General features: G+C 35.2%; 1 protein-coding gene, 1 long non-coding RNA gene and 1 other non-coding gene across 3 annotated transcripts; 1 reads left to right on the top strand and 2 right to left on the bottom strand.

Annotated features, from left to right (window-relative positions):
* Positions 1–4,590: 4,590 nt before the first annotated feature.
* Positions 4,591–10,302, bottom strand: LOC114192998. The gene is made up of 3 exons (XR_003606194.1): positions 10,083–10,302; positions 9,884–9,965; positions 4,591–4,965 (listed from the first exon to the last, which is right to left on the bottom strand). It is a non-coding gene; the product is annotated as an uncharacterized LOC114192998 (long non-coding RNA).
* Positions 10,303–29,413: 19,111 nt separating this feature from the next.
* On the bottom strand, positions 29,414–33,314 carry LOC114193359 (rhomboid-like protein 11, chloroplastic). The gene is made up of 7 exons (XM_028083120.1): positions 32,986–33,314; positions 32,742–32,866; positions 31,675–31,760; positions 31,065–31,105; positions 30,805–30,971; positions 30,661–30,723; positions 29,414–29,861 (listed from the first exon to the last, which is right to left on the bottom strand). Exons 1-7 carry the CDS (start codon positions 33,188–33,190, stop codon positions 29,700–29,702), a joined length of 849 nt encoding a protein of 282 aa, XP_027938921.1. The 5' UTR covers positions 33,191–33,314; the 3' UTR covers positions 29,414–29,699.
* A 27,211-nt stretch (positions 33,315–60,525) lies between these two features.
* Positions 60,526–60,632, top strand: LOC114195718. Its single transcript, XR_003606551.1, has one exon. It is a non-coding gene; the product is annotated as a small nucleolar RNA R71 (small nucleolar RNA).
* The last annotated feature ends 11,457 nt before the right edge of the window (positions 60,633–72,089 follow it).

Here is a 72,089-nt window from a genome sequence, read left to right on the forward strand (position 1 = left end):
CATGGTAACGGAGGGTTAAGAATCCAAATAATTGAGTTGAGAGAAAAAGGGATTGTTAGCAAACATATGATCAGAGGCACAGAAGTCAGGAATCCAAGGTCCAAGGAGGAGGACTTAGACATACAGGCTACAAGATTACCAAACAAAGCAATAACAACGACATGTTATGTAGGCTACATGGCTGCCTTGTATTGGAGAAACTCATTATAGGCATCAATTGAAATTGAAACCTTATCTGATGGTTTTGGAGGATTGACACGAGCAATATTAGTTCTCTTGTGTTGTTGTTGTGCCCTTGTATGTCATTTTGCCTCAGCATGGCCATAATGTAGACCAAAATTGCAACGAGGGCGTTTATCACAATATCCACAACGACTTGAGTGTGAGCTTTTGGAAGTGATAACGTTGTCGTTGACGCGTTCAAATTAATACTACTAAACTATAGCAACTTCAGTATTGCTAAGATAGTAGTCAACAAAATAGAAAGGGTAAAGTAATCCAAAGTCGTCTCCCAATGAACACGGAATTGATTTTTAACAAATTAGTTTTTATAAAATCTATACAAAAGAGTTAGTCTAATAAAATAATATATAAGAGAATTAAGATAAACAAGAAAGAAATAGAAAAGATAAAAAGAGATAAAAACAATTGTAAAGAAAATAGATTGATTCCATTGCTTTTTCCAAATAGATTCATCATCGGTTATCTAAAGATTATTGCTCAATTAATTATTGTTGTAGATTTACAAATTAATCAATGTAAAGTCTTAATTAATTTGTTGGCGTGCTTACTTTTAAACAAAGTACAGTCTCAATTAAAAGTGAGAACTTTTAGATTATCCACAGTAAATTCAACCAAAGTACAATCTCAATCAAATTTTACTATGCCTAATCATATCTATTCTTTTATCTCCTCACAAATAAAAAGCTTAATTAATCAAAGTAAAGTCTCAATTATTTGTAGTTAGAGTAAATACCTTTAACCAAAGTAAAGTCTCAATTATTGGTAAAAACTCATTTAATCACATGAAAGTTTCTAAATAAAATCAAAGTGAAGTCTTAATTCAATTTAAAAACCCTTAGACTTATATGATCAACATGCATATAGATTTAAAATCATTACTTCTTACGTGACTCAAGGATAAAAGACATAGATGAATGCAAACCTCAACAATAATAAAAAGAACAAAGAAATTATTTCATTCTAACCTCAGAATCCATAATGAAATTCCAATGGAATCAACCCAAGAAGTTTAGCAATCTATGGAATACAAAATAAAAATAGAAGAAGAATAGAGAGAGAGAGAAAGGAAACGAAATTAGGCCCCCCTAAGGGTTCCAAAACTCTGAAGTCCCGAACTTGTTTTTCTACTTCCCCCTTGATCTCTTTATATAGGACTTGGACTAGGCTTTTCGGTTGCTAAAATCTCTCAAATATCTTTTAAAATAAAGATAAAGATAAATATTCAAAGATATTTGGAGAGATCTAAATTATTTGACAAATATAGTTTGGTTAATAATTTATGATATAATTAAATAAATAAATTATTTAAAAATATCTGATAAATTATTAACAAATAATATTTGCATTAATTTTCTCAATAAGCCATTTTTAACCCTGTAGTCCAATTTTGCAGAGACATCCAAAAATATCAATATTTGCAGTTAAACTCCTATCTTTTGACCAATCTTTGACTTTTTGACCAAATTTGACCAGATTTGACCAACTTTGACCATTTCAGTGTGCATTGAGATGATGACACGTGGTAGCTCCTTCTCTCTCCCAAATTAGGGTTTCGCATATGCTTGTAGTTGCTCCAACGACGTTGCTGCCAACAAGGATGAAGCTTTGATGGTCATCAATGGTGTGTGAAGCTTTGTTGTTCGAACAGGTGCATTTTCTGCTTCGACGAAGGTTTTGCACCAGTTGTTTATGCGTTCTCCATTGACAGCTTACTCGTGCAGGTTTTTGGTGGTCCTCCGGCGTCATGGTGAGCGGTCCAGTATTGGCGTTCACGGTGGCTGCTTCGTTCCGCTGCATCTGGTGATTATTGGTTTTGCGTTTTCCGACAGGGATGAAGTTGTGCGTGGTGCGTGAAGATCTGATTCGTTGTGGTTGCTCGAGGGACTGCATTTCTGGTTCAGATGCGCGCTGGTTCGTGGCTTTTGGTGAAGATGTAGAAACAGTGCTGTAGTGGCGAAACTCGCGTCTTTGGTGTGTGCTTCCGTTGCACAATTTGGTTCGTGGTATGCACATGAATGGTGGTTTGGCGTGGTGGTGATTCAGGCGTGATGAAGTTTTGAAGGTGCAGGTCTATTCCGGCAAGAGTGGCGGTGAACACGTGCAACGTTGAAGGTGCAGGTCTGTTCCGGCGAGAGTAGCGGCTGTCGCGGCTGACCTGATGGAGGCTGCTACGATTTCCAAGAGTAGAAGCTAGGGTTGAAGATGATGACGTGGCACGCCCTGATTGGTTCACATGCATGTGCAAGGATTAATGCCACATGAAATGTTTTAATTGGACAAATTTAAAAGTTGGGGATTGCCACTTGGCATGATCTGAGTGAGTTGGGTTTAAGTAGTAGGAAGGGTGTAAATAGACATATTAGGGGGTGCATAATAGGTTTTTGGTGAGACCCATTTAGAAAGAGAGGAGTGTATAAGTAAAAACTAGGATGCAGAAGTGATTTTTCCAAAACTTGCTAATTTTCAGCCCGATTTAAAGGTGTTCTGTAACTTCAATCAATTTATTTTCTCACCTTGAATGAGCTTAATCTTAACTTCAGCTGCATCAACAAATGTTAAAATATCCAAAAATAATTTATGCAGCTAAAAATAACTTTTTAAGACATTTTTATCACACAAGCTCAAATAGCCTAATTATCATAACTGTCAATTAAATCACTCTTTAAGCATACAAATTCAATTAAATACCCAGAATTAAACATTGAATGAGGGCAAAAATACGCACTCATCAGGAAGCCATTGGACAAGTACCTAAAATGGGCTCAAAAGGGGGGTCTGGGTGTGAGGAAGGAGATAGAGGGTGAGGCGACAAGTGGGTCGTGCCAGAACAATGAGCAAGACGCAAAAGGAGACAGATGCGTGAGACAGATGCGTCGGGAAGGAATCGCGCGTGAGGGCGCGTGCAACGGCAGATCAGAACGATGAACAAAGTGTGGTGGCGGTCGTCGGAGAGAGACGATCCAGATCGAAATGGGCACCGGAGGAAAAAAGAAGCTCGGTGACAAAGCAAAGAGGAGCTCAAAAACTCATAATCGTACCACTACTCTCGAAAACACAACTTATATAGTTCGGTCTTAAGTGAAATCAATCAGTTGAATTTTTCATACAATCAGTATTGATTTCACTTGACTTAAGTGAAATCAGTCGATTGAAAAACAATTCAACTGAATACATTCATACTAGAAACTATATACAACAAGTCTATTAACCTGTTCAAACACATTTTAACATATTAAAAAGGACACACTAAGACAAACAACAGATCTAACCTATATCATATAGCCTACTAACCTGATATAAGATGTAACCATTACATTTAAAACATCATTTACAATTTAGCACTATAGAAACATGATCTTCAAGTAGATCTTCATCGATCTTCATCAAACACTTGTGATCTTCATGCTCTTTGCTTGATCAAATCCTACATTAAGCTTACTTGTGCCAACAATCTCTCCCTGATTTGAGAAAAACTTGAGGGCAAAGCTTCCTCATTAGCACCTCATGGTGTGTAACATGTGATTGTTTAGGTCGAAAGTCACACTTTAAGCATGCTCTCTTTTGTTTCAAAAAATAAAATTTCTAGACTAGTTTGAATGGTTTTTAGCTCTCCTTTTAAGGTTTCTTAGCCTATAAATAAAAGTTTCTACCTCTTGTAAGCTTGAATTTAAATAATGAAATGTTATCCAATTGTGTGTACGTTCCTCTTGATTAAGGTTACCTTAGTGTAACATCCTCTCTAGAATACTTTAGCTTTCTTTCCTAGGAGTTGGCTTCACCTCTCTTAGTATTCCTTCGCCTAAATCAAACTAAAACATCTCAATCCTGCATTTTATTAACTTTGCACCACTCAACCTCATGTCTTCATAATCTTCCACCATGGATTCCAGTAAGCTTCGAGGAAAGCCATCACTCAAAGAGTTGTTCTACCTTCATTTCTCAATCTAAGTATGCCTCAACATCTTAAGCTTTTCTTCAAAGATGGAAAGATGGACCTCTCTTTCAATTTTCTCTTTTTGTTTTAAAATGGTCTCTTGCTTCCTCCAAATTTTAATGACTTAAGTTCTTGGGCAATGTGGTTTCGACTTTTTGCACCCTATTAACTTGAGTTTTTATAAATTTGAAAAGAAGGAGCTCTAGACATCTTAAGCTTTTTTATATGATATGCACAAACAAAAACTTGTATTTTAAAACGAATTCCTTAAGAGATTTAAAGTGGTGAAAGAAGCTCAAGTTCACTTTCAGGAAAAAAGTGGTGAATCACAAAAAATTACTTAATAATCAAGTCTTTCCTAGCCAAAGTTTACCTCAAACTCTATTGCACCAAACTTATCAAAGGGAATTAAGTTTGATATGAAAGTAGACACACAATCAAAGAAAACAATGAATCTAATCTATGCAACCTAATGGTAAGCTTAGGAGGCACTTAGAATCTTCAAAACACTAACCAACTAAAAGCAATTCACAATAGAGTATAAGATTCTAATTAGGACATGAGACTAAACACCAAATGTTCTCCTAAGACACCTCATTAAGCCAAAGTTACAAAGAAGAAAGTAGATAAAAATTACAACTCAAAGAAAGAATTTGTGAATACAACAAAAAAGAAGCCCTTCTCTCCAATCCTCCTCTTCTTGTCTCTTTTCAAGGCTTCAAGCTCCAAATAGGTTTCCACCCTCTAAGATGCTACGTCAAGGATTGGTTCACCTCAAAAGAGAGAGCCTACAACAAAAACACATTAAAGTTGAGAAGAGAATCCAAGGAGCAAAGCAAGAAAAGGTCTAAAATGAAGCAAGGCAACTCAAAAAGAAAATGGTGTGTGACAAAACTGTGAGTATTAAGACAAACAAGAAAATAAAAAAGAGCTAGAAACAAAGGTTAAGAACACACAAAGGAGCACCTAAAGAACTAGAATATATTAACAAAACCAAAAAAAAAAACCACTAATAGTACACAAAGGCCACTCTTTTAGCATTAAAGACATGACTAAGCTACTGGACAATCAATTTTACAGCCCCAAAACATATTCAACTGCAAGTAAAATGTAATACACCAAATAAGCTAGTTGTAGTGGTCATATGTACATATTTTTCTTCACCTTTCTTTGCTCTTTTGATCACTTCTTTTCTATCTTTTCTTTTGATCTTTTGCAAACTGTTTTTCACTCATTTTTATGGCAAGTTGAGACCACTCCTCACCATAATAAAGTATATATCTCTTTTGAAAACACAAAATGAAAAAGAAGAACAAACTGAAGCAAATATAACGGAAACCTAACTCTAGGAACTTGCTAGTGAAACTAATAACAAGTATGAACTAAAAAAATGCAAAGTAAAAGCACTCAAATGGATGTATATGGTGCAATTTTAAAAATGAACATATATTTTTTTTGGATTTTGGAAAAGTTTAGACCAAGAGAAAATGACAAAAAAAGGACTAAAAAAGACTCTAGAGAACATGGATGAATTTGAAAATAAAAATGACACCAAATATTTGATATGACTATATATATATATATACACACACACACACCAGAGGGGATGAAGAAGAGTAGAGGGAAAAAATTAAAGGATCACAAAGAGAAGTAAGACACTATTTAGAATAGTAAAACAAGATAATGATGCAAAATAATTAATGCAAAAATGTAAAAGAAGACCAGATTTACACGACGGTAGTCCGCACAATACTAGTCAGAGGGAGAGGAGAAAAGCATATAAATAAAACCAGCCAGATTAACGGAAATAAAAGAAAACCAGAATAGCGGTAGTTCGCACTGAACTGGCTAGAAAGAGAGAGAGAAAAATAGGAAAAACATTGAAAACCTTTATTATTCTGAATGAGAAATACAAACAGATTTTAGAGAAAGTAAGAAAGAAAAAAGCTTACAAACTCAGAGGCCTTCTCTCTAACTTCTCTCTCTAATGTTTGAGTAAATGAAAGGGTGTTCCACAACATGGTCGAGCACTCCTTTTATAACCATAAATTTTATTGTTTCAATAGTACCGGTATCATGACTAGAATTGTGGCTACAGTGTAGGTTATTAGTCTTCTGCTAGATTGATTCCGAAATAGTCATCTTCATTCTGAAAGATTTCATCTGAAGAGGCTGTCGAGGCTGAAGAGCTTGGTAATGATTTCTTCGAGGAGGTTCCTTCATCATCTTTTAATAGCTTGAGAATATTCTGCAATTTTTTTTTTGCAAAACTTTCTTTAGATTTTGAAGCTACTAAGGCGACAGTAATTTGTGCTTTCTAGTTGAGGAACTAAGAAGTTTCTGGATCAGCTAATTTCAGAAATTCTGAATTTGTCACAAACCATTTACGAACTTCTTTTGGACTTGCTTTAGAAGCATCAAATTGAATCCACCTATTTACATAAGAATTCCTTTGTAATATTGGTAGTCTATTTGTATGTTCTGTCTTTCTGAACTTATATTGCCATGAGAATACCCATGCTAAGGAAAATTCAGAGTAGAACTTCAAATCTGCAGGAGTCATTGAATCCTGGTCATATTTGGTTTTAAACAATTTAAATCCTTCTTTTGTTGGGGAGGGAAGGATTTCTTCGATTGGTCCACAAAAGTCCCACCATTGCCAATTTGAAAATTATACTTGTTATTTCTTTTGAAATAAATTATCCATGAATGGTGATAGGTTTTATTTTGATACCAGAACACCCTGGTCCAAGCATCAATATAATCCCAATAGTTATACCCAATGGGGTCAAAATTTTCATTTTTTTTTAAAAACATTTGGGTTTTTGCCATATTGGCTAGGAGTTAAAACCTTTAAAATTTGAAATGTTGAGTAAAATTTGAGGAATCTTTTGGATCCTTGTAATGTTTGATTGCTACAGAGTCTGTATCAACCAAAACAAACTCATAAACTTGTCTGATTTTATTACAAACTGATATTCTGAAATGAAAACCTTCAAGAAAGATTTTTGCTATTATTTTGTTTGGGTTGTTATCCCAATACTATGGTTCCAATTGGATAATTGATAAAAACTTGTTTTTTGCTATATAATGTGTTTGGTCTTTCGAAACAGGTTTTTTGGGTTGATTGGGTTTGGAGTTCTTGACTCATTCTTGGGTTGCAGATTGTTTTGTGGTTTTTTAGGTTTTTAATAACGAGAGCTAGGTCAAGATTCTCTCTTTCTTGTTCTTCATCTGAGACAACGTTTGCCCAGGTTTTCTTGGGAAGTGTAGTTAGTCATTGATCTTGAAGAGCTAACAACATTTGGATTGGTATGGCATAATCTAGTTTGGTTTGTTTGGCTGGTTGGTTGGAAGAGGTTGGTTGGGTTGAGATCCAATGACTTCTTTTGATTTTTTTTTTGGATTGATGACCCAGATTGGGTTGATGACCCAGTTTGTTTTGGGGTCTGTGATCCTGATGATTTATTTGGGCCAGGTATGGCAAGTTTAATACTTCGGCTTCTTGCTGAAGCTAATACTGCCTTTTTAGGCATGTTCGTCAGTTGCCTTTTCCTTGCAAGTATTCACGAGTGAGGTAATCAGGGAGAGAATTCGAGGTGCCTCTGAGATATTTTATTTCAAAATCAAAAACACTTAAAATTGCTTGCCATCTTGCAAAAATTTGTTTTGATGCTAAGTTTTTAACGTTTTTTTGTAAAATGTCTTTTGCAGATTTACAATCGACACGAATTAAAAATTTTTGGTTAAGCAAATCAGATTGAAATTTTGAAACACAAAGAACAATTGCTAAAATTTCTTTCTTAACAGTCGAATAATTCTGCTATGCAGGATTCCAATGTTTAGAAGTATAAGCAATTACTTGTTCTTTTTTATCAATTCTTTGTTTAAGAATACCTCCATATCCTAAATTAGAAGCATTTGTTTCAACAATTTTGAAAGCTTGGGGAATTGGTAAATAAAGACAAGGTAGTTCTTTGACCAAGGTTTTGACTTTTTGAACAGCTTGAATATGTTCAACTGTCCAAGAGGGAGGAGCTTTCTTAAGACGATCATGCAAAGGTTTGATTATGTTATTGAGATTTGGAATAAAATCCCCTACATAATTAACGTAGCCTAAAAACCTTTGGAGTTGGGTTTTATCAATTATTTGATCTGGAAATTTATCTGCAGATTATATATATATATATATATATATATATATATATATAAAGAAATACTCAAAAGCACATGAACACATGAATTTGGAAACTTGAAGTAAAATGCAAATGGTTCCAAGAAGAACAAAGGCTAAAACCATGAAAACACAAGATATTGGACATCGAAAATAAAAAAGAAGAAAACATATGACAAAACAGAAAGAAAATAAAGATAGGTAAGAACCAAGAAACTTAGCTCTTGTAAAACCAAAGTTCTTGATACAAAATGATAGCCTCCTCCTTCAAGTTATTTTACTCAAGCAAGGTGATGGAGCTAAGGTGATCAAAGATGGTGTGAAAGCTAAAGAGATGGGTAAAAGTGTCTCAATTGTGTGTTTATATGAGGTGAAAATGGTGATGTTTGGTGCTCTTAAGAGATATTAGGCCAACTTTAGAGAAAGGTGACTAAAGGTATGACTTTAAGAGGCAGGGTAGAGCTGTCACAAAGGAATTGGTCAAGTGGAAACATCAGCTACCTGAAGATTCTACTTGGGAGTACTACTATGACTTGAAGAGGAAGTTTCCTTTCTTCAATTCTTGAGATATTAGGCCAACTTTAGAGAAAGGTGACTAAAGGTATGACTTTAAGAGGCAGGGTAGAGCTGTCACAAAGGAATTGGTCAAGTGGAAACATCAGCTACCTGAAGATTCTACTTGGGAGTACTACTATGACTTGAAGAGGAAGTTTCCTTTCTTCAATTCTTGAGGTCAAGCAATTGCTTAAAGGAAGGGCTATGATATGATCATTTGTATTAAATGAGTATAAGGATCGTATAAGTGTATAGAATACATATTGGTTGCTGTTATTCTGTTAGAAAGTTAGTTAATGGCTGTTATTGGCTAATAAATAGGAAGAATGCATTCTGTTATGGGTTGTTCATTCATTTTCTGAGAACAATTCTCCCTTTTGTAATCTCTGTTACTCTTTCATGTGAATGAGATTCTGACTCTATTCTCACAGTAGAGCCCCTATTGTTATTGTTCTTCATCAATCTTCGAATATTCTGTATTCCTAGTTTGATTTTATCATCGAGCGTCAAAACGCACAGCTAGACGTTCTTCCATTTCTTTCATCACTGCATTACGGGTTGCATCGGCCATCAAGAACCAACCTAGACCGATACCAATTGATTTGAAGAAACGCGAAACTTTGAAGTAGAAAATATCCAAATACAAGGCAACCACTCGTATATACAGGAGTTGATGCTAAAGTTGTTTCCGGTACCCATAGAGAAAGTTATAACATAACAAGGCCAAAATTTGTGAATGGCAAAATTTGTGAAACAATACCACCGTGACATTAACCAAGAGGGCAAGAATCTAAAAGAAAGCAAGGAATGGTGATTTAATTGGCAGAAACGGTAAACGAAAAAAAAAAAAACTAAAACAGTAAAGGAATGCAGAAACTAAATTGAGATTGGAAGAAGGAATGCAAATTAGAACACAAACTGGAAAATGAATCATTCGATTATATTGAATTTCTGAAAATGTACAAAGAATTGTTTACACTGAAATCTGGTTTTGCAGTCTCGGAGTCCCAATGTTCTGTTCAGCACTCAAGTGCCCTCCTCCAGTAATCTAAGCTTACTCTGGAAAAGAAAATTTAAGAACAGAAGGAGAAAAGAAGAATTCACACCCCCGAGAGAAGCGAGAGCCATAAAATAGAACAAAGATTCTAAAAAGAAAAGGAGAGGACTCAAGCAGACCTAACCCTTGTCTTCTGCAGCTTTGATGCTAACATTAGTTTTTGCCCAGCGTCCAACCTTTCAATCCACTTCTGCTCAGCGTTCCAGGTCCAAAAACTCAGTGCCAGCCCCACTTCCTACAGCTCGAGACTTCCTCTTTATTCAAAGATGGGTCAGTGGGTCAAGGAAAGGGTCTTAGTGATACGGTGCGTTTTGGCCAAGTCAGCTAATGAGTTATCTCACATGTAAATGATGAAACATGTGAACTCTAAACAAGATCATAACGATGGAGCAAACAGGAAACTTAACAAATGAATAAAATGTTTGCTTAGTCAGTTGAGGTTTATTTAGAAATTAATTGAACGATAATTATATAATAATAAATGAATAGTTCAATTTTAATACAGCTCGAGAATCCACTTATCTTCTATATATGTTTTATTTCTTCAATTTCTTTAAAAACGTTCTATTATTGTTTTTATGTTCTAATATTATCTGCAAATTTTAATATCTATTATTTTAGTGAAAATCTTAATTGATTTAGTTGAAAGATGACTTGAATTAGCTTAACACTGTTTTTTTTCTTTCTTTTTAATTTCTATGCAGCAAACACCTCAATTCAATAAATTAGACAATTAGTGCAAATAATTAGGCAATTACTGTTTAATTAGAAGATTGACTTTTATTTGATTGCACCAACAAAAAGTATCAATCACGGTGGAGCTTTGTGAAAAATTGATTCAGTAAAATCATGTTATGAACGTCATAGATTGTCCAATGATAGTAAATGTCTTAGTTTAAAAAGGCTTGGCGGTATAAGACCTTCTATTTATCTTTAAAGGACTAGAGGTATTATCACTTCATTTGTTATTAAATTTTGTCTTGGTTGATATAACTTGTCTTAGTCTAAGAAGGCTTGATGGTATAAGACCATGACACATCATAAAAATGGCGCCTTCGTGTCAGACTCTTGTATTGAACACGGACATGTGTACGATGCGTGTGCGATACCGCATCGAACATGCTCTATTGAGTCAGACACGATCTTATTTGGGACACATCAGAGAAGGCACTGCCTGATCCATGAAGACGTCGAAACCAACTCTATGAGTGGAGTCGTGATGGTTTCGATCTGGGTGTTGGAAGGAAAAAAAGAACTTTTAAGAAGACGCCCGTGAAATCTTCACTAAGAGTCGTTGTTGTCGACGACTACCTAACTGGACAGAAATGGCAAAGAGGCAGCACATGCTACTACTGATTTTCTTTTAATAAATTAATTTTTCGAGGTCCTTTAGATAACGAAGAAGATAATGAGAAGATAAAAGGTTCTATTTTTTTAATAAACTAGTTTTTGTACTCTAGCACTACACGAGACTATTTAAAATATTTTATTTTTGTTATTATAAATAACAATAATACTAAAAGTTAGAAAAAAATGTGCAATTAACATAGTATTTAAATATATAAAACTTTAATGTTTTGATTATGGTTAATATCATCACATTCAAACACTATTTTATAATCTTCTTCAAAGTAATTAGAAGTACAAAATTTTTCCACCCACCTTCAATTTTGGTGTTTTTTGTCGGAGAATTTCTAATCGGGATTTTACATTTGAGTAGTCCATGTACGCTATGAACAAAAAATATATTTCAATCTCTCTGAACGAATGTATTTTTCAAAATGTAATGACAAATTTTGCATAAGAAATTGTAGTATTATAGAATAAGGCATTTCATCAATTATAGTTTATAATTCTAACGATTAAGCATAAATTTAGATTCACGACACCATTTACAACCAATTAAAACAATTTAAAATAGATTTTTTTATGAAAGACTTTGAAAGAAGAACAAAATGACATTGGTTACGACCTAAATAAAATAAAAAAACTTATATATAACAAAGATGATATCTATTTTTTTTACTCTAGAAACAATCATGTATAGAGAGTAATCATGTTGTATTTAAAACTTATAAAATGATCCTGAAAAAGAAAAAGATAATCTTTTTTTGGTATATAATCTATTTTTGGTATATAACCTCTGTTGCTTCTTGTAATAATATTAATAATTTTAGAATGTCAAACTCCATTTGTAGTAAAACACTACAAATTAAGAATGTGTATTAAAAAATTCTTCTTACCGTGTAAGTGTAATACTTTAATGATATTTAATTAAAATTTTCCATCTAGTATTCGTCTATGATACATAGATACGATACATGTATCAGATATGACACACATATTCGATACACTGATACGTTTATTTTGAAAATATTAGGATACGATACATGATATATGTATATTGAAAAATGTATAATAATTCTTAAAAACATAATAAATATATGATTGTTATTGTGTGAATCTAAATTAAAATCATATGTATTAAAGATGTTAACATAAAAAAATTATAAATTATTGTCATTATAAAAGTATTACTGCGGTATAAATTAGATATTTTATTGATAAGTAACAATAGCGTATCATAAAGTATCGGACACAGGTTCATGTCAAACAAGAATATGTGCATTAAAGATAATAGGTTACATGTGTAATCATTATAAGTAAAAAATAAATTTTACAAATAATATATTAAAGGAAAATATTCTATATTAAAGATTAAATAAGACTATACATTTTTATTTTCTAAAAGTCTAAATGTTTTGATTTATAATTTTAGTAAAAAACTTTTTAATTTAAATTATATAAAAATGATGATTTTTTTTCAAATATTTAAAGTTATTAATAAATATTATAAATGAGATACTAATGTAAATGTTTATATCTAAAAATTAAATTAAATTAATATTTATTTATATTATATTTAAAACTAATATTATTTAATCTATAACAATATATAAAGGGATTCCCCTTTTTGTGTTCACTCTTCAAAATACCGATTTTACCTTTTAAATATAATAATTTATTAAAATATTAAAAATTGACTGTTACTTTTACAAACTTTTTATAAAATCAGATGTCTCTGCTTTTTCTCTTCTTCTTTACTTATCAATGTTCATTCTTTTATCTGTTAAAAACATATATGTCTAATAGCTCAACCCAGAAAGGTATCTAAATTGATTAATGAGTCTTTCACTTGGTTAGGTTGAATCTTGAAAGTATCTTTAAGTCTTATAACTCAATTAATCAATTTCACAGTTCTGTGTTAATGGACTGTTTAAAGCAATCAAGAAAGATTGTATGAGAATAGAAAGAATCAAGATACAACAATTTATACTGGTTCGATTCAAGATGAATCTAAGTCCAGTCTTCTCCTAAGTAAACCAACTTAGGAGGATTCCACTAACTCAATTAAGTTCCAAGAATTACAAGAACATCTATATAATCCTAGAACCTAAGAACCAAGGATCTTGATCTACCAATCAAGAACTCCCCCTAAGAGCAATGCCTCCACGCAATTGCACCTAGGCCTTCACCTCACGCAGTGAAACAATTGTAATCACAAATACAATCAGAAAGAATCAAGAAATGAATACATCTATTGTTGTGCAAATTTGTCAATTTGCTCCTAGATTCAAGCTATACCTATCAAGGTTGAATCAAATCAATCTCCTTGAATCCTCACTTGAATGATCTTCAAGAATGCTTGAGAACTCTGTGAATCTCAGAGGGCAGTTTCTCAGAATGCTTTTCAGTGATTTGTAATTTGTCCACACTTGAAACTGATTTCAAAAACAACTTTTATACAGAGTTCTCTGTTGTCATTAATGGCTTAGGAATTTACCTAATCGATTATCGTGAGGGTATTTTCACTGCCTTAGTGTAGTTCCCTCAGCTAATCCATTAGTTAAATAGCTAATCAATTCATGAATCAACAAGCAAGGATGTGATGGTTAATTACAACTTCATACAGGCTTGTTTTACAAATAATAATCTCATACTGACAGCCTAATACACAACCTAACTAAAAGCAAGATTGATTCTAAACCGTTTTACATCATCAAAACCATCTTCATATAGGTTGAAGTAGCTCCCCCTTTCAACATTATCTGTTCTGATATATTTCACTTTATTTTTAATAAATATATTTTTCATATATATATATATATATTAACTTAATAACATTATAATATTATCACCTACTAATATAATATCACGTATATTTAAAGAATACATACATACAGGTGCGATAGCGTCTGTGTTACGCTAGTTGATATTAATGTTTATATTTTATAGGTATTTAAAATATATTAATTGCATAAAAGTTACTTTAACGTTTACTCACAAAAGTATTAAACAATTAAATGTTCTTATGAAAATAATTTTGATATTTGTGGGGAAATAATGTATTTAATTATAAGTTTTATGAAAATAATTTTAATATTTGTGCGAAAATAATGTATTTTGTTTGGTAAACCAAGTCAAAATTGACTTTTACTTCTACAAATTTATTTATTCATTCAAAAATGATATTGTAAAAAATATTTAAGTTAATTAATATAGATTAAAACTATAATAATAATAATAATAATAATAATAATAAAACATATTTTATTTTATATATAATTTTATAAAAAATAAATAATTTTAACTATACAATAAGTTGTAACAAAAACATATCACATAAATTTAATTAGATGTATTTTAAAAAATATATAAAGTGAGGAAAAGAATTTATATTTACACTAGTGTAAACACAGGCGCTATCGCGCCTGTGTGTACACATTTTTTGAATTATATTAATAATTGATGATATTGTAATGTTATTAATTTAATAAACAAAATAAAAGTATATTTATAAAAAATAAAATAAAATGTAGGGAGAAAATAAGAGAAAAATAACTGTTGATGAATAGTAAGAGAAAAAAGAAAAAGGAGATAAGTAAATAATTTTATAAAAACTTGTAAAAGTAACCATTAATTTTTAAAAATTTAATAAATAATTAAATTATAAAGGGTAAAGTTGGAATTATGAAATGTGGACACAAAAAAGGGAATCCCCTTTATATATAGTTATAGATAATGTATTGTAAAAATAATATATTTAAAATATACGGTTGAATAATCTTATAGAAAAAAATGTTTATAATATTATTTTTTTTAGGAAAATAATATTTCTACTAATATTTCATTTACAATATTTGCTATATCGAATGATTTGCTTTTACAATATAGAAATTACAAAGTCACATTAATGTGTCACATTAGTGTGTAAGTAAAATTTGAATATAACAAAAGAATTAAAAATGAATACAAATAAATATAACTGATAAAATGTTAAAAAAATAAATTAATTAATATAGAAGCTTGGATTAAATTTTTAAAAGAATATCATAAACAATAAATTTTTAAAACAATAATTACTCAAATATTTTATTTATGTTCAAAAAATAACATATTTGAATATTTGTTTTTAGGAACTGTTTTTCAAGAAGAAAAACAGAAATAAAATGGGAATTATAAATTTTTGAAAGATTTATTTTATGTCCAAATATATACATAGACATAAAAAAACAAAAATCACTACTAATGTACTATTCAAATCTTAATTTAAGATAAATTTAATCTTTTGTTTAAAAATTTATCTGTTAGACCAAAATTTAAATAACTTTATTTAATTTGTTTAAACACAAACAGTGATCATGACATATGTAAAAAATTTATTATATTCATCTTAATTCTTTTGATTATGTTGAAACAAACAAAAAACAGAATAATTATGAGGTGTTTCTCAGGTAGGCATGTTAGACATTTTTAGATAAGGATTTCCCATCAAACTATGATTTGTAGGTGTACTCATGATATTTTTATCATCATTTAAAATGAGCATTCTTAATATTTTTTTATGGACAATAATATTTTAATTACTAAATTTTAATAATTTTTTTTATAACATGATATGTGTTTTTTTAAGTGATTTTGAAATGTTAAAAATAAAAAAATAAGAAAATAAAAAACCACTTAAAAAATGTCATCTAAGATTGTAAGAAAAAATTGTCAAAATTTAGTTAAAAAAATTATTTTCCTTTCTTTATATTCATTCTTAATATATGTGCATATACTTATACATGTATAATAAATACGGGAAGGAAAAGATAAAATTTAATTATATTTTATTAAAAAATTTAATTATTTTCTTAGTGGTAGATTTTCATTGTATCAGAATAAATTAAAATAAAGGCATTGCATACAAAATTTATATCGTTCTATATTTTAAATTAACACTGAACAAAATAATATATTTTTAGTTAACAGCAATAAAAAATACTACTATAAATATCGAAAATGGATAGTACTGTGATTTTAATTTTATTGACCATTTTATTAATTAAACTTTAAACATTTTTAATTATTATTTATTTATATATATTGTATTCATATACAATTTTATTGAAAAGTAATAATTTTAATAATGTAATAATTGTTAATAAAAGTATTGTATTTATGAATTTTATCAAATCTAATTTTAGTTTTATATATTTTTATCCAATATTTTTGTGTGAAAAAAGTGACAGTTAATTTCTGTGCATTATATTGTAAAGGAAAAAGAAAAAAAAAAGATTAAAACTATCGTAAGATAATATTTTTAATGCATAAAATTAAGCCAAATATAAATCTTCACATAATTTTATACATTCTTAAACATATTATTATACTAAAACAATATATTTGATAGTAATGATAAATTTTTATTTTTATATATAACAAAATATAATTACTCTCCCACAATTTATTTTTATTTTTATTGTTTTCTCAATTTTATTACAAAACTAATAACAAATGTTACTTATAATAAGAAACATATCTAAATACCTATAAGATAAAATACTGATTAAATGTACTAAAATAAAAAATGCAAATCTAAAATGTAATAATAACAAAAAATTAAATCAAATTAATAAAAATCAATTGACAAAATATGATTCCTCACTTATATCTAGTTTCTTGAAAGAATATATTCTCAAGAACATGGAAAAGAGAAGTTCCTCATGCATCAACAAATCTATGGAACTAAATAAGTGAATGAATTTTTATAATTATTAAAGAACTAAAACAATTACAATTAAAAAAATAACCTACATATCTAAATAAAAGTCTAACCCACTCTATCTTCTAAAGATACAAAATGTTATATTTATGATGGAGCTTCAAGCATGGATGTAGGGAGGAGAAACTCCATGAGGCACGAATGAGTGGAGCAAGGTTGGAGGCCCTTGAACAATGTTATGGATTATGGAAGTGAAGTTCTAGAAAGGAGACCTATCCTAGGGAATGAGACTAGAAGAGCTAAAAGAGAAGCTTAGTCTAACTTTGACTCTTAAGGCAATAGTATGGAGTGATCTCAACATCATTCAATTACCAAGTAAAGAGTAACCAAATACAAGTGGTGAAGGCCCTCATTTATAGTAGAGAGGTCGGCCAAGATGCAATGCAAACATTGAAATGAAATGCAAACTTCACTTAGGCTACAAGAAACCTCTTAAATCCGTGTTATGTAAGGGATGCAAGGATCATGTGCCAAGTGTCCCTTCACATTTCTCATGCTTGGCACCATGCGGAACATGTGCCTTGAGAACACTCTCAGCCAAGCTTCGCAATTGGGCTTGAATTAGCCCAATTTGAAAGCTAATCAACAATGTACATTGACCAATTATTTTATAAAGTATGGCCTAACATATGACCCAAAATTAAAAACTATACCAATGCTTTACATGAAACCCATCATATTTTGATGTCCTCTTTAGCCCATGAGAAAAGCATTTGATGGCCTTGAGAATTATTGTCATCTTAATGTAAGCCTTTTTGAATTCTCTTATCATGCTTCTAGTTATTGGACCTTTTTGTGGACTTGGGCCTTGAGGTGAATATGGGCCATGTAATGGGCTTGAAATGGATTCATCAATTTCCATATGATACAACTTGCTAACTTCAGTGTGAATATTCAAAATGGCTCAAACATGGTAAAGGAAAAAGCCACACCCATGCCTGCCTGTTGTGAAACCAGTAGATTGATTCACCTAGTTTTCCTTATGTCTTTTCATTTGTGAATTTAATAATGGTATTTACTTTCATACATTAGATTGATTCACATGATTTGGAAATTTTAGGGACATAATTTAGATCTCTAATAGAATTCAAGTTGTTAAAAATTGAAAATTTAAAAATTTGAAGTATAATGCATAGTAAAATAATGGAATCATCCCATCAACCACTTCACAACGTATTTATACAGTAAAAACATATGAAAATACACTTGGGGAATGAAATCAAACAATTGGGGGACTTCTTTAGGTAGTCGTTCTCATAAAACATGTTCAGTTGATAGATTCTTCCTTTATTGTTTATATTTTTTTTTCCAAATTAATAGAGTAAAAATTTATGAAAAATTGAATTGTGGGATTAGTGTTATAAAAACTATGTTGAACCATTTAATTGAAAATGTTCAATCCAAGACGGGATTATAACAAGTCTATACCATTTGTTGGGTCAAAAATGTTAAGAAACAATTATAACTGGAGTATAGTAGTAGAGATGAATTCAATAATGATTAATGGAAGATCAACTGTGATAAAATGTTGGTTGAATTATCTGAAAGAGCTTATACCTTAATCCCATAATTTGAATTTGAAGAATCATAACATTTGGGTTGATATTGCACACTAAAACTTGAAAAGGATAACACTAACAACAAAACCTTATCCCACTGGATAAAATCAACTATATAGATTACATAATTAAATCAACTCCAGAAAACAAAGACTCTTGCATAAATACCAAACATGGATCATTCATTCACAAAAAGATCATGAATAGTGTATAAATAATTTAAAAAACCAAGGACTATGTTAGATTAGATTATGTTTCAAAGGTCCAACTAAGTAGAATTAGATTATGAATTCTGCATTTAGATTTAGTGAAAAAAATTAGGACTTTGTTAAAAAATAAAGATGTCAATGGTTTATTAAAAATATTAAACATATTTGCAATATTTGAAGAACCTAGTATATCAATACTTCGGGAACAAATTTGTGGAGAACCAACCAACTTCCTCTTCTTTCCTCCATCTTTTGATTCATTTTGACCATTCTCTTCAAAAATAGATGCATTTTAATTTGGTTTAATTACTCAGATGCCCACTTTGGTATAGGTGTGTCAATCTGGTACACACTTTTAAAAAAGTGTCAATTGCATCCCAACTTTTGAAAAAGTACTTCAATTAGGTCCCTTTCAGACGGAGTTGACTAATGCCTTTAACAACGTGCCACATGTCAGTCTATGATTTTTTTGATTTTTTAAAAATTTTTTAAATTTTTTTAAAATTTTTAAATTTTTTTAAATTTTTTTAAATTTTTTTAAATTTTTTTAAATTTTTTTAAATTTTTTTAAAATCTTTTTAATTGTTTTGAAAGAAAAAAAATTAAAATGCCACGTGTTAGGTCCCTGTGTGTGACACATGGCATTGTCAGTGCCACGTGGCATTGTAATGCCACGTGTTAGTGTCACTATCAGATGTCATTGTGTTGATTTCGATTTAGTCCCCATATATGTCATTTTATTTCAATTTAGTACTTATGTGTATCTGATTCAATTTTGACCCAACTTTTTTTAATAATTAAAATCCTTTTTTATAAAATTAAATGTAATTAAGTATAAAATTTTTACAAAAATTAAATATTTGATATTTATATTAAAATTTAGTGGTAAAAGTCATTTTATTAAGTCATTTTTAATAAAAAAAATATTAGTATAACATTCATACAAATAGAAATTTTGGGTTAAAATTAATAAGAGACAATATTGTTCTATTTTGAAAAAAAAAATAATTAACAAAACATAAGTACTTAATAAAAAAGTAATTAATAAAGTAATATGTTAAAAGTTCATTTTTAATAAGAAATATTTGTAAAACATTTATACAAATAATAAATTGGGTCTGAAATTGAGAGAAACAATATAAATATTAGTACTTAATTTTGTAAAAATATTTGTACTTAATTAGTTTTAATCTTATAAAAAATAGATTACAAAAATATTAATTATTAAAATAATTGGGACAAAATTGAGTCAGATACACATAAGTAAGTGCTAAATTGAAACAAAAAGACATATGAAAACTAAATCGAAATCAACACAATGGCATCTAACAGTGACACTAACACATGACACTGCAACGCCACGTGGCACTGCAACGCCACGTGGCACTGACAATATCACATGTCACACACAAGGACCTAACACGTGGCATTTTTATTATTTTTTTCAAAAAATTAAAATAAAATAAAAATAAAATAAAATAAAATAAACCACAAAGTGACACGTGGCACGTCGTTAAGGGCGTTAGTCAACTCCGTCTGAAAGGGACCTAATTGAAACACTTTTTGAAAAGTTAGGATGCAATTGACACTTTTTTAAAAGTGGGTACCAGATTGACACACTTGTACCTAAGTGGGTACCATCCGACTAATTAAACCTTTTAATTTTGAAACCATTTAGAATGAATCAGCAGAGCAAACATTACTATACCTCTGGTTTGAAGCTTTTAAGAAAGTTCATTTAGAACCATATTGAGTAATGTGAAGAAAAGAGCAACACAAAAGTATTATAAAAGTAAAGAGTTGGTTTTGGAGTTGTCACCACAACTCAATAGGTCTCTTAGGTGTATGAGGGGCTTAGGTAGTTGTGTGTCATTGGAAGGTTTACAATTTTCGCCAGAAAAATTGCATTATGAAGGGTTTGTAATTTTGGTCCACAAAAATTGCACTATGAAGGGTTTGCAGTTTTGGTCCATAAAAAAATTGTATGAAGGTTTGCAATTTTTGCCAGCAAAATTGCACTTGGTTTTTAATACTTCTTGTTGAGTGTTTGTGGATGTAGACCTTGAGGTGTCGAACCACGTTAAATTTCCTGTGTGTTTTTATTTATATTTTTCTGCTTTTATTTGTGGGTGTGCTTCTACTTGAAGAGATTATTATTTTTAGTACGTGATTTCCCAACAGTGGTATCAGAGCTAAGGTTCTGACCAAGGCTTTCTAATCAAGGGAGGAAGAGGACCATTTTGGTATATTGACCAGAATCAACATCCTTTGAAGAGAGTAGAGTTCATGTGTGGCAAGATGCTCCCAGATCGATAGAGGAGGTTGCAAATGGTGCTTGTGTAGCCTAATGAGTGATGTACGATGGAGATTTGATCTGTGTGAGTCGCGGTTTGTGACATGTGCATGGAGAAAGTGCTCTACGACTTACATATCTGCTCTGGTTATTGCGTTTGGTGGACTATGATGTTTGGTAACGTTGGATTTGCATGGTGAGGGTGGAGCTCGAGATCTCCAATGGTGGTGTTTTTTCGTGGCTCACGCTATGCTTCGTCAGCAGCGGGTGTTGTATCGTGGTGTTGTGACGGTGCCATGGCTTGGTCAAGGTGGTGTTGATGATGGATTCTCCTTGAGTATCAGAGAATTGTTAGTGACAATGATGTGAAAGTTGCTGACAACGAGTCTGATGTGCAAGGCGATGAGGGTCGATGATGAAGCAAGATTGTCATCGTTAATGAGTCTGTGTAGATCACCAGTGACAAGAGTGGTTCAAGCAGATGTGTTGGATCACTAGTAGCAATAGTGGTTTAAGCATATTTGTTGGTGGTGTGTCAAGTGTTTGTTCCATAGCACATGAGACTTTTGGTGAAGGAAGGATATGTTGGTTCTCAAGTGAGTATTCACCAAAGTCCCACATTGAGTAATGTGAAGAAGAGAGCAGTAGAAAAGTATTATAAAAGTAAAGATTTGGTTTTGGAGTTGTCACCACAACTCAATAGGTCTCTTAGGTGTATGAGGGGCTTGGGTAGTTGTGTGTTATTGGAAGGTTTGCAATTTTCGCCAGAAAAATTGCATTATGAAGGGCTTACAATTTTGGTCAGAAAAATTGCACTTGGTTTATAATACTTCTTGTTGAGTGATTGTGGATATATAGGCCTTGAGGTGTCGAACCACGTTAAATTTCCTGTGTGTTTTTATTTATATTTTTCTGCTTTTATTTGTGGGTGTGCTTTCGCTTGAAGAGATTATTATTTTTAGTACGTGATTTCCCAACAGTTTCTGTATTGCTTTTATTTAGATTTGGGTTTTTTTCTCTGAAGAACAAATATCACAATGTTATAAGGTCAAGTATACATGATGATATACCACAAATGACATTCATATTTACTTGGATAATTGTTACTTCTATTGTCCAACTTTTTAGCAGGAATCATCTTCTGTGTAATTTTTGCTTCTTCACGAATACTTCCATCCATAAGACAATGACACTTGATAGAATGTCCATATTGAAGATATGCAATGACATTTTCTGAGTGGAAATTGAAAGAACTTACTTTGTGTGTACTTTTCTTAGTAGTATGTGTTAACTATGACAGTTTCATTTCTTGTTTTTTAAAGAACATTTATGTATTCTTATTTTCAAAGATTTATGATATGAATTTTTAATTATTTTTTATTAAATTTGAACATTATTGCACTAAAATGTAGAATCAAAATTCTGCAATAAGAAAGCATGGACTCGAGACTATAAGTAATGGACACTGACATTTTTTAAGAATATATATATCCAAATGGAAAGCCAGACTTCCTTTTGTTGTTTTACAAGTAAATTAGTGGTTTCTGATGTAAAATAATACAATTCCTTTTCTGTCCAATATATTATACACTAAAAGTACAATTTCGTCATGGAAAGAATTAGCTATTTTAAAACCATTTGACAGACAATATTTGACAATACTTTTGATGAATAATTGACTATATACTGTATATGAAAAGTTTACCAAATATGGCCACAACAACCTCACATTAGATATAAGGAACTTTTTCCATTTCATATGAATTTTAGTTATTTTTCAACCACAATAAATGAACAAATTTTAAGCAACAGTAACTAATACTAATTAATTATAACAAAAAATTAATCATATTATCTTTGGTTAAATATGTTTTTGGTCCCTCAAGTTTCAGTGAATTTTGAAATTAGTCAATCTTCGAAATTTTATACCAATTTAGTCCTTCATCTTTAGAAATGTGTGGATTTAATCCTTCTTACCAATTTTTGTTAAGTTTATTTGACATTTTAAACTCATTTTATGATAATATTTGAGTTAACATTGAAACGAAAATGTGTCAAACGGTGTAAACAATTCAAATACTATTATGAAATGCGCTTGAAATGTCAGATAAACTTAACAAAATTTGGTTAAAAGGATTAAATTCACGCAATTTTAAAGGTCAAAGACTAAATTGGTCAAAAATCATGAAGAGGGACTAATTCCAAATTTCACTGAAACTTGAGGGACAAAAAACATATTTAATCCTATTATCTTTAATTCAAATGAATTAGTATAAAATTAAAATATAATAGGTTTAACTAAAATTAAAATTGACATAAATTAAATGTTAAATGATAGTTAACTAAACGTGATTTTATTTAATCTTCTCATATAAATATCTTAATATATATTTTTAAAAGTGATTTTTATATTTCAATTATATAAAAATACCTTTATATATTTTTAAAAAGCACTTTTATATTTCAATTAAATAAAATTCAATGTCTTAAAATGTTTAAGGTTATAGAAGTAAATGACATATTCGATAAATGTCAAAATCAATTCAGTAAGATGTCAAAACGTTTATAAAGAATTATAAACATAAAATTATGGGTTAAATATGATTTTGGTCCCTTAACTTTCAGTGAAATTTAGAATTAGTCCATTTCAAAACTTTAGACCAATTTAGTCCTTTATCTTTCGAAATACGTGGATTTAGTCCTTTTAATCAAATTTTGTTAGGTTTATTTGATATTTCGTAGCATTTCATGATTGTATTTAAGTTGTTTATACTGTTTGATACATTTTTGTTTTAATGTTAAGTCAAATATTATTATGAAACGTGTTTGAAATGTCAAATAAACTTAACAAAATTTGATTAAAAAGACTAAATTCACGTATTTAGAAAGATGAATGACTAAATTGGTCTAAAGTTTTGAAATGGACTAATTCCAAAATTCACTGAAAGTTAAGGGGCAGAAAGCCTATTTAACCCTAAAATTATTTATTACTGAAATATTCAATAAGATGTCAAAACTAAATTTTCAAACAAATGTGTTATATTTGAATAGATGAAACAATATAAAATATGTAACCCAACATAATACATACATAATTATATAAAGTAAATATCATCAGAAGTGTTTCAGATCAATTGTCAAACATAATCTTCCCACAATTGGTTTTCCAAAATATTAGAATATTGTCTAACTTAGTATGACCACAATTGGTAAACATTTCACAGATAAGGTAAACATATTGTTGCTTCTTTTGTCATTGTCTACTTCAAAGAACACTATTAAAAAACTCATATTTCTTGCCAATTTTGTTTTGAAATTTTTTTTGTAGGAAATATAAACAAAATTTTGTTATGAAAAAATATTTGCAAGAAATTGCGGGACAACATAATTGAAAGTATGTTGACGAACATAAGTTCAAAAGTCAAATGGTAAATCTTGAGAGAAAAAATATAAAGTTAATCAGAGAATAGTATGATTAATATTAAAATAATTATAATAATTAGTATTACATTGTTATTTACTTATTTGATATTATTTGAGTTGTAAAATTTCATCAACATTTCATTCAAAGGTAAAAACTGAACGATAAAATGCCAATTCTTAAACTAAAGAGATACTTTGCATAAAAATAATGTAAATCGAAATGAACATAAATAAATTTGTTTGAACAAACTACTTATAATGAACATTGATTTTGAATCCTTTAAAATCCAAAGAAAGTTTTCAATTTGTATCCCATTTCAATTAAATTAATTGGATAGAAGTTTAAATTTTAAAAATATGAATTGTATATTTAAGATTTAACTACATGTGATCAATATCTGATTTTTACAATGTTGATATGATGATCAACATCTGATGAATAATTTCAGGCCACCAATAAAAAAGCTTATAAACAATAGAATTTGATTGACACATGGCTCATAATTATATAAGTAAGAGAAAAAAAAAGTCGTAGAAATGAAAAAAGGAGATTGATATAAACAATGGGTATAGACATCACAAACATGAAAATGCTCATAGAAGACAAAATATTATTTCATGTGAAATTAATGCAGATTGATACAAAACAAAAATGTTATCACAGAAAAATGAGAATGTGAGAGACATAGAACAATGATAAATAAAATTTGAATCCTTTTGTTGAGTATACTACTATTATGAGATAATGTATATGCTGATTTACTCTGACAAAAGGTGAAAATAATAAGGTATCTTTTCTATATTTGCTTGAAAAAGTTAAAATTGATAGCAACTATAAAGAAGAAAGATTCGAACCTAACACTTTACAAACATAAATGAGAATTCACAACCATCATAGTCCATTTTCACCTTAATAGTGTCAATGGCAAGTCAACTTGCCACATTACTCAATGATCATAAATTAGATCTATAGCATATATAAAATGAACCAAAAGAATGTAATTTTCCCCCTTTTCATCAAAACTAGACATGAAATAACAGACAGGAAGAAACTAAAGTGCTATTAAAGACTATCAAACATGCACCATCACCATTCAAATGCCATTGCAGCCCAAGTGCTTGCATACCATGACAATATGCCTGTACCAACATATTGATGAGGAAAACAACAACACAAACAATATACCCGAGAATGCAGCAAATATAATTTTCCCTAACTTGCAAAAATCTATGAGCAACAACAATCAAAGAGCAGCAATAATAAATAACCACAATCACAAATAAAGGCACCAAGATTTTTAATGTGGAAAACCCCTCAAATTAAGGGTAAAAATCATGAGTCGTCCAAACCAAAGAAATAACTCCATTATGATTAACAAGAGTACAGAAGAGTCTCAATCAACAACGCAAATTAGTCCCAACAGCCAACAGTCAACCAAATAGCAAAGCAACAAAGTTTTCAAATAGAGAAGAACAAGAGAAGAAAAACCTATAAAATCACTATTGTAGTGCAAAATTAATATCTCCCAACTCAGACCTCGTATTTGCGATCCTATCACTCAGAATGAAGAACAATGTGTTCCGAACCTGCTGTAAAAGCTCGATCCAACGGTGCGCGAATCCGTAGAGCCGATTTTACGGTGACAGCTCTGTGAAAAATGTGAACAGATTTTTTCCTCTACATCTCCTTCTTTGTGCTAGGATTTTCATTGTGTTCTGACTCTATTGTTCTGCCTCTCTATTTATTTTGCAGCCCCTTCATCACTAGTTTAAATGAGACATGGACTTCTGAAGTTTTGGGTCTTTTCTCCACATAGGAAGGGAGTCCAATACCCAACACATATTACTCTAACTTGACATTAGTTACAATATTATATCTAAAAGAATAAACATTTCTAGTTATAAAAAAGGATGAAAATATAAAAAATACAGTAAAGAGGAAGAGAGAAAAACAACATACCTTAAAACTATGCTCTATCAGAAATGTTTCTTGAACTCCATCTAGCATAGAGGTAAACCTTTTCTCTATTTCTAGTGTCAAACTCAACCTATTTGTTAAGTGTGCTAAGAAAATTTTTAAATTATATCCTCAATAACATTCATACAAAATAGGGTCTAAAAAACACTTATCGCCCCGCTAGCAATTACTTTTGTTTTGGGAAGAGGCATAAAACATGTGGTTTTAGCTAATGTAACCATTTCAATTGGAAAAATTGAATTTGGTTCATAACCAAAAACTGCATGAAGAGGCAAAAAATACACAAAATGAATTGAAACAAAATCTACAGATACAACCAAAACACACGCTTGGTCAAACACCAAAACATAAGAAACTAATATTTACATTCAATTGATACACAATCATTCCCAATAAAAAGCCAAAAGCACTTATTGGTGAAGATTTCAGGTCATAAAGAAGCTTCATAGTCCAAAAAGTGGAATAAAATGTCAACAAAAAGTGGAAGAAGAAAAACATAAACCATGGAAATAAAGAGATAGAGAGAGCCATGTCAAAAAGAGAAAAAAAAACATAAAAGAAGAGCAAGAACGAAAACCAAAACTTGAGAGAAATCTAGAGCGCAAAGCGAAACCCTAATTGAAAATCTGAAAAAAATAATATTAATAAAAATAGATCAAATATATAACTATGAAAATTAGTGGTGAAGAGAAAATGATAAAAAAAATTAAATATATAACTACAAAAATCAGTGGTGAAGAGAAAATGATTAAACTTTCGAGACCCAATAAAATGGGAAAGATAAAACCTTGGAGACTTGATAAAATGCGAAAGCCAGAACCAAAACTGGTACCAATAGAGAAGAAAAAATAAATCAGTGTTGAGGAGAAAAAAATGGAAGAGGGCATGGTAGGTATGAGAAAAAGTTAGAAGTTCTTTGACATAGAGCGCATAGAGTGAGAATAAAGAGATAGGAGATAACGATGACAAGAGAGTGAGGGCCAAGAATAAAAAATAGGGTTTCTTGTGAAGAAAGAAGACTGTGAGAAGAAAGACAACCAAGGCATTGAGATATTGAGAGTGAAGAAAGAGAAATAAGGTTTTGCTCATAGAGAGTGAGGCGGTAGAGGGTGAGAGAAAAGTTCGGAGTGAAAGATTAGGGTTTTAGGACAGGAGATGAAATGTATATTCAATACCACGTGTAAACACCACACTCCTCCATGTGTCAAACAAATAGAGCGGGTAAGATTTCCACTTTTAGTTAATTTTTTATGTGATGCTTTTTGTGTTTGATAAGAATTTTTCACACTTGGTGATGGTTGTCTTATGTATAGATAAGATGTTTAAGAATCATTTTTTATATATTGAGAAATAGATGCTCTAAAATCATATTCCTTTTAAGAAATAGATTAGTAGGAATACCCATGTGTATGCACGAATCAATTTTTTTATAATTTAGATTAAAAAATTAATATAATTAATGTTATATTTAAATAAATTATTTATTTATATAATTATATTTTACTATTATATAATTAATATAGTTATTATTATGTTAATAATAATAGATTATAATAATAATAATAATAATAATAAGATTAAAAAATAATAGTTAGATATGAATGTGTTTATTTTAAATTATAAATTAGTAATGTACAGTAAGACATTATTGTTATAGGATTAAAATTTACAATTATACTTTTGAGTTATATTTTATATTAAAATGAAATGTATATGTACGGTCATTGTCGTTATTAAAGTAAATTGTAAACATATTGTAATATGGTCTCTACAAAATAAATACTATATGTCGTTAATGTTAAATTTTTTAATAAAAACATATGTAGATATAAATAGATATATATTATATTTAGATGAAGTGTATATGCACGGGTCGTTGTTGAAGTAAAATGTCGACATATTGTGTAATATGACCCGTATAAGTTAAATACAACATGAAATTAATATTAAAATTTTTAAAAAGAAACACATGTAAATATAAACATCTGTATATTATATAAAAATAGATGCGTCGTTGCTAAATTAAAATATACACCACCTTTATTCTCATCATGATCCTCCAATGAAGGTTTGGGGAGAGAGAAAACGAAGGAACACAACTTTGCGAGAATGGAGGGGATTTTGAATTTCAAAATTCTCGAAAAGGCATATATCCAACGATGTAAATGACCAAAGGACAAACTTTTTACATGTGTTAGTATAATAAGGAGGGATAATATTGTAACTGACAATGTATAAAATGACCAAGAATCCGAATATTTGCACACGTGTCAATAATAAAAGTATGGACAATAATGATGATGATTTTTCTTAGTAGTATAATAGATTAGTAATTTATTATATTATTTAATATTATGATTTTACACTAATTCCACAAAAATGCTATTCACAAATTAGAAAATCAGAATTCAACGTTCATTTAAATTTTTTGTTCATTTAACGTAATTATTCATTAAATAAAAATAACAATTAATTTTAATATCAATTTATGTACTTTATATATTTATATATTATTTAAATATAATTATTTTAAAAAAACATTAGATAAGACCTTCTATTTAGAGGTATTAGATCATCTATAACTTCATCATTTGTTATATTAAATTAGGTTTTGGTTAATGTTTTAAACTCATATTGGTTGATATTTCAAACTCATGTGAAACATTGTTCACGTGTCTTCTCCAACTATTTTGGCACGTTTTATAAAAGTTAGATAGACATTTATTTTTCTGTATAAATATAACCTGTATGGACTATCGTCAAAAACCAAAGAGTTGTAATCTCTATTCAAAGTAAATTTCCGACCATAGATTGAAATTGGTTAATACTTTAATTAAATCATGTTAAACTTCTTTTAAAGATATTTTTTTGCTCTTTCGGTTTAATCGTCTAATTTTTCTTGCAAGTTCTTCATTATCGTGTATTACTCATTTGTGTGGTACATGGTCCGGTGGATTTGAGCTATACTTCTCAATACCAAGGTTTCTATAACAACAAAGCGTATATAGTGAAGCGTTCTTAACAAGAAAATACCCCTACAACAGATATTGATGTTATTTGAATGCCTAGCATCAATAGTAGCAGATGTAGCAAAGCGTCACATTTGTTATTATTGGTCTAGCTAAGGTACGCCCGTAGTTTGGCCTGTTATGTTGAACTGCGTGGATTATTGATCTGAAGGTGCAGAAGGAACTTTGCTAAGAAGCCAAACCAAAAGCACACCGACAAGCGCGCCAGAAAGATGTGCTATGTGATTTACATTTTGCAATGTGTAGCCTCCGCGAAAGGTTCCTGACAATGATGTTGAAGCTTGGGCTGCCTCCATAACCTAGGACACACATAAAGAAAAGATCAATCATACAGAGCACTGATAGATAATAGTTGGCATAAAGCAAAGAACAAACGAATAAAAATTATGGCCGTTTTGTCCAAAATATAGATAATTGGTCAATAAAAAGCATCAACACAGATAGGAAACCATCTACATATAAGATTGATGGACACCTTTCATCTATTTGACACCTAGTGAGGAAAAGACATCACACGTAAGCGGTGTACCGCTTGTTAGATAATTTGAGGGCAGAACATTAGGGAGATCTTCACCAACAGACCGCGAGCCAACACATAAGAGAAAATTACCACACTGTACTATCTGAGCAGAACACTATAACTTACTAGTGACCTTGATACAACTCGTTGGAAAAAGGGAGAAACACCAATGTGATATTCACCAATAGACCACATAAGAGATCATCACATCGTTATTAACTTAAAAGAGACAAAAGGAAATCACAAATATTAATGAGGGGCTTGTAGATGATACGGATCATATATAGTTCACTCAAGGGATGAATCAAAACACACCAAAACATCACATACATAGGAAACCATATGCAAACATGATTTATGGATACCTTTTATCTATTTGACACCTAGTGACAAAGAGTATAATATGTATTATGGTGCAATAAGAAAAAAGAAATAGACGGAAATGAAAAATGTTAGTTAGGTGTTTATAGTGGAGAGCGATGATATATCATTACTCAACCATTTATGTAGCATGACACATGATTCTGGATGCATGTTGAAAAAGTAACATGACCTTAAGTTCCAACATCTCTAATCACCTTCTCTATAACGAACTGACCCAATATAAGCACTTCAAGGATCTTCCTCCAGTCCCAGGACATCTGTATTAATTAAAAGCTTGACTGTTAAAACTTGGAAGAAATACGGCAAACAGATGAACTCTAGAATCCAGTTCCAGGTACCTTTACAAGGACACTGATGGTGAATAACCCAAAAACAGCACCAGAAGCTCCAACAGAAACTGTATTTCTAGGTAAAACCAACCATGAAACGAGGTTTGCTCCTACACCAGTAAGAATATAAGAAAGCCACAAAGCAAGGTTCCCTTCCTCTTCTTCAACAAGTTTTCCTATTGTGGAAACAACAACATAACAAACTCTCAAGCATCAATCCCATAACAACTCACTTACGAGAAAGACAAGTGACCGTGTCACAGCCTTACCAAAAATGTACAGGAAGAAAAGGTTGCTAGAAAGATGCTTCCTGAACAAATTAATGCATTAGTCATCTTGTAAAATGAGATAGTGAGAAAATAGTGCACAAAAATAAAATAAAAAAATTAATATAAAACACAGTCATAGATCAAATGAGAACTAATTTAAAAAATTAATGGTTGCTTAAATAAAAAATGCTGCTATTCATCTAACTCTCTCATCTTTATTCATATCAAAGCTTAAAATATAAAAGTACAATTAATTCATAAAATGCAGCCAAGAGTATTCAAAGTGTCCGACACACATTAGACATGATTAGACTATTATTTTGAGGTGTCTACGCTTCCTTATTTGGAACAACCTAAATTTAGAATGGAAAAGCACTCAGATACAGTTGATTCAGTGCTTTTAGTGCTGATCTCTAATTTTACAATTACAATCTCACCTACATAACTAACTTCTTATATCAAATATATTGAAACCTTTATAACAAAACTTACTAAGGTAAAACTCCAATTCTGATTAAAAGCATCTTAGAAAACTCTACCTAGAATATGTTCTTCAGAAAAAGAAAAATAACAACATGGAAAAACTGAAATAAGAGAGTAAGACACTCACCAATTAGCATGACAAAACGTAGCTGTGACAAACTGGTACCAAGCAGGCCACGTGTGGTACAAGTACAAATCCTTTGCCCAATTAACCTTGCAGAAATGATATAAAACCCGACATCATGCAACAAACACAGAAACAACCCTGTTTATGCAATGCCACTTGTTTAACACTCCTTTAAAAGAGCTCCTGATTTTCCTTTCATAGTGTTTGACTGTCTTACTCCTATTTTCTCTTGAACGCATTTAACATTCGTAATGTTTTTTCTGTCCTCTTTTTCCATTTTACCTTCCATCTGTCATATATTAGCCTTCCTTGTCTCTCTTTTCTCTTCTTGTTCTACCTCTCATTTCCATGCATTTCACACCCATCAAGAATGTGCAGAAACATAATTACTTTTATTTCTCCCTCCCCCGTTCATTCGATGTGATCAAAGAAATGAGACCAAAACGGAAAAATACAAGAGATGGTGATGTAATTTCATATTGGCAAAGTCAAAGCACAAATATGATTCCTCGTTATATTTTATTGCCCAGTTTGGACTTTAAGTTTTCTTTTTGGCTTTGGTTTATAAAACTGCATTTGTTAGACAAAGATAGTACTTGGTCAATTTAACAGCCTATCTTGATTAATTTTATTTGACATGTGATAATCTATAAGCGACGCCTTTGATACATCAGCTAAAATTAACACCATTAGTGTGCATAAGAATAATAATGATAAAAACACTTTAAAGCACCAAAGTACATCTCTTTACATATAAGGAAGAAAACAGAGTAAAAATGTATTTTATTTAAAGCCAATTACTTTCTACATTGTTTTAGTTTTAGTTTCATAGGATTTTTTGAAAAAACAAATTGTTCCAATGTGTAAAGTTAAAGAAACATGTTAATTGGATTCTTGTATGTCGTCTGATCTGTGGGATTGTAAGAAAGAAGGAAAAATAAAAAATATAATAACAATTATTTCACTAAAATTGTGAAAATTTGTTGTATTTCTTTAATTTAAAAAATATACAGATAAAAAATAAATAAAGAAGATACAATAGTAAATAAAGATAGCAAGAAAATTACATGAAAAAAGTGGTCAGCGATGAAAACGCCAATGTTGAGGAGAATGATCCAGAATATACCGTTAACTCGTTTCTCCGGTTTCCTTTTTGGCTCAGGTTTTCCGAGTTCCAATTGCGAAATAATATCTAACAAAGAAGAACTGAACGAGGTGAGAATAACAGCTGAGGAGAAGTGAAGTTGGAAGTCGTAGCGAACGATAAGGTGTTTGAGAAAAAGCCGAATCCAAATTAATCGGAGAAAGTACCTGACTTATTGCAGTTGCAGGGTGCGAGAGTGCGGTAACGAAGCGCCGATAACGGTTGGTTAGGTTGGACAAGGAGAGAAGGTTTGGTAGTGAAGGAGGGAAATGGAGGGAGACAGTTGGAAATGAAAGAGGATTTGGGAATGTGAATTTGAGAGAGTTTGCATGACGTTGATAGTACTTTTACCGGGACACCAAGTTGGGCCATTTTTTGGTTTTCCCGAGTAATGGTTTACTTGTGCTCTCAATTCAATTTATGTACACCAGTGTGTTCATGTTGTTAGGGTCTCCAAACATTTTGTTATTTGAGGTTTTAGAGCCATACCTTACCTTTTAGAAACATGCCTTCACGGAAGAATTAAGAAAAATTAATTACTATCAAATTGACGAATGGCGACTCTAAAACAACATTTTAGAGTATTTTTATTTCAAAATTGCCCATACGAATAACTTAAAAGTAAGTGACATAAATGGATAAGATGTGTTTCAAAGGATATTGTTAAAGGAAAGTCAAGCAAGATTTTATTTACTTTTTACTTACTTCTAAGTTGGAGTTGTGATTACCGAGTTAATGGCTTTATTTTTTAAGTTCATTTAAGTGTATAATTTTGGTATTTTTTTTAATCTACATTGAAGTCATGGTTAGTGTGATTGTAGGAGAATTTTAAAAAATTATTTACCTTCTTCGTTGTTTGCTCGTATTTTAAATTTATAGATAGAAATATAGTTTGAAAATCATATACAATTTATTAATTTAAGTTTCATTTAATTCAAAATTAAGATGAATGATTTTCGTGTGTAAGATGAAAATTATAGTCACATAATAATCAACAAATTCAATTACTATTTACATTTTATTTTTCTGATTTGGAATTGGTTAAACTATTTATTATGAATTTATAATCACCCTAATTAACTATATAACTAATGAAGATATTGTAATAGTTTTTTTAATGTGTAACCAAAATTTATTTTTATTTTTATTTCTTCCTCTTTTAGTTTACGAGAAAAAAAATAGGGCCATTTAAGCTTTTCCTAAATTAAAATAAAATTAACTTCAAAACAAACTAAAAATTCACTTCTAATTTTGTCACTTTTATTATAAGTTTGGAAGTATAAGGCAGACGAACCGAGCCAAGCTAGAAGTCAACCAAATGAGATAGAAGAAAAACTTCACTAGACAAGTTAAAGTAAGATCAAATTATATGAAACTCAAACTTGTTCATTAGACCAGTCATATTGACGAAACAATTAAAAGTCAAAATAAGAGCATACAAGATGAAAGTCAGATAATTATACTGAGTAGACGAGTCAAATATTAGTTGACTAGACTACACAAGAAAGTTAAAGTTGACTAAACTAAATCTACAAAGTATATCTTGTGAGCTTTGATTGTGCTATCTTAATTTGATAGTTGTTCTCGTTCCTTCAATTGAGAGTTCTAGATCTCATAGGGAGATTGAGAAGGATACCATACGAGTTCTAAATCTCACAAATTTTGATAGCCTTGTTAGGTGAACTTTGGAGAAGCATCTTTTGAGAGCGGAGTGTGTAAGATCCGTGAAATTTAATTAATTAAATAAATAAATAATTAACAAATGTGGGTGGGAAAATCATTTATAACATTAAATTATTGAGTAAAGAAGTTACTGACACACGCATTGGCTGTCGAACCAAAATAAAACTCCAACCTTTTATAGGTATAAAGGTGATGAAAGATGCCATGATAAAACACCTATAACAAAACTCAACCAAGCAAATGCCAAACAACTCTAACGTCATCTGATTAAACTTTTCCCTCACGTTAAAAAAAAAAGAACTAAATATATGTCAAGCAACTAAAACACGCTACATGCACCGAAAATAATAATAATATACTCCACACTTACCATATACCGAATTATAAAACAATGACTAGAAGTACGAAACCCCAAAAAGTATGCTCATTATATAAATTAAGCAAATCAACCAGTATTAGTTCCAATGTATATAAAAAAAAAACTCTGCATATAGTCATCCATGAAAAATGCATTTAGCCCAAAGCAAAAATAACCACCAGACCTTAAATATTTTAATTTACTCTCACATCACCAAACACTAAGGGTGGGCATGGATTGAATTTTTAATGATCCAATCCACATCCATTTTAGATCCAAATAATTGGATTAGATTTTCGATCCAAATCCCTGGCAAAACTAGTTTGGATTTTTTTTAAATCCAGATCCAAATATTTGGATCAAGATTTAAATTTAGTCCAAATATTTGGATCAAGTTCAAAATTCAGAATCCATTTTTTATAAAAGAAATTTAAATTAAATTTTCTAAAACTTGTGTTCTTAATGCCAACACAACTAAGCCTATTCGGGTCGTCAAGCTCACTCGACCCATCAGGGTCTCAAGCTTGCTCAGTCCGTATAAGTCATCAGGCACGACCCGTCCGAATCGTCGGGTAGGCCCGCCCAGCCCGTTTTGGTCGTCGGGTCCGACCGACCCTTTAGGGTCGTCGGGCTTGCCCGGTCTGTCCAGGTCGTCGAGCAAGGTTCGTTCGAGTCTGAATTTAGCCTAGTCCATCTCAACCTTTAACCTAACCTAACTAAAAATTTCAATTGAAAATCTTGATTTATAGAATGGATATCCAATCCATAAAATATATGAAATGTAGATTAGATTGAAATCCAAATCCATTAAAATGGATTTTAAGTGGATTGGATTTTTAATAAAATGGATTTTAAATGGATTAGATTGGAGCAAAAGTAGATTAGATCAAGAAAATTAGATCTTTTGCCCACCCCTACCAAACACAACAATCCCGAACTATAGTTCCCAGAGCCTTACAAATTGTAACTATAAATTTATTAAACTACCCAAACATAATAATTTAACGAAATACCAAACCTCCAACTCCAATCACAAAAACCATTTTTATCTTTATCTCAATGCACTAATTCCTAAATAAAAAATATTGGATCTGCAATTAACAAGAACATCACGTAATGATTGCTTCCACACTACAAAACTCTTAATCTAACTTTTTATACCTTATAAAATTACCAACGCAATGAAGATGTCCCGATGCTTATAATATATCATAAACCTTATATAATATAAAAAGAACACCGTAGGAATATATAAGTATAACAAGACCAAACAACAACCTTGGCAACTTTTTATGGAAACTATAAAGATATATAAACCACTACTGCCATTTTTTTTTTCTTAACATAATATATGAAATCCTTCACCAAAAAAATATTGCCTTTAATAAAATAAAGAAACCCAAATATTAGTGAAATTAGTTTGAATTATGACAAATAAAAAGGACTTAGATCCCATTACACAAAAACTTAATCCAAAATTGTATTTCACAATTTCACCATGGATTCATCCGTGAAGAACTTAGAGATCATATTAAAATCATCCATAAAACTCACTTTATCATTCTATAATTCTGCACTTTATCCTTTCCAGCACTTCGTTTTCTCTCCCTCAATTGTAATTTCTTACTCACTCTCTAAGGTTTGTGGCTATTAACTAGTACTTTTACTCCTCCAACAACTGCCTCTACGTTTTATTAGAGGAGCTCTAGAGTTTCTAGGTTTTTCCTTCTTGAGCAAAATTATTAAACATTAAATAGGATAACTCATCCTAACCAAGACTCGAACTCACACCCTTCCACCCACCAAGTTTATGCACAACCAACAAGTTATCACATGATTTATGTCAATTCTTACGTACATACCACCTTAAGCCATGTTTCTGCATTCACAATATAATTGCAAAATAAAACAGAATTAAATAAACATACTAATGACATACACAAAACTTGAACCCAAGTCCTCTCAACATAATCAAGTACTCTCAACCACTTAAGCTGATGAAGGATTATCTTGTTCCTTTTTAAGATTATTGAATATGGTGTGAGTTGATTAAGAAAACCAAGGAAATCCCCACTGGACATTAAGATAGCAAACTATCTAGATGTGAAGGTTCCTTTCCAAGGTTCTAGAGAGGGGGAGAATGGATTGATGGGGAGTAAGAAATCAAAAGGAAAAACATATAATAGAAACAATATAAACCAAGAAGAGTAAAGAAACATAAAATGAAAAGCAAGGGAAATGGGAGGAATGGAGGATTCACGCCACTACAAGGCTAGGCTAGAAGAAGCCATGGCAACCTTGAAGATGAGTGGTGTATGCCGCCACTTGCCAAGGCAAGATAAGGCTTGAAAGAACTCCACTCCCTAAGGAGGAATGCTCTCACAAAAGGTTGAAACACAAAGTGTATAATTTCTCCAAAATGTTCAACCCTTGTACAAGTGTTAGAGGTCCCCTTAAATAGACAAGTCTAGGGGCCCCTTAGCAAAACAACTAAGTTAAAGGATTACAAAAGAAACCTAGCATGTTCTAGAAAGTAGGTCATCCTAGGGTGCACATGGGTGAATTTTCGTCCAAGCCATCTAGGTGGCAAGTCTTCATGGCCAAGGCTCCCAAAGGAAGGTTCTAGAACATTCTAGAAGACTTGGTGTCCAAGGCATGTGGGCCTCCTCTTTCTAGATGCTTCTAGAAAGTCTTATTCCTTCTCTCTCTTCCTTAGGACGCCAAGTGTCTCCTATGTGGTCCTCCTCCTTTCTTATTCCTACAAAAGCAATTTAAGGAATTTATTAGCATGTTGGTTTAAGGTTAAGCTAATCTTTTGAGTCAACAAGTCAACCCAAAGTCAAGGTCAACAAGTCAACTCAAAAATAGTCAACCAAGCCAACTTAAAGGAATTTTAAACTAAAGAAAATAAAAGCAAAGGAAGGGATCAAGGAACTCCCTTTCTTCTAAGCATGTGCCATGGGCCATCATCCTTGGTAGTGATCAATCCTTTATCATAAGCTAACATTATTCCTTGTCTAGGGTTTATCAAGGAACTCCATTAAGGTATTCTCAACCCACCATTACTTATACTTTATTAATTATTATTTGTATGAATTTCCTAGGTCCTCTACATGGCATTATTGTGTTAATTTGATTTGTTTTAATTTGTTTTGTGTGGAGTTATGAACATGTGATTATAGGTAAGAAGGACATGGGTGTGAAATCTAAGAAATTTAATTAATTAAATAAATAAATAATTAATAAATATAGGTAGTGGGAGCCTTTATGACATTTAATGCCAACTTTTATGATGTGTAAAAGCACTAGCTTAAGTGGTTGAGAGTACTTGGTTATGTTGAAAAGACTTGGGTTTGAGTCTTATGTATGCTAAATTGTGTGATATTTTAATTGTGTATTATTTTGATAATATGATTGATCATGAGGAGTGATAATATAATCCTAGATTTATAAGAATTATTATGAAACATGAATTGGTTGAATGGTTATGCATTGACTTGACATTGGCATGGTTGTGTGTTCAAACCTTGGTAGATGTGAATTAAGCTTCCTTTTTGCTAAAATTATTTTTGGCATGGATGAGAAGGGTCAGAAACCCTAGCCATCTTCAGGAAAATTAGGAAGGCTGAAGAAACACCTTGTTAATGATAATTGATAGTCATTAAACCTCCATAATCACAACTTTCGTTTTTATGAGAAATTACCATAATTAAGTGAGTTTAAGATAGAAAAAAAAACGAGCAAGTGAAAGACTAACTTTGGCATTGTGGAGAGTGCATTATGGACTGAGTAGAGAGAGTATCAAGAGCTTAGAGAGAACGTGGAGAGGAGACAAGTGTTGGAACAATCATGAGCAAGGAGAACTTAAGTAATTTGAAATTTTAGCAAGTATTACTAAGTTAAAGGAGCTGGACTTCGTTATTTAAATTTGTATTGCTTATTTTTATTAATTGCATATATTTTGGATGGTTAAACATTGCTTAAATTGTGAAACTGTGAAATTCTAGAAAACTTCGAGAAATTGCCTGACGGGCCTTGAAAGCTGTTAGACGACTCATTTGAATTTATGTGCAATTCTAGGTTCATGTGAGGAACCACCTGGCGACGAGAACCACTTGCCAAGCAACGCGAGCAATATGGCTCGATTTTTGATGTTTTGGGGTTTCTGGGTGAATCTGTTTGGGGGAAAAGTGATTATTGAAGTGTTAATGATGGATGTAGGCCATGAATTTATGATTCTCGTCTGTGCTTTTGAGGATTGGGTGATATTAAGGGTATTTGGGTTTACCAAGGTGGACAAAAATCACTAAAATATGGAATTAAGTTATAAGGACAATGGGTTGATAATGTAATAGTGAAATTGAACATATGCACAAGCTGGAAAATGAATTTGAGTGGATTATTGAAGGAGAATTTGTAGGAGAAAAGGAATTGGGGATTTTAGGGTTCGAAACAGGTATGAAGAAATTGGATATTTCCCAAAATCTGATGTGCCGCCTGATGGTGAGCAATGTGCCACCAGGCGACAACGAGAGTAATGGCCATGGCAAAGAGTGTTTTAAATGTGAGGGATGGGTAACTAGGGGTTCTATGAGTGGCTGCTTAATTCTATTTAAGAGTGATGGAACAATAAGTAAGGAGGCAAAAGAGGTAGGAAAATACATGGAACGGGATGGTTGAGGATGTGAATCTTGATGGGTTAAGTTAAGGCTGAGGGGAAATATTAGAGTGTGGCTACAATTTGGGAGCAAGTGGTATTGTTTGGATTATAACGTGTGCAGTAATTGATTAGTAGTTTGTTATAGGCATGAGATGTAAGTCTAGAGAGAATACTAAGGTATGGTTCAACAGTTAAGTCAGGAATTTATGGAACAATAGTATCAATTAGAGTCATTGTTGAAATCAGAAATAAATTCTGTTACTACTATAAGGTTACAAGAATCAAAGGTAATGTTTAAATTGGCTCCTGAGTTGGCATGATTTAGGTGTGTGAAGAAGTTGGGGTATGATCCAATATAATGCCAAGGGAGATCCTAGGTTCACATGATAAACTAAGGATTTATAGAGTGCATAATATTATACATTAACTTGTGGCGATTTTAGGTATTAGAATTTAGGATATATTGGGTAAACTAGTAAAATTCGTTATTGGGGGTAGCGCCTGATGGTGGACATGGAACTGCCCGGCGATAGCTACAAAACCAGAGGGGACTTGGAGAGCTTAGCGCCTGACGATGTGGAGATCTTGTTAGGCGACAGTTGTGCAAACAATGGCATTGAAGAGTGTGGCGCCTAGTGGTGAGGGTCGTCCCGCCAGGCGATACCTATAGAGGTGGGGTTTTTTTAGGCTCTTGGCACCTGGCGGTAGATAGGTTTCGCCAAGCAGTCTGGAATTGAATTTTGCTAGGCGTTGCTCTAGAGCTGCCAAGTGATAATTACAAGGGCATGACTTTTTGTATCTTTGGATGTGCATGGTCTACAAGGCTTTGGGTGATACCTTAAAGATCGACGTGCTGAAGTGTTTCTTGAGTTGTGGCTCGGAACGGTATCCCTTGAGTTGTAGCTCGGAATGACATCTCTTGAGTTATGGCTCAGGATGGCGGATGAACACTAACATTTCTTGAGTTGTGGCTCGGATTGGCGAGTGTTGCCGATGTGAGTGTGCGAGTTGTGGTTCGTACGGATGGGTCCAAAAATATTGTCCTCTTCTACATTGGTCAGTGGGTTTGGTAGTCTTGGGACATTACAAACTAGAGTTCGTACTGAGAACTCCACATAGCATTACAAAGTGTGGTCTGTAGCAGTTTTCCTGCACGTGTTCTACAAGTTGTGGCTTCTAGGTGTGGCAGCAAAGGGCATCTTGAGGTATTCATCTAAAGACATATAACATGGATAACATGGTGGTGGCCATGTGGTATGAAATCAAAGGATAAAGTTCATTTGATGTGTGTGCATATATTTGAATTATATATATATATATATATATATATATATATATATATGTGTGTGTGTGTGTGTGTGTGTGTGTGTGTTAGCTCATCCTATCTACTTGTGTTTGGTGATGATTGCGTAACACATTACACGGGAGCAGATGATGTTGCAGGTGGTTCTGGTGAGACATAACATCATAGAGGGGCTAGTTGGGAAACATTTTCATGGAGTTTATGACCTTATTGATTGTAGTTATGATTTATATTTTTGAATAATTTTGTAAACCTTTATGTTACTAGACTTGGATATTGTAATCGAGTTTTATAATTTGTGGATTTTGAATATTTGGCGATGTAATAAAGATTTTAAATTTTCTTGTGTTTTGGGAAAAGACATTATATTAAATAATGTTTTGTTTATATTTTCTATTTTATTTCATTAAAATTAGTAATATCTGACCATGATGTTACAATGGGCGCATAAATTATCAAGAAACATGAATTTTCTTGTTGGTTGTGCATTTACTTGGTAATTGGGTAGATGTGAGTTTGAACCTTGGCTAGTGTAAGTAGTTTATTTTCATGTTTATTATTTTTTTTTGCTAAGCTAAGGAAACCCTAGGGAAAACCCTAGCCATCTACAGGGAATGTAGAAGGGTTGAGAAACCACTAAATAATGGAATTGTAGAAGGGTTGAGAAACCACTAAATAATGGAATTGAATGAGCATTAACCTTTCCCCTTAATTAATTTTCGTTTTGGACCATTAAGGGGGAAATAATTAGGCTAATAACTGAGAGAGGGGGGTAATGGTGTACTGGCTTCAAAGAAATTGGTGGGGACAGTTGGGAGCGAATATTTTAGCATAGAAAATTGGTGTGTGAAATGGTATTAGAGGCAAACTCTTGTATCAAAGAAGAAGCTTAGAAGCACTCTTGGAGCTGGAAAACCAGGTTAAGGGAGCTTTATTTCATGTTTTTAGTTTAATAATACGAGTTATGTGATGTATGGATTGTATGTTATCCCTTGGTTATGCCAAATTCTGGATTTCGCTGCATTTCTGGAATTTTTCCAAAAACTGCCTGGCAGCATTGAAGGTCTACTAGGTGACTCATGTTGATTAAACCCAGTTTCTGGAATTTTGCTATAAATCGCTTGGCGGCGATGAGCTGTCGTTAGGCGACACACCTTGATATGGTTTGTTTTATGCGATTGGTGGTGTTCTGGGAATTTTAGGGTTCCATTGGGGCCCTATGCATTTGGTAAGGTTCTGATAGAAGAATCGTATGATTTAATTCTATGGTTTCTGCATTTGGATGAACTATTGAGTGATTAAGCATAAGGGTTCGGTTGGGGACTCGAATTATTGGGGAAATCATGATTCCAGGTTATAAATTGACGTAATGATGTGTTAAATAAACTATATGAAAGCTAGAATTACAATTGCATGGTTGTACTATGAAATTGCATGAATGTGGATGACTATTGGGGGTTTTAGGCTCGTACAAGTGCAGGAAAAAACTGGGATCTCCCCATAATTGTATGCATCACTTGACGGTACTTGAGCTGTTGCTAGGCGTTGGGTGTTCTCGGGGTATTTGGAATTTTGTGTGCCTAATATTGTTTAATTCGACATAGGGCATTGGAAAGGGAAAATATGCATGTGATGTGAATACCTTGGGATGAGTACAAGATAGTTAATTAAAAGAGTGTAAAAAGGGATGTTTTGCTTGGATATTGGTGTTGTACAATGTTTGTTTGGAGAACTTTCTTTTATGGGCAAATTGTATGTTTGTTGGAAATCAATATGGCATGCTCTACTTGGTAAAAATAACATGTGTAAGTGATTCTTATGAAACCTTAGGTGATGGCATAATCTCAACAATTGAATTTATATATATATATATATATGATTGTATTGGATTGTGATTTAGTCATGTTGTTATGACTAAATGAGCATGTTTAGTGATAAGACTTGCATGCGGAGCAATTGGGTTCTTTGGAACCTCTCTTGAAGTGCCTAAAACCAGTAGTAGTGATGCTACTGATGTAATGCTTGGTGGCACGAGGTGAGCCACCAAGCGATAAGGGAAAAATAGGGAAGCCTGGATCGCGTAACGCTTGGTGGTAGGGAGGGTTCCGCTAGGCGATAGAAGCCAAAACAGTGCCCACTGAGCACGTGTGGTGCTTGGCGGAAACGGTGATTCTGCTAGGTGGATACTGTCAACCAAGGATTCTGGAAAGAGCGTGGCGTCTGGCGGTGTGTGATTTTCGCCAGGCGGTCTGGAACAATGTTGTGCCTGGCGATGCTGGAGTTGCGCCAAGCGACTCATCGTGCAAAGTGGAGTCACGTTGGAGGATTTTCACCGCTTTGGATAAAGGCTTTGAGAGGATGACTTGCTGAGGGCCCATTTGTAAGACCCGAGAAATTTAAACAATTAAATAAATAATTATTTAATAAATGCGGGTAGTGAGAGCCTTTATGGCATTTAATACTGGTTGTTATGACGTGGAATAGTACTAGCTCAAGTGGTTGAGAATACTTGGTTATGCGGAAAGGACTTGGATTCGAGTTTTGTGTACGTTACTTTAATAGTTTATTATTTTAATGATATGTTTGATCATGATGAGTGATTATAAATTCCTAGATGTATAGGAATTAACATGAAACATGAATTAGTTAAATTGGTTGTGCACTTGCGTTGAGATTGGATGGTTATGTGTTCGAACCTTGGCGTATGCGAAATAAAGTTCATTTTTGCTAAAATTATTTTTGGCATGGGTGGGAAGGGTTAGAAACCCTAGCTGTCAGTGTGAGAAACCAGAAGGGTTGAAAAACCATAAGGTTAATGAGAATTGATGGCCATTAACCTTTACATCAATTAAGGGAATGGACTGTTTTGGTTGGAAGAGGAAAAATGGGAGCCAAGCCTTGTGGAGGCGAACTATAGCAGCGCATTTGGAGTGAGGATTACCAGGTAAGGGGAGCTGCTTCTGTATATTTTTATTCGTGTATAATGTACTGTGTCCTGCCATGATCCGAATGCATGAAATCCCCTCCTTTTCACGTTGTTTTTCATGAGTTTTTAGGTTTCTGTCCAAAAACCGCATGACGACGTTGAAGGCCCGCTAGGCGACTCATCCCTTGTGACCCAGGTTTCTGGATTCTGATATGATCCGCCTGGCGATGATGAGGGTAGCTAAGGGTAGCTAAGGGTACTTTCCTCTCCTCACTTATTTGATGGCAAGTAAAGAGTTGCTCAACCTTCATTTTCCAATCAAGATAAGTTTCAACATCATCTTTCCCATAAAAGTGAGGGAGGTCTATTCTAATGGCTCTTGGTTCCCTAGGCTCTCTTCTTTCTCTTCTTAGAGGACGAGGAGGTTGATAGAAGTTGTCAACTAGTCTACTATCTTCTTCATAGTGTGTGACTAGTGTTGGAGTGTGGGAGTACAAATGTTGACTCCTATTACTCATCCTCTCATGCAACCTTTCCATATTTCTTGTTCCCCTCCTCTCTTCATCTAAAAGTTGATGAAACCTATCTCTTTCTTGTTTTTCCCTTTCCCTTGCAATTATTTCATCTTCCTTCCAACGTAGTAGTGCTCTCAAATCAAAGGCAATTTGTTTCAAACTTATTTCTTCTTCATTTGAAGCACTCATACATTGAGAAGGAGGTTGAGACATTTTTTTTTAGAATACTTTGGTCTTTAAAAGAAAATTTCAAAGAAGAAGTAGATATCAAAAGCTTTTAGTTCTCCTCCAGGAAAGAGAGGTGAATCACTTGGATTGCTTACATACCAAGTCTTTCCTAGCCAAGGGAACTTGAAACTTTTGTACAAAACTTCTTAAATGAAATTAATTCAAAGACTAAGTTGACACACACTAAACTATCAAACAAGAAAATTAAAAACAAGAAAGATTATAAGCTATGTGCGGCCTAAGTTTTGGTAGAAGTAGAAGGCACTTGGAACCTTCAAACTTCACCACTAAAAGTGTTTCACTAATGTATAGAAGAGGTTCTAGTTAGGAGATGGGATTGAGTACCTAAGACTCCCCCAAGACACCTAACTAGGCCATGAACACAAGAAGGAAAACATTACAATTTTACAACTCAATTTGAATACAATCAAAGTGCACAAAATGTAAAAGGTATTCTTGGCTTTGTCTTCTTGGCTTGGACCTCACAAGTGTTTCACTCTTGCACTTCCTCTTGATCTCACCAAAGAGGATTCTCTTTCGGGACTAGGTACTCCACCTGCTAGGATGCTACCTTAGGAAAATTAGATCACCTCCAAAAAGAAGTATGCACCAAATATAGAAACCAAACCAAAAGAGGTCAAGAAATAAAGCAAGAAAAGCACAAAATTATAATTGCTAAACCAAAAGTGAATAATGCCATGACAAACTCAAAGGATTACCAAAGAAATGACAAACTAGAAATAAGGTAAAGAAACAAGATAAGCACTCAAATGAAATACCTAATGAATGGCACTAGAATGGATGAAAAACAACCAAAATAAGCTAGAAAACTGCACTAAAATTTGATTTTTCACTCACTGCCAGTCCAAAAACGTGAATTCAGGCCTCTGCTTCAGCTATTTTTCATTTTTTCATTTCGCAACATTTTTCAATGATTCTTTTTTTCAGTTTTTCGTCTATGTCTTAGCTAAAAGAGACAAAAATTAGATTTGGATTTGCACAAGCCAATTGTTTATGATAAATCAAATACAAACAGTGTGCAGTCAGACAGACACTGGAACAACAGTAAATAACAAAAATAATGCTCTCAAACTCAAGTGATGGTAGTGATTCTAGTGTACTTCTTTTGCCACTTTCTTTTGATCTTTTCTTTTGATTCTTTTTGGCACTTGCTTGTATTCTTTTTGTGCTCTTTTTCTTTCTTTTTATAGCTCTTACAGCAGCTAGTTTCCACCACAGAACAGATTCACCACCACACTATGCTTGATCATTTGCATTTTAATGGAAACAAAAAGCACAAAGGAGAAGGAAACTTAAAGGAATCAAAAGAAGATCATGAAACACAATGAAACGCAATGGAAATTGACTCTAAGACATTGCTAAGATCTAAATAGCAATCTGAACTCAAAAACAGAAATGAAAAAGCACCAAAGCACAATTAATTGAAAGGAAATTTAGTGTGATTTATGGTGATGTTAAGCAAGCACGAGGAAAATTCCCACTGGACATTAAGATAACTAAGGTTATCTAGATGTGAAGGTTCATTTCCAAGGCTCAAAGAGAGAAGAGAGTGTTAATTTTTAAGGATTAAAACTGCATTCAAATCTGAAACAGAATTCAGCAGCACATCACCAACAAATTCAAAGAAAATTAAAAGCTAAACAAGGAATTAATGACATATATGGACTAAACATGACTCTAGACAAAACATATGGATCTTAAAATCAAAATAAACTCAAGAACAAGAGAATGAACTGAACAAAAAACAACAAAAAACGGTAGAAACCAAATAGAACACCTAAAGCACACAAGGATGGTTCAAGATGAAGCAAATGAAGATGAACCAAAGTAAAAAAACATTAATACTCAAAATAAAATGAACAAAAACAGCAAGACAAGTAGAAGAAGTGATGAACAACACGGAAATGAAAAAAAAAATGGAGAAGAAGCACTTAACTCACTAAAACCAAGGCTCATGATACCACATGATGGCTTCTTCTTGTCTCCATTAAAGCTTGCATGAAGAATGGAGGCTCCATGGATGGTGTTGGATGCGGAAGCATGAAGGAAAGAAGCTTAAGGTGTTTGGTTTGGTGTAGGTGAAAGGATTCTTAAGAGAGGTGAGGCCAACTCCTAAGGAAGAAGACTAGAGTAAACTAGAGAAGAGTTTACTCTAAGGTGAGCTTAAAAGAGATTTGTGCACAAATTTGGGCAGCAATTCATTACTCAATTTCAAGCTGAAAAATACATCCCCTAAGCCTTCTATTTATAGGCTAAAATGAGACCAAGGAGTCTCCAAAAAGTGGAGGGAAAAAGGAGTTTAGAAAGTTGAATTTTGGAGCCAAAAAGGAGCATGTGGGAGGTGTGACTTGCCACCTAAGCAAGTCACACTTGTCTTGCCATGGGAAGCTAACTCTCATCCTTGGAGAGCAATTTTGAGAAGCTTCTAGGCTTTTCTAGAGTAGACACACTACTCTTGGCCTATTTGGCCCAATTCCCCTTTTTGGTCCAAAATTACTTCTAAAGCCCAATTTCCTCTAAGGCCCAATACATGGCCCAAAAAAAACCCTATTCTACTGGGCCCAAAATATAAAGCCCAAAATAAAATCCTAATCTAGTATTTACAAGCAAAATGTCCTAGGCTAGGTCTTCACATCTTCCTTGGCCCATGTGAAGTTCATCTTGGGCCTTGCATGTGCATTTAAGGCCCATTCCTCTTGTATTCTCCTAGCCATAGCTCTTGTTGTAGGTCCCTTGGCTCGAGGCATCTCATCAGCACTGAAGGCAAAAAAAATTTCTTAATTGTGTTTTGTATGGTATGATGTGACACTTGGACTAGGAGATGCTTGACTGTGTCATGAGCGAGTAGGTTCATGATTGGTGGTGAACACGTGATAATATGAGCGGTGAGGTTCATATTTGATGCTCTCATGTGAGGATACGAGTGGGGAGGTTCGTATGTTCCATGCTCACACTTGAGGGCTGCTGCGAGCAGAGAGGTTCATAGTTGTTGGATCACATGTGTTGAACTACGGACGGGGAGGACCGTAGAGTTGGACTACGAGCGGGGAGATTCGTAGAGGCAGGACCACGAGCGGGCAAGTTTGTGAAAACATGTTATATCCTAGGTCCATGTGAAGTAATTTGTTGACTTGTAGGTTGGAAAACCTTAGGGTAGTAAGGTTCTTGGCCAAGAATTAACTAGAATACAGTAGTTTGGGTGAATCTTTATTTTATCAAATTGTATGTTATTTCTTTATGAGCTCACCCTTTCTATTTATGTTTGGCGATGATCGTGTGACTTGTCACACCAGATCAGATGATATTTCAGGTGATGCGTAGAGACGAAGAAAGGGCTAGCGTGAGATTTTGATTATGTTTATTTACAATTTTAGTTTTCATTCAATTATTTTGGGAACTTGTATAACTATTATAGTTTTTTATGGATTTGTAATTTGGATTTTAAGCGCATTTTATGAATTTTAAATTTCCCGACGTTTAGAAATAATAAATTCTGTGATTTGAATGTGAATTATAATTTATTTCTTTTATTTAAGTAATTTCCAGTAGGGACGTTACACCACTTACGAGTTGTAGCTTGTAATGGAAAGTTAAACACGTGACCATTCTAGGTTAGAACATGATGGTATTGGAATTTCGATGTGAGCATGCTAGTTGTGGCTAGTACGGATGGTTCACTCGATTGCCCTTCACGGTTGGAGCCAGTGAAGCTGGTAGTTTTGTGATGAATACAGATTGTGGTCCGTATTGAAGAGATCCACTCAGTGTTATGGATTATAGTCCGTGACTGGATACTTCCCGTATGTGATCTACAAGTGGTGATCAGTAGAAGATGTGAATGCTTGGGTCAGAGGATTGTAGTTCTTAGAAGGGTTGTGGATTTAAGTTTCAATTTATTGTGTATTTTATTCTATTTGATATTTTAGCTCACCCTATCTGTTTGTGCTTGGCGATGATTGTGTAACTTGTTACACATGAGCATATGTTGTTGCAAGTGAGCATGTGGATGCTTAGAGCCGGAGATAGGCTAGCATGGGGGACTTTTATGGATTTTCTTGACTATTTTGTAATCAATTACTTATAACTGGTTTTGGTATTTGTAAACGTTAAACGCATTTATGGATTTTTATATTTTGGCGCTTATAACAAAATTTAAATTTTCCCATGTTTTGGGAAAGTGTTTTAATAAATGCGGATTGGTATTTCTTGTTATTTTATTTTATTTTAAACTAGTAATATCCGGCTAGGATGTTACATTTTATACATATAACAATATTTTGCATTTAGATAGGCATAATAGGAATGAGTTGTATCATACCCTTAATAGTGAAATCCCTTCTTTGGTGAGGATATGTGTATTATCATACATAGCCTGGGAGAGGGAAACATGAAAGTTGTTGCAACCATTATTTGATAGATATAGTCATTATGACATACTTAGGCATTGCATTTCTAAATTTATAGGACGTGCATATGAGTGATGGGAACATAGGCAATCTAAAGTGTAGAAGGGAAGAAAATCTACCATTAGAAAATTTTGAGTTGAGAGCTTGCATGAGTCAAAATTTTGTCCCTTCTTCATTTAAGATAACCAAAGAGAAATAGTATGGGATAAGAGAATTCATTAGCATAGGAAAAGCATTTATCATAAATAAGAGTGATGTTTCTCGTTAGGAGATGAGTTTAAAGGGAAACTTGATTGGCTTTTAAGTAAAAAAGAAAAGAAAGAGAGGATAAGAGAAGAGAACAAGATAAAAATAATAAAAGTGAGAAAGAAAGGATAGAAAGAGAAGAGAAATACAAAAAAGAAAAAGACATTGAGGAGAAAAGAATAGCTTGTGAAGAGAAAAGAAAAGAGTTGGAAGAGAAAAGGAAGAATGAAAAAAAAGATAATGAGAGAAGAAAAGGAGAGAAAATCTTGAGTAAGAAGGAAGGGCTAATAGCACTACCTCCAATTATTTCCTCAATGGAAACAAGAATGATAAAGGGAGTCTCCAATTCCTTAAACTTTTTTCTTTATATTTGATGTTCCTTTTTAATTTCAAATTTCTCTTCTGAAAAATTTTCAACCTTACCTCTATTCTCCTATATTTTAAACTCTTCCAATATTTCCAAACCACGGTTTGAGTTAATATTACATGGGTTACAATTAACTCAGTGGATATCCCTATAAGGACCTTTTAGATTTTAATGAAAACATTTTTCATAATATAAGGTCCTCTAGTGAACTTTTTAGAAGCATTTGTCATGGGAAATTAAAGTTGAATTTAACCCTCTTTGATGCTTACTACAAAAACATTTTTGATCCAAGAGGTAACAAGGCATTTACTGTTATAGGCCATGGATTTCACTTTCAACATTTTTTGTCAGTGCGTCAACAACCCATTTCTTCCTTCTATGTATCCTTCTACGTCAGCAACATGCAACACTCCAATGTCAAATGATTAGTAGCCCAATTACATTTCCTCAACGGCAAACATTCAACATTCCTGCTTGCGTTGACATTAGTCCTGAAGCCCAATTCAAGTATTCCATCAATTACTTCAGTTTTCCATCCCAATGGCACGCTTCTTATGTTTTTGGATCTGTAGCAAGTCAACTAGGGCTTCTCCCTACACCTTCAACCGTTTCTCCTGTACGCCCAAAAACTTATATATTTCCATCTTTGCCCATGGTAAAAAGTGAAAAAGTAAATGCCTCTCTCTGCATTTATCACCACCACCAGACTCCTGCCCCCCCTCAACGCACCCCAAAAAAAGGAATCAGATTCCCCTGCACCCCAAAATAATCTTTGCGTTTTAGTTTGATATGAACCACGAAAATGGAGTTATGCAAAACCAATATTTTTTCACTGAAATTGACCATTACGGATGTCGACATCCATTTCAGGCGATTGAACTGCATATGTCGACATCCGTTTCCTTTTTTATTCAAATTTTTAAGCATTGCGAATGTTGACATCCGCTTCATAAAAATCTGAAACGGATGTCAACATCTGATGTGTTAAAAAATGTGGTTTTCTGATGCATTGTGGATGTCGACATCCGCTTCATAAAAGTCTAAAACGAATGTCAACATCCGTTTCTTTAAAATATGTGGTTTACATCATGTTTGGCTCATTACCTATATTGCCACTCCCTGCACCTTTTGCTGATGGAAATCTAGGTCCTCTTCCTAAGTCTCAAGTGTTTGGGGAGAGGACTTCCAATGAGGAGCAGAACAAATCAAATTCAACTTCTGTTCTAGTGCCAGCAACAGTTGCAACCCACACAAGAACCATTGGAATTATACACCCTCCTCCAGATATGAGGACCATTGTTGATAAAACGTCCCAGTTTGTGGCTAAAAATGGTTAAGATATGTCTGCTGAGTAGTCACTAATATTATGTTGATTTTGACTTCAGTGTAGTGCCATTGAGTAAGATGCAAAGCTAAAGGTGGTGGGTGGCTAAAAGTGTGTGTGTTTGTGTGTAACAGTATACGATGTTATTAATATTATTTTGTAATATCGTAATTGAAATTTTGTATCAAGATTCCATAGTCACTTAGGTCAAAACACTAACATAAAAAAGCCTTTTAACGTCTGATATTTTCGACCTTTGATGTTTGTCCAAAAATCGACGTTGTACTGGGTGACATCAAAATAACGTCGAAAAATAGAGCAAACGTCACTTAACATCGGGGCAAAAGGGGTCCGGCGATATCCAACGTCGGGGCCAAAAGCAGCAAACGTCAATTTTCACGCTAAATTGATCCAAAAAACAGAATAGTTTGACTTCTGTTGGGCTTTGACACATGTTAAATAATTTCGGCCATGGTAAGCTCAATCGTTAAATAATGTCTGTCAGAGCACCACCAAACGTCAAACTACTCTATTTTTTTAATTTGGCTATTTTTACAACATTCCCACACCTGAAAATCAGCAAATTCCCATAACAGTTTCAAAATAATTTCAGCACAAATCTGGAGTTACAGTTATATCTAATAACACTTAAGTTTCAACATATATTCTAAACTAATATAAATAACAGCAAACTAAAAGTTTCAACATGATATTTTTATACAACAAAGTTTTTGAAAGGAGTTATAATTCTTGTGGTATCAACTCCATCTTTCCAATAGATATGTTGTCCACTCCTATCTTAGTGCGTGGATAATGTCATCTGGTAAAGGTGATGGATTTTTGAACCATTGAAAAAGTAATACAATTTTATTATGTATGAATATCATTCTTTAAAGTTTGATATGATTTATAACATGTGAAAGATATATATATATATATATATATATATATATATATATATATATATATATATATATATATTACCTATATTCATTCTTCTTTAATTGCAGCTCGAATGATTGTTCTTATCCAAGACATGACATAATATCTACATTTCCATGAATCTTCTTGCTTGTTACATTAAACATTACAAACAAAATAAACACATATCAAAGTCATAAGTTGCCATACAGAAATTAATAACTTTAAACTGAATGAGTTCTAACCTTTGGATATAATACTTTAAGTTTCTGGCCTCTAGGCTTACCCACAATTCTAATGAAATTTTGGAAACATAAAACATATGTTAGTTTTTATAACTAAGTAGATACATAGGTTAGGATTGAAAAAAAATACTTACTGTTGTAACATGTTTTTCAAAGCAGGTGGAATCTTCTTATGACATAAATAAAACCATATAACTGTGCATTTTCTTGGAATGATGACACATAGTTGCCAATGATACCTACCATCAATCACAAGTACTTAGCAGAAATAATTAATAGTACGTCATAAAATATTACTAGCAAAAACACTTACACATCAATGTATGACTCAACCATCCATGTTTGCAAATAAAGTTTGATGTGTTCACATGAGTTTCCCAAGGTTGAATGGTTTGAGGTTCAATGAATCCATAGACGGAAGATCGACCTTGGTCCACAATGAATCCATAATAAATCTACATACATAAAATAAAAATTAATGCAACAATAATATTAAAAAATCAAATACAATTAGTCCAATTTTACAAATAACAATAAATAAAATTTTATTTCATAATTTTACAAATATTATTATAAAAATTCAATCAAAAAAAGAAATAGGCCAAAAAAACTAAAAAAAGTAGTCAAAGATAAAAATTATAATTGCAAATAAAAAAATACAAGCAATTGTATACATACAATGAAAAAGAGATATAACAAGCAAAATAATCTCAAAACTATGCAAATGGGGATGAAAACATATAATATTCGGTTGAAAATGCCTAAAATCAATCCACAATCAAATATCAACCAGTTTGGTGGTGAAAAATGTTCGAAACTTACCTAGAGGAGCTCAGAATAATGGTCGCCAACGGGAAGGATCGCGAAATACTACAAATGGGGATGAAAACGAAAAATATTCGGTATAAAATTCCTAAAATCAATCCACAATAAAATCCCAACAAGTTTGGTGGTGAACAATGTTCGAAAATTACCTAGAGGAGCTCGGAATGGTGGTCGCCGGCGAAGAAGCTTCGCGAAAAATTGGTGGTGCGACAAAACAGTTAGGGTTTCTGTGTTTCGCATAGAGAAAACCCAAAAATTGACGTCGGGGCTGCGTGGTCAGACGTTACTTAACGTTAGTGCAGAGGGGGTCAGACGTTAAATTAAGTCGGGGCAGAGTGGCTCAAACGTTAATTTTTACATAACGTCGGGGTATTGTGGGTCAGACGTTAAATTACGTCTGTGTTGGAATGGACAGACGTTAAAAAAGTCAAATAATTTTAAAAAATGCCACCGGTCATTTTTAACGTTGGACTTTTTCTGGGCAGACGTTATATAGGTGAGGTTATAGGCCTTTTTTGTGTTAGTGAAATCACCAAAGTAAACGTTTAGGGTATTTAATACTTACCTATTTTTTAACAAAAGTAATTTTTGAATTGGATAAACGAGATGGCAGAACATAATTGTTACTTTCTCCATTTTATGTTATCTATTATTTTAGATTTTTATATATAATTAAAGAACAATAAATAAACTATAATGAGTTACAAATTATCAAAAGGAAGAGTATTGTTGTATTTCTCTTTTCCCTATTCATTGAAGCTAAAGAGCAAATAAATGCATATACAATGGGTGTGAAAAGAAAGAGATTGCAGATATTAAATGGATGAAGAGAGGTGTGTGTGGGGTACCCCACAACATAAATAATAAAGATGTGAGGCCTAATTGGAAGGTCCATGCATTTAAGGCAAAGAGGTGAGTCCACATTGCAGGTGTTGTCTCCATTAGGCGTTGTTGGTGGCAACTTCAAAAGTTTTTATATTTAATAGAATGAATGAAGACACCAGTTTCCCTCTGGAAATGCTAGCGCTGATGACGTCCTTCAAAGATGGTTTGGGCTTGTGATCATTCTCGGACTGAACCAAGTTTTTTTCTTTCAGCTGCCACAATTTGTTGAAGTCCACTAAACTCTTGGTGCCACTGTAGACGGTGTTACCGTGGGAGAGGAAGATTAAGTGGTCCAACAAGCCTAAGATTGTGTAGCTAGGTTGGTGAATAGACATGATGATGATGCTTCCACTCTGAGCGATTCGCTGCAGCACTTTCACCACTATGCACGTAAATTGACATCCGTATGACATAAATTTTAATGAAACAGATGTCGACATCCATTTCAGACTTTTATGAAGCGGATGTCAACATCCGCGATGTATCAGAAAATCACAAATTTTAACAAAACGGATGTCGACATCCGTTTCAAATTTTTCTGTAACGGATCTCGACATCCGTTTTAGGAAAAAAACCCGAATTTTACTGAAATGGATGTCGAGATCCGTTTCAGAAAAGTGCGAAACGAATGTCGACATCGGTTTCCTTAAATTATTTTTGAAAAATTTAGTGAAACGAATATCAACATTTGTTTTGCACTTTTCTAAAACGGATCTCGACATCTATTTCAGTAAAAAGCTCAAAAAGTAACGAAACAGATGTCGACATTCGTTTCACATCTTTTTGAAACGGATTTCGACATGCGTTTCACAAAAAAAAAAACATCAAAACAACCAAACGGATGTCCACATCCGTTTCACATTTTATTGAAACGGATCTCGACATCCGTAGTGATCACAAAATGAAATATCAAAATCAATGGAAACAGGCAAAGATTCCAACAAACCATTAATTAAAACATTAAAGCAATACTAACCTTGAACGTGCAAGATAATGAGGAAAGTTTTAAGAAATTTGAACCACCTGTGGATGACAGGGACCACTACCACTACAAATACCACTTTCTAGTGACATAATAATGAGAACGGAGGAAGGAGAAGAAACAAAGCGGATGTGAGGAATTGGGGGTGCAGCGCTGCAGTAAATACCAGTCACACTAAATTCAGTTTAATCATCCCAACCACTAAGACAGGTAAAAAATTAATTAGGGTCAATAATGTCATTTTTGGGGGTATAGAGGAATTTTTGGGGGTGTAGGGAGAAGCCCCCAGTCAACTTCATCCAACAACAACTTAGGTTGGGCCTGCCACAAATGCAGGTCACGATAGTCCAAGAACATGTCTCAAATGGGCCGAGACTACTTTTGATTCAGAGGCATAACTCTGTAGCCTAACTCGCTAAGGTTTTCTCTTCTGTAGCTCATTAGCTATTAGGGTTAGTTCACCACGAGAGGGCCACAATCCTTTTGTTTGGTTGTTAGGGTTAACATTTTGTTTTCCTTGTAAGAAGTTGCCTCTTTCGTCTTTAGATAGAGGTTTAGCTACCACTTGAAATGAGCTTTGAATTGAATTAAGAGAGAGTTTTCCTCTCCTTTCAAAGTTCACCAACCCTAGCATTTGGGTTCCTCCCTTTTGGGAGGACCGAGAGTGAGTGTGAGTGAAGGCTACCGGCTTCAACCATTGATGGATATTGAGGAAGCTTGTTAAGCCGCTTTGTCGCCTAATTATCTCATTCCACACTGAACCATCCCATTTCCACCAAAAGAGAACCACACCGCTTCCACAAAGTGCTACAAAGTCTTCCGACGAGCAAGATTCTTTGATCTTCACCGATAGATCGAAGATTGGAGGCTTCACAAAGTTTTTCCGCCGTTCAAATCATGAATCCGATGTTGAACCATGATGCCGCCATCATCACTTCTCTTTCATTCATAGTGATTACCACCTAGGGGCAAGCAAAAAGTGTTTCCTCTTCAATCAATTATGGGTAGAGGTCCTTTAAGGTCCTTACTCAGTAGATAGGTACATTGAGGGTTGTCGCAACCGAAATCGTGACAAGACGACAAACCAAAAGTAAAATATTAAAATAAGAGGTTTGGGGTAGCATCTAACAACGTCCGTCTTAAGAGGATACCTTTAATTAGCAAAAAGATGTGGTTTTAAAAATATTTAATTAAAAAATAATAATAAAAGGATGTGGAAAGAAAAATGTTTTTTATCTTTAGTTCTTTACTTTTTTTATATTTTTTAGAAAAAAGAAATTTGAAAAATTGGTGTCACGCAACGTAAGCAGTCGGACAAACACCAAAAGAAATGAAGTTAGGTGTAAAACAAAAACGCGTTCAAGATTAAAAGATAATATAAGAAAAAAGGAATGAATAAATAAAAAGAAAATAACAACAGTGGCATACCTTCTACACTTTTCAATTCCTCTTCTCTTGTATCAATCTCACTTTCTCATTTTGTATATTATAACTACTTTTTTTTTTCTTGCCTTTTTTCCTAATTTTGTTTTTCAAGAGAGATAAAAAAAGGTGTGTCTGTGTGGGTGGTAATGAGAAGGAGAGAGAAAGTGTAGAGAATATTTTGTTTTCTCTCTTTTTTTTTTTGATCCCTTTTCATGTGACAAATTGTCTATTTATATTCACAAATTGCAATATCAATGCAATCCTAGCCTTAATTGTAATGAACAATATAAAGAAGAAATTGGTCATGATAGCATCACATTTTGGAAATCAAATAATAGCAAATCAGAACACAATATCAAACAAGATCGGTAGTATTTATTCTGACCATTAATAAATCATATCATAAAATCAATCCCAATTAGTAATATTAATTTTAATTATATGAAGAGATTATTGTCACAAGCAAGCTTGAAGCAAAGAATTGATAAAGCCATGTGAATGAAGATCATAGGTGTTTGATGAAGATTGATGAAGATCCATTGGAAGATTAAGTTTTTAGAGTGTTAAATCTGAAAATAATATGTTAAATGTAATATTTTAGTGTTATATCATGTTGGTGTGCCTTTGTGTGTCTCTTTTAATTTGTTGAAATGGGTTTTAACAAGTGAAAAGGCTTGCAATATATAATTTTTGGTATGAATGCATTCAGTTAGTTGAATTATTTTTCAATCAACTGATTTCAGTTACGTCAAGTGAAATTAGCTGTTTGTACGGAAAACTCAATCGACTGATTTCACTTAAACCAGACTATATATGTTGTGTTTTCGAGAGCAGAGTAATGTTTTTGAGTTTTTTAGCACGAAACTTTGTCATTCTTCTTTGGAAAACTCTCTCTCTCTTTACAATACACAATTGCAACTCGTTGTTTGAATATATTCGTTGATCTTGGAGGCATTTTGGCTTGTGAGTAGCTTGAAGAACACATGCATGGTTAGCTAGGGACAACCACCATTAGGTTTGGATTTTCTTGTGCCTCTAGTTGGTTTGCCTGATCTGATTTCAGGCCTGTAAGTGTGATTCTTGCAGGATGTGTACTAGATTTTTGTGAGTCAAAAATCCTGTGAGTTTCTTTGTTTAAAAGTGTAATCTTGGTGTGTGATTTGTAAAACTTTTGAAAATAGTGGAAACCAGGCTCAAGTTGTCCTGATACATTAGATGTAGCCTTGTGATTGAGTGAACCAGTATAAAAATAATTGAGCAATTCTCTCTCCCTCATCTCACTCACTTTGAATCTTTTTAAAAACTAAAGAAAACCAAGCAATTCATTCTTTGGTGTGATTTAATGCGTTCTTGTGCAATCTGAGACTGTATACTTGTTAAAAATATTGATCGAAACAAGTCTTGTATGTAAAAGATTGTTGTTTGAGTTAAATATGTGAATTTTGCCTAAATCTCCAGTATTTTAGCCGACTCATTTGCGTTTTTAATTGATTGTTTCATTGCTTAAGAACAAATTAGTCTACTGTTTTATTTTTTAACCAATTGAAAGTGTACTAGTCTGCTGCTTTTACATCATAACTTTCCAGTCTATTTAATTCAATTGATAAGAGTTTTAAGCTTTCAAAAAAGTTTTAAATAGCCAATTCAAACCCCCTCCTTCTTGGCATAAATCACCATTTCAAAACTAAGAAAGATATTGCTTTTAATTATTAGAATCATATAACTAATTTCTCTATGAGAAAAAGGGTAGAAGATATGTTGAGTTGTGGGCTCAAGAAAAAGAGTGTGATAATTAAACAAATTGCGCTCTTCCTTCTTCTTTTTTCCTTCTTATTTTTATCTCTCTCTTTTTTTTTACTAAAATTAAAGTTTGAAAGTCTTTGAAAAAATTTTATTTCACCTTTTTTTTTATTTACCATTAACTAAAAAACATTTATTCTTTTTTGCATTGTTTTTTGAAAAAATTTATTACCCGGACAAAATTGGATGTTGACAACTGCCTTTCTTTATTTAGATTATACTAGATAATATTAAATTTTGACTTTTTCATATTATTGTAGTAAAAGATAAGTAAAGATAAAAACAATAATTTCGTTCAGGTTTCAAAAGAAGACAAATTTAAAGACAAACTTGACCATTCCAAAGGAGATGGTCTATATCTAAACGAAAGGAACTAGGTAACCATTACTAAGTAGATGGTCTCCATCCAACACACCATTTTTTTTTACTTTTTGGAAAAAAAACAAATTTGACCAATCTTGAGGAAAGGGTCTATATCCAAAATAATCGATGACCATTACCATGTAGAGGGTTCGACCTAAAAACCATATTTTTTTAATTTTTGAAAAATAATATTAGACTAATCCATAGGAGAGGGTCAGTATTCGGTGACCGTTACCATGTGGAGGGTCCCGACTCGGGAAACCAAATTCTTTTTGCAAATTTGACTTTTTGAAAAAAAGATTAGACCATTCTGACAATATAGAGGAGAGGATCTCTATCTGAAGCACCTAGTGAGTCAAACTCAACATATTCAAATTCAACATCATCCACATCATAATCAACATCAAAATCAGAATCAAGAACATCAATGCATGCAAATTCAAATAACTCAGACACAAATGAATGTTTTAATGCATGCAAAGCGTGGAAATCAGAAATAAGTCCATCAACAACATCATCAATAATATCCATGTGAAAAACAGAGTGATCCTCAGAAGGATGTTTCATGGCATCCAGAATGTTAAATTGCACAACAATATCATCAAACTCCATGGACAAAGTATCTGCATGGACATCAATCTTGGTTCGTGCAGTTTTCAAAAATGGTCTGCTTAAAATGATTGGTGCAGAAGCATGTGAAAATCCCTCTTCCATATCAAGAATGTAAAAATCAGCAGGGAAAATCAATTCACCAACACGAACCAAAACATCATCAACCAAACCTGCGGGGTGGGCAACACTTCTATTTGCCAACTGAATCACCACACCCGTAGGTTGCAGGGGTCCAAGAGAAAGAGATTTAAAAATAGACAACGTCATTACATTTATTGAAGCACCAAGATCAAGCATTGCATTTTCAAATTTATTGTTACCTATGATGCAAGGTACACAAAATGTACCTGGGTCCTTTCACTTCTCAGGAATCTGAGGAACAAATTTACCTATCAATGCTGACACATTTCTCCCCATGCTGATCTTTTCGTTCCCCTTTAGCCTCCTCTTGTGCGTGCATAGCTCCTTCAAAAACTTTGTATATCTGGGAATCTGTTTAATGGCATCCAACAGAGGTATGTTCACCTCCACCTTCCTAAATGTTTCTAAGATCTCCCTGTCAACCTCTTCCATCTTTTTGCTTGGAATGGCTCTTGGAGGGAAAGGGAGAGGTATGGAAGGTGCAACAATAGAGGTGGAAGGACCTGCATGAGCATCACGCTTTCTCTGAAGTGTGGCAGGGTCGACTTCCTTTTGAGGTGTATGCTCAGGACTGGGAACTTCAATGTTCTTCCCAGATCTCAATGTAATGGCACTCACATTTTGTGGATTCGCCACCGTCTGTGATAGCAACTTGTCAAAATTCTGAGCCTGTGCTTGGTTTAGCTGAGTGGCCATCTGCCCTATTTGATTTGTCAAACTCTGGATTGAGGCCCTAGTCTCCTGCTGGAATTGCATATTTTGAAGGGTCATCATCCTGACCAACTCCTCCAATGAAGTAGAAGAAGAAGGTGCAGGTGCTGCAGCAAGAGCTGGTGTGTGTACAGGTGGAACCGGAGCAGCCTGTGCAGGTGCAGCTCTTTGTTGTGGAGGTGGCTGCACATTTTGAAATGGTTGGTTTTGTTGCTGCTGGTTGCCTTGGTTTCCGTGGTTTCCCCATCTCAAATTAGGGTGATTCTTCCATCCTGGATTATATATGTTTGTTGAAAAATCATGGTGGTTTTGTTGTTGATGTTGGGGCCTATTGTTGTTGAAAAGATTAGCTGCACAGGCCTGAAGGGTATCCACTGGTGTAGAAGAAGAAGCAGCAGCATGTTGTTGCAATGCTGGGCAAAAGTCTGTAAAATGATCAACAGATGTACAAAGGCCACAAACTCTTGCAGCTGGAGCTCTCTGATTGGAAGCAAGTTGGTTGACCAGTGTGGTAAGAACATCAATTTTACTTTCCAACTTCTTCGTGTACTGGGTTGCCCCTACATCATGAACACCTCTAACAACTATGGCATCACTCCTTTCGCCAAATTGTTGAGAATTTGAAGCCATGTTCTCTATTAGTTGTTTGACTACAGCTGGGGTTATGTTACCAAGAGCACCACCACTTGCGGCATCAATCATATTTCGATCCATGTGGTGTAGGCCTTCATAAAAATACCACAGAAGGAGATGTTCAAATATCTGATGGTGTGGGCAGCTTGAACAGAGATTCTTGAACCTCTCCTAGTACTCATAGAGGGTCTCCCCAGATTGCTGCTTGATGCCAGAAATTTCCTTCCTTATGGCTATTGTCCTTGAAGTAGGGAAGAACTTGGCAAGGAACAATCTCTTCAGGTCATCCCAGCTCGTGATGGACCTGGGTGCAAGGTAGTACAACCAGTCTTTCGCATTACCCTTCAACGAATGAGGGAAAGCCTTCAAGTATACATGGTCCTCCTGGACATCTGCAGGCTTCATGGTGGAACACACGACATGAAACTGCTTCAAGTGTTTGCACGGGTCCTCACCTGTAAGACCATGAAACTTTAGCAACAAGTGTATTAAACCAATTTTTAGCACATATGGAACTTCCTCCTAAAGGTATTGAATGCATAAACTATCATAAGTGAACTTTGGTGCAGTGAGCTCACTCATGGTTCTCTCATGAGGTGGAGGAGGTTGAGCCATGTTATCAGTATGAAAATTGTACCGTACCTAGCCAAACTCGACCAAATAAGTAAACTTCAATACACTCAGTATGATGAAGCCCCCGCATTCAATAAATCTTAAGGGCCTGGGTTTGGGCCCTGGCCCACTCGCAAGCCCCACCTAGAGCCCAAGTCAAGGCTCAACCCATGAAATAGTCAAACGTCATTAATGCTCTATAAATACGCGTGGACCCCATCATTTAAAGGTACGCATTCATTAATCACTGATTTGACTCTCTGAGAGCTTTGACTTACTTGAGCTTTGGAGACTCTTCTGCAGGTAACCCCTCCTGGGTTCAAGCTGACATGTATCGACCGGGAAGAGGCCAACTGAGAAGATAGCGGACTACATGGTAAGGTGACGCTTGTGCCTAACCTATCTTATTTGTTCTCTGCAGGAACAATTGGCGCCCACCGTGGGGCACAAGACGAACACCTTTAGTACCCGTTTTTTCTCTGAAGATGGTTTCTACCCGCAACAGAGCTGGAGCGAACAAGCAAGCAGACGTTGGTCCCTCTGGACCTCCCAGCATCACCCCTGACTTGGCCGCCATCCTAGACGGCCAGGTAAAGATGCAACAAGAACTCGCAAACCTGAAGAAGCGTAATGCTGAAGAAATGGAGGCGCTGAGACAAGAGAACTCTCGCCTCAGGCGAAGGATCGAGGCGGATCCCAACCTGAAGGGAAAAGCCAAAGAAACCTCTGAAGCTGTGAAGTCTCCGGCTTTCCAGCCTACAGAGGAAGAAAGTGAATACAATCCCACCCCCCACACCTTCACCACCACCCAACAGACACCCATTACCTCTACCCATCCCCATAACTTTCCATCCGGTCAACCGGGGCTCACCGCACCCCCAACTCCCGCCCCCACCATCCCCACCACCCACGCCCCCTACAACATACCCACCGCCCTCCATACCACACATATCCCACCCTACAACCCACAATATCTTCCCACAACCCACATTCCTCCTCACAACATCACCTCCACCTTTCCTGCTATGATCAACCACCCACCCCCGCCCCACATGCCCCACCTTCACCAGCCCAGACGCCGCCACCCATTCACGGACTTTATCACCAACACCCCTCTCCCGGCCCAGTGGGAACCATTCAATCTGGATCGTTATACCGACGAAACTGACCCTGACGAACACCTGAAAGTCTACATCACCCACGTCGCCCTGTACACATCCCAAGACGTAGTCTTTTGCAAAGCTTTCCCCACCACCCTCAAAGGCCCTGCCCTAGAATGGTTCACCACTCTCCCACCCTACTCAATCGATAGTTTCGACATCCTCTCCCACATGTTTTCAACCCATTTCGTTGGAAGCCGCCCACACCAAACCACCAACATATCCCTACTGGGTATCAGACAGGAACCCAATGAACCACTCAGAGCGTTCATCGATCGCTTCAGTAAAGTCGCCCTTCGTACACCACATCTCAACTAGGAGATGATACTCCAATGTATGACTCTTACCCTATAACCCGGCCCCTTCGCCAACAACGTCTACCTCCACCCACCCGCCTCCATGCACGAACTCAAGCTACGTGCAGCCGACTACGTTCGCACGGAGGAAATGCAAACCCTTCACACCAAATTCTGCAACGACTACGCCACCAACACCTCCAATCCCACCTCCAACCCACCCCACAACCTCACCCACGCCCTGATACCCGCCCACGCGAACCCCGCCAACCTCGCTTCACCAGATACGCCCCCCTCACAGTAGCCCGCTCCCGCATTCTAGACGAAGCCCTCCAAGCTGACCTCCTCCCCCCACCACGCAAGACAACCACACCTCCCAACGCCGACATGACCAAATATTGCCGGTACCATCGCAACCATGGTCACACTACGAAAGAATGGAAAGCGCTCCAGGATAAAATAGAAGAATTGGTCCGTGCTGGCCACTTTCGCCGCTTCATTCGTAGGGATGACCATTCCTCCTCCTCCCGATCCCGCCACCCCCCGCGACCTGACCACAGACGTCAACCAAACGACGCCCATCACAATAGCCACCCCACCCAACCCAGCAATCAACAGCCAGAGCCTGCCCGCACCGACATCACCCTTGCGACCCCCCCTTACGAGGCACCATTAACACCATCTCTGGTGGCTTCGCAAGTGGAGGTTCCACCTCGTCTGCCAGAAAGAGATACCTCCGCCATATACAATCCATTAACCATATCACTCATTCCCACCACAGACGCCGTATGCCCCCCATCGTATTCGCAGATGACGACTTCCACGGCCTCGACCACCAACAAGATGACCCAATGGTCATCACCGTTGAAATCGAAAATTATGCTGTTAAGAAAGTCCTTGTGGATCAAGACAGCTCAGTCGACATCCTTTACTGGGCCACCTACCAAAAATTACAACTTCCTGACACCGCCAAGATCCCATATGATGAGCCTATATACGGTTTTTTCGGCGAATAAGTATCCACCCGGGGCTACATAGACCTCCATACCGTCTTTCGGGAAGGAACCCAAACCAAAACCATCCCAATCCGCTTCCTTATAGTCGATGCGCCAACATCTTACAACATACTCCTGGGCCATCCTTCCCTCAATACACTTGGCGCAGTCGTCTCTACCCCTCACTTGGCCATGAAGTTCCTCGCCCCATCCGGCGACATCCTAACCATACACTGTGACCAACGCTTGGCACACGAGTGCTATATGGCAAGCTTACGACCACAACTCCCAATCCAACAAACCAACCATATCGAATGACCCCCTTGTTCCCGCATAGCCCTATCCGGCGAGGACCTTGACCTTCAGAATAGGCTGGGACGTCCGCCTCGAACCAGTCGAGGACACCACTCCTCTGGAGCTCCCCAATGGACACTTCATTAACTTAGGGAAGAACGCCGACAAGCGGCCAAGGTGGAGGCCAACAAGTTACTGAGCGTAGGGTTTATAGAAGAAGCTCAATACACCACTTGGCTTTCTAACGTTGTCTTGGTAAAGAAGGCCAATGGCAAATGGCGGATGTGCGTAGACTACACAAACTTGAATAAGGCTTGCCCTCGCGACGCCTACCCCTTACCCAACATCGATCGACTCGTAGACGGCGCAGCAGGAAACAAGGTGCTTAGCTTTTTAGATGCATATTCAGGTTATAACCAAATCCCCATGGCCACAGCAGATATGCACAAGACCGCCTTCATCACAGACGACGCCAACTACTTCTATAGGGTCATGCCCTTTGGCCTCAAAAACGCCGGGGCAACCTACCAGCGACTAATAGACAAAGTCTTCAGCCATCTAACAGGACACTGTGTCGAAGTCTACGTCGATGACATGGTTGTCAAGTCCCCAAGCCATCATCAACACGTTGAAGACTTAGAGGCAGTGTTCTCCGCGCTGCGCCAATATAAACTCCGCCTAAATCCCCACAAATGCGTATTCGGCGTCGACCGGGGTAAATTCCTTGGTTTCATGCTAATCGGCCACCTCACGGCCATCTCTCGCTTCCTACCCAAACTAGTTGAACAAACTCAACACATAATCCAGCTCCTAAAGAAATCCGCCCGGTTCACGTGGACTGATGATTGTGAACAGATCTTCCAAAAACTCAAAACAACCCTAACCTCACCCCCCATCCTCCACAAACCAGACACCAACCAACCCCTGCTGTTATATATCACGGCCACCGACTATACCGTCAGCGCAGCCCTTGTTCAAGAAGTAGAAGGCACACAACATCCTGTGTATTTTGTGAGCAGAACACTACAAGATCCTGAAACCAGGTATCAGATGGTAGAAAAGCTAGCCTTATCCTTGGTCCACGCAGCACGCCGCCTACGCCCATATTTTCAAAACCACACCATAACCGTCAAGACCGATTACCCAATCCAAAAAATATTACAAAAGCCGGATCTAGCCGGACGCATGTCATCGTGGGCCGTGGAATTGTCAGAATTCAACATCCGCTATGAACCCCACGGCCCATCAAAGCCTAGTGTCTCTTAGACTTTGTCAATGACCTACAACAAACACCCGTTGAGGACCAATGGACGCTTCATGTAGATGGCTCCTCAAACCCAAGGGGTGTCGGCGTTGGCATCGTCTTAGAAGGCCCCAATGACATCCTCATCGAGAAATCCCTTCACTTTACTTTCAAAACGTCAAATAACCAAGCCGAGTACGAAGCTATCCTCGCCGGCCTTTCCCTAGCCCGTGAAGTCGGCGTCAAGAAGTTAACATGCAAAACCGACTCCAAACTCACCGTGGGTCATCTAAATGATGAATTCCAAATCAAAGACCCCATCCTCCTACAGTATTACCATCTGGTCCGTGCGATTATTCAATCCGCTTTCGAACAAGTCTGTGTCGAACACATCTCGAGAACCGACAACGTCAGGGCCGACATCCTTTCCAAATTGGCCAGCACCAAACTCAGAAACCGTAATCGATCCCTACTACAGCAAACACTCTCCACACCTTCCATCACACACACTTGCCAAACATTAACCCACACCCCAGCAAGCAACGTCACCCCCTCCCAAACCCAAAACTTGACCACCCCCTACATTCAATACCTCAAAACCGGCAACCCCCCCTCGACGCGGACAAAACTTGGCTGGCTAAGGCCGCCAGGTACACTATGATAGGCGATGACCTCTACAAACGCGGATACGGCCAACCCCTACTTAAATGTGTCACGGCAGAGCAAGCCCAATATATCATCAAAGAATTACACGAAGGAATTTGTGGTTATCATTCAGGCACACGCACCATGGCTACAAGAGTTCTCAGAGCCGGATACCTCTGGCCCACTATAGAAGCAGACTGTCAGGATCATGTCAGGAAGTGCAAGCCATGCCAAAAGCACGACAACCTTATTCATCAGAAACAGGAACAACTATACCATATACTGTCCCCATGGCCATTCGCTAAGTGGGGAATGGACATCTTCGGCCCCTTCTCACCCGACAAGGGGCAAGTAAAATTCCTAACCGTAGCCGTTGATTATTTTACCAAATGGATCGAGGCCAAGCCGCTAACCACCATCACGGCCCAACAAGTCCAGCAGTTCGTGTGGAAGGATATTATATGCAGATATGGTGTACCACATACCATTATAATAGACAATGATCGACAATTTATTGACAAGGAGTTGGCCAAATTCTACACCGGCCTAGGCATCAAACACATCACAAGCTCTGTAGAACATCCACAAACCAATGGGCAAGCAGAGGCAGCAAATAAAGTTATTCTCGTAGAGCTGCGCAAGAGGTTGGACACCGCCAAAGGCCGATGGCCTGAAGAGTTAATAGAAGTACTATGGGCTTACAGATGCACCCCTCAATCATCAACAAACGAATCCCCATTCAGCTTAGTCTACGGCGCAGACGCCATGATACCGGTAGAAATTGGCGAACCATCCCTGTGCCAAGAACTATACGACCCAACCCACAACCACCAAAACATGGCCTTACATCTCGACCTCCTACCCGAACTCAGAGAAAAAGCCCAAATACGCAATCTAGCCGCCAAACAACGAGCTGCCAGGAAATATAATGCAAACCTACACCCACGATCATTTATCGTCGGGGACCTAGTATGGAGAATGGCCGGCAGTGCTAGGAAGAAGGATGGCAAGTTCTCTGCCAATTGGGACGGCCCGTACCGCATACGAGAAGATGCAGGAGGAGGAGCATATCGCCTAGAGCATTTATCTGGGGAAGAAATTCCCAACACATGGAATGTATCCCACCTCAAGTTCTACTTCAGCTAAATATGTATTGTAATTGAACCAATACTTGTAACCCCGGGTGTTCTCTTTTTCCTCACTTGGTCTTTTTTCCCTAAGGAGGGTTTTGGCCAAGGAGGTTTTAACGAGGCACCCCTATTAAATAAATAAAAAGAAGGGTTCCCTACCTTATGACTCTATGTCTTTACTCTTGGTTAATTCGTTAAGTTCCCCACCCTTACCACAAGTAAGCGGCCTGGGTCGAACACCCTTTACTCTTGGTTAATTCGTTTAAGTTCTCCACCCTTACCACAAGTAAGCGGCCTGGGTCGAACACCCTTTACTCTTGGTTAAATCGATTAAGTTCCCCACCCTTACCCCAAGTAAGCGGCCTGGGTCGAACACCCTTTACTCTTGGTTAATTCGTTTAAGTTCCCCACCCTTACCACAAGTAAGCGGCCTGGGTCGAACACCCTTTACTCTTGGTTAATTCGTTTAAGTTCCCCACCCTTACCACAAGTAAGCGGCCTGGGCCGAACACCCTTTACTCTTGGTTAATTCGTTTAAGTTCCCCACCCTTACCACAAGTAAGCGGCCTGGGTCGAACACCCTTTACTCTTGGTTAATTCGTTAAGTTCCCCACCCTTACCACAAGTAAGCGGCCTGGGTCGAACACCCTTTACTCTTGGTTAATTCGTTAAGTTCCCTACCCTTACCACAAGTAAGCGGCCTGGGTCGAACGCCCTTTACTCTTGGTTAATTCGTTTAAGTTCCCTACCCTTACCCCAAGTAAGCGGCCTGGGTCGAACACCCTTTACTCTTGGTTAATTTATTTCCCACACTTACCACAAATAAAACAGTCAGGGTCGAATACCCTCAATAAAAAATCGAATTCGCCAAACATCACACACATCAAAACACCCACTCATAATTATACCATACCGCTAACGCACTACTATCACACAAGTTATCGACATCCAATAAAAAACATAGCATACACAAATCATTGATCATATTAAAAGCAAAGTAAAATAGTGTACGGATTATTACAGACATAGAATTCCAGTTTCAAATTATAAAAAATAAAGGTCCTACGTCGCCTTGTTATCATCACCCTCCACGGCAGCTTCCGCATCCTTCTCCTCCTCTGCCGCCTTCTCCTCCACCTCCTTAGCATCCCCCTCATCCTCCTTCACCAACTTCCCATCAACTACGTCCTTATCTATGTCGAATCTTGAATCCGAGATATCCACATCTGCATGAAAGAAGGCCGCCTGCCGCAACCCCTTCTCAAAACCATTAATATGCTCTTGGATGACGCTGTTCTTCAGATCATCAAGTTCCCCAACAGCCCCATCATACTTATCCTTCATATCCTCATAGTCTTCCTCCAACTCCCCTATACGCTTGTTTAGTTTATCCTCAGAATCCAAGCAACGCACCTTCCATGTTGCCAGCCTTTTCCTTTCCGCTTCCCAGCCTTCTTTCTCCTTTTCTAAAGCCGCCTTCTCTTTCTTCAGCTTATCCACCTTACCCTGCAACTCCCCCACCTCCTTTACTTCCCTTTTGTAAAGAGACCCTACACGCCGGCTTAGGACTAAGGCCTTGCTTCCAAACTCTACCATTGTTCTCACAATATGATCCACCTCCATATTATCAATAGAGTTAACAACGGTATCCGGGAGGTCGATCGAGATATCCTTCCTAACGGATATCTCTGGCAACTCGATCAACCCGGCTTTAGGCACCTTCTCCCCACTAGCCGACCCTGCCCCGCTAGCCGTTCCAAGAAGAGCTGCCCTTATCTTCTTCACATCTTTGCCCTTTTCGGGTCGAGGCGGAAGCATAGCTTTCCTTTTCGTCCCACCATGTACGTGCACCTCCACAACCGATTCCTACAGGTTGGGAACATCAGCTTTCCCAGCCGCCTTGGCCTTAGCGGCCATTTCCTTCCTCAATGATTGAAAGAGCGCCAGATTCTTCTTGCCAGATTGCACCATATGCCCTGCAATAACATATCACGACTCGGATCAAAACAACTTAGCATTATTAACACAGCTTAAGTAATTAACAGATACCTTCAATATCTATTATCGGATGCACCGAATTATAAACCCTAACTAGGCCCTTAGTGGGCAATTTATCCACAAACTTCAACAACATCCCTACCACCTCCTTCTCACTAGCCGACAACTCCTCCAGTCCCATGTCTTTATATCGAGAAGGATTGTTGGTCCAGCTAAAAGGAAACTTGGTACTCCCATCCGCATTCATAAAATGAGATTTACCCCCTTCCTTGACGATGACTTTGAAGTACCCGTCCTTGAAATGCTTGAAAGACTGGGAGAAAGCATCCAGTCTGCTGATGCTGGGGCGACTGATTAAAGAGAGCCAAGTAGCCGGTCTCCGGGGTCTGGTGTCATAAAAATATAAGAAAGCATAGGGAGTAGGCTCCAAATATAAGGACTTGCACAGAATGCGGAAGGCCTGCAAGTAGGCCCAACTATTAGGATGTAGCTGGGTAGGTGCCACATTCAACACCCGTAGCACACCCATAGTGAAATCGTCTAAGGGCAGTCGCACATGAAGCTGAGAAAAGTGGCACATATACATGTAGAAGAATTTTTCGGTAGACCCCTCCTTCCCGTGGCATACCCGGTCGACGGCACTCACCCTCTCCAGCGAAACAATGTCTCCATTGACACCCTTGGAAATGACGGGTGTGCAGTTCAGCCAAGAGTTCAACAGACGAGACCACCTGAATAAAGATGATTGATCACGAACATCAGCAGCAACCCACCCATAGCCGCCTTTCGCCGGCCAGTTGCTCTCCTACAACTCTTCGGGGGGATCCTCTCGAACCTCCCTCACAACCTCCATCGGCATCCCGCTCGTAACAACTCCAGAACTCGTACCCTCTCCGCTAAGTCGCATATCCTTACTTCTATCTGACTCAGTACTTTCACTACTACTAGACAAAGACACGCTACCACTACTGGACATACCTGATTTCATTTTTTACGAGAAGATGTCGGTTGAAATTGAGGACTAGTCGGACAGTTTTACGCGCACAAGATCTCTAAATTCAGAATTCACAAATGAAACAAGTAACCCCTCATCTGTTTGCAAATATTTATAGTCCATAATCCCAAACGACGAAACTCTTCCCGCCAAAACCATACCACAGACCAATCGACACCATCATTACAAAGGATATGACACTTCAAAACGACGGTGCCAAAACTTTTCGATTTGACCACTGTCGCCCTTTCACCTACCCTCTAACGGTTATCACTTTTTTAGCCTTAACACTGTTCACCACACTTAAAGGTTGGGGGACTGGTGTATCACACCTAGCCGGTTCCGCTAGCTTATCAACACATATCATCCTTGACCGGCAACTCATATCGGACAAGGCTGGGGGACTGGTGTACCGTACCTAGCCAAACTCAACCAAATAAGTAAACAATGTGCATATCGAGGCCGCCAAGTATCCAGCCTAGGCCGAGTTAGCCTAACTTGTACCGGTTTTAACCTAAACTAAACGTCTAAAGGGACAACCTGCACCTCATATCACCAACCTAAGCCATCAAAGCAAGTAATCGGTCTAGACCGACTACTCGAGCATATCTGGTAAGATTACAGCCTAAACCGACCACTTCAATACACTCAGTATGATGAAGCCCCCGCATTCAATAAATCATAAGGGCCTGGGTTTGGGCCCTAGCCCACTCGCAAGCCCCACCTAGAGCCCAAGTCAAGGCCCAGCCCATGAAATAGTCAAACGTCATTAATGCTCTATAAATACGCGTGGACCCCATCATTTAAAGGTACGCATTCATTAATCACTGATTTGACTCTCTGAGAGCTTTGACTTACTTGAGCTTCGGAGACTCTTCTGCAGGTAACCCCTCCTGGGTTCAAGCTGACATGTATCGACCGGGAAGAGACCAACTGAGGAGATAGTGGACTACATGGTAAGGTGACACTTATGCCTAACCTATCTTATTTGTTCTCTGCAGGAACAAAAATCAAAATGCTCAAAATAAACAGTATGCTCAGAATGCAAGGAATGAGGAGTGTCAGGAATGTGATAAGAATCAGAAGAGTCAGGAAAAGTCACTGAATATTCAGCATGCAAAAATGGATTCCTAAGTTGCATACGTCCTCAGTGGAATGTCCTATCAATCTCAGGGTCAAATGGTTGTAATTCACTTGGGTTTCCCCTAGTCATGCACCAAAAAACATTAATTATAGTGATATTGGTATAACATAGGGTATAACTACAAGTATACTCAAACGAACTCCAAATGACTTGAAAATTGGTAGGATTGTCCTTTGAGTGCTCAAACAGACCCACAAAAAAAATCAGATCAAAACTCAAAGTACAAGTATTTTTAAAATATTTTCAAAAGTGGAAAAAATGAAGAAAAATCACAAAAAACATTGTTGAAATGTAGAAAATGGCATTTTCTAGAGAATCTGAGTTTGCAAACCGGAAAAGTGGGTTTTAACAAGGTGGGAAATCAAATTCCACCCCAAATGCATATAAAATAATATTGATTCTGATAATCAGTCCAAAAAATTTTTGAATGTCTCAACTCAGACCACACCAACTGCTCCAACTATTTTTCCCATTAAGTTCAATGTCTTAGAAGTGGGGGAAAAAATTTCAAGTCAAAACAAGCACCGTAGCTACCAGAACAAAAATCCAGAAGTTAAATGCCAGATTCGGACACTATTCATGCACTATTCACTACACTAGAAATGACACTATTCATGCGCGCCACGACACTATTCACTACACTACACAGACAACATGCACACTACACGAAAACACACATAAACACTACCACAATGAACATACACTAACTCAACCACACTTGAACTACACACACCAAAACACTGAACACAAACACACTGAAAATTTTACTTTGAACAAAACAATTGGTCCCCGACAATGGTGCCAAATTTGATAGAGGCCATAACCCACCAAATTAAAACACTTAAAATGCAGTATATGAAAGTGAACCAAGTCGTCTCCCAACGACCAATATTTTCATTCAAAGCTTCAATTTCCAGATGAACACAACAATAACACAAGGGGGGTTTGGCAGACAAATTCAGAATGCTAATCAACGGATTAAATTAAATACTACAGTGATAAAAAAGAAACGTATTGACATCCTTGATTCAAACACAATTTCACTTATCATAGGCCACCAAATTAACACCAACTCTGCCTTATCTCAATCTATTAGATAATAATTCAATAAGCAAAAATTACAATCCAACTTCATTATGCAATTAAGCAATGCGCACATCCTTAAATTCGTGACGGCCAA

This window comes from Vigna unguiculata, chromosome 8, assembly GCF_004118075.2.
Source record: "Vigna unguiculata cultivar IT97K-499-35 chromosome 8, ASM411807v1, whole genome shotgun sequence".
Classification (NCBI taxonomy): Eukaryota; Viridiplantae; Streptophyta; class Magnoliopsida; order Fabales; family Fabaceae; genus Vigna; species Vigna unguiculata.

Bases quoted from the DNA above. Each gene is read 5' to 3' on its own strand.
- LOC114193359 (XM_028083120.1), bottom strand. From the start codon at position 33,190: ATGGCCCAACTTGGTGTCCCGGTAAAAGTACTATCAACGTCATGCAAA. The intron at 32,867-32,985 runs GTACTTTCTCCG...CTTCTTTGTTAG, and splicing joins CTGCAACTGCAATAAGTCAG to ATATTATTTCGCAATTGGAA. The intron at 29,862-30,660 runs GTGATTAGAGAT...TGTGTGTCCTAG, and splicing joins GTCAGTTCGTTATAGAGAAG to GTTATGGAGGCAGCCCAAGC.